Here is a 71,325-nt window from a genome sequence, read left to right as displayed (position 1 = left end):
GTGTTTAACGCGTGCATCAGCAAAGCACAGTTCCCAGCACTGAGTACGACATTTTTGCTCTTATGCAAAAATTAACAGACCATCATGCAATTAAAGGCCCTGGAGACTCAACTGGGAGGGAACAGACATCCTTCACCCTGGTATTTGCCTGTCTCTAGTTCTTAATATCGTTGTCTCACTGCAGCTTTACTGTAGAGTTTTGCAACTGCTAACTTTTGTCCTTCTCTAGCTTGAAAAATTAACTGGAAAAAAACAGACCTTCTGCCAAACAGCTCTACATGGATGCTGGATGGGCTGCCCACACCTCTGAGCCTGCAGGTCTCCCTCAGAGGGATGAAGGCACCAAAAGGAAGGTGGTAGCTAGCCCCACACTAGATAGAAGGTGGATGCACAGCTCACCTTCCTACCTATCACCGTTGGTCTTGCCCTGGCCCATCACCCTGCCTCAGACTGTTCTTTGTACACTTGCCATTGGAGCACCAGCCTTGGGCTCATCAACCCCCATGGCCCACCTGTCACTCTCTCCACAGCCAGCAGCACTAGCCCCTTGCTGGACTCTGCAGCTGGACCCCTCGAGCAGTTGTGCAGTGTCTGAGCCTGCAGCTGGGCCAAGATCATTCACCCTCTCCCTTCAGCCAAACACCTCCTCCCCAAGCCTGTGCCGCTCCCTGGCAGTGCCCTGGCTTCCATCAGGTCTGTGCCTGCCCTCCAAAATCCAACCGCCTTCCTCATTTTTATTAAATTCCACTTTTCCTTCTCCTTACCTTTTCCTGCAGCCCAATGAGGCAAGCATCAAATATGAGGAATTTCAGTCCAAGTGGTTAAATTCTGACAAAGATACAATTGATGAAACTGATTCTTATGGGAAGCATCGTGAAATTCTTTTTATTGTCTGTGATACCCACTTTGCCTATGCTTTTAAAATAGCTGCTAATAACACCTTACAGAAATAATGAAAATCCTCAACAGCAGTTCTTAAACTCACCACTAGATTTATAGCATTAAATGTCAATTCTGGTAGCAGCAGTAAATAAGAACAGCACGTGTGACTGATAAAGAACTTTAGACATTTGTGTTTAGCTGATGACCTGACATACACAGATCTGACATACAGATATATCAGAAAATATGACATAAATATTTCTTCTGATACTTGCTAATTATCTATTAACAGTTTTCAAATCTGATTGATTGCCTTTGTGGTACAAATTCAAATATCTGACAAGGAATGAACTGTTTTCAACTGTAAGCTTTTCTGTAATCTAGCTATAGGTTCTTTTCAGTGGGTCAGACTTCCTGAAGAAAATTGGATTACTGCCAAAGGGATTCAAGTTTATTGTCGCAGAATGTGTTTGCTGTCACCATGTGCCTCTGTTCTAATTTAGAGAAATGATAGCTCATTTGAGACAGTCAGTGATAAATCTCAAGAGATGTTCCCACTCAAAAATACCGATTGCCTTTCATTCAGACTTCTCAGAATACGAAATTTGTGGTCTATTAATGTGTGTGGAAAGGGGGGAAGATCCCTACTTGGAGTCAAAAACTATGGAGGCGTTAGCAGCGTTCCCAAAGCATCACTTATGACACCAGAGCTGTGCTTCCCAGGACAGACCTGGTCCCTGCCACACCAGGCTCATGCACCAGCTGACGAAACAAGAGAAGAAAAAAAGAGGTAAAACTGGGGGAGACAAAGAGACAGGGCAGCAGAGAAAGCAGCCAGAGTTCAGTGTGGGAAAGCGGGCTCTTCAGCTCCTCACAATCCTCGCTTGTATGGCATGGCAGGAGTGACAGCGGGAAACACAGCTAGCCCACCAGAGTGGGTTGTACCCCTACCCCGTAGGGCCACTCACCAAGCAGGATTGGCATGGGATTTTCCTGGCAGCATAATGGTAGAATACATCCATGGTAGTACAGGAGTACTGCATCCAGTTCTGGGCTCCCCAGTACAAGAGAAACATGGAGCTACTGGAGAGAGTCTAGCATAGGGCTACGAAGATGATCAGAGGGCTGGAGCATCTGCCCTATGAGGAATGGCTGTGAGAGCTGGGCCTGTTTAGCCTGGAGAAGAGAAGCCTGAGAGGGGATCTTATCAATGTCTAGAAGTATCTGGAGTGGGGGAGGGGTGTCAAGGAGATGGGGCTGAACTTTTTTCAGTGGTGACAAGCAACAGGACAAGAAGCAGCAGTTTCACAATCTGAAACACAGGAAGTTCTGCTTGGATATAAAGAAGAACTTCTTCACTGTGAGAGTGACAGAGTCCTGGTTTCCCAGAGAGGCTGTGGAGTCTCCTTCTCTGGAGATGTTCAAAACCCACCTGGATGCAACCCTGTGCAATATGCTCTAGGTGACTGTGCTTTAGCATGGAGGTTGGACTAGATGATCTCCAGAGGTCCCTTCCAACCTCAACCATTCTGTGAGTCTGTGATCAATGCAGGGGGAAGCAAGAGAGACCATTTCTAGCAGCTCTGTATAGACTGTCAGATAAAGAAGAGGTAAATAGAAGCCAACATCCATTCTGTGACTGCATTTCTCTTTTAAGTAACCCCACAAAGTCATTACTTGCTGTGCAACACAGCATTTGCACAGGAAGATAACAGGAGATGAGCTTTGTACTCCTAATCACCGACTGCCAAATGAGCTTCCAGCAGAGCCATCCGCGCACCCCACCCTCTCTGACACTAAAGAAGGAGTATCCAGGACACTTCTGATTTCTGTTGTCAGATATTTATCTTCCCCTCTCTCAAAGCATGCTGTTCAATCTCCACACTGCGAATAGGATGTATATGTACATGCATTTGTAAGCTCCACATACTGGTAGGCACTTTCATTCTGTTAACTAACTTTATGTTACAGCATCACCACTATCTTCAGTCCATTAAACAATAATTTTAAAAAATGGTGAAAAATACAGCTGATTTCTGTATATCAACTGACATTATGCTCAGTATGATAACGGATGTGTTATAGGGACACTCGATGCAAAGACGTGTTACTGAGATTACACCTCAATTAAATAAATGCCCTGAGAAGTTAATTGCTGTTATTACTCCACCAGCAAAAATGATGTGATACTTCTCTATTAAAATAATCCAGTTAATCCAGAAATAAACTTTTCTCCCTGTTAGGTGTAAGATCCAAATACTCTCATGTCTATTATAGAAACAAATAACACTTCTGGCTCTACTGCTCAAGATCAGAACTGGTTTCAGTCTGTACATCCATTTGTGCTAAAGCTCTCAGGATAAACAACTACTGTGAACAATGTGGGTAACACAGGTGACAAGTCTTGCAGACACAAGCAGAAAAAGCCAAGGAGCAGAGAAACGGAGACTGGAAGAATGGATAAAAAGCTAGGAAAATCAGATAGGAAAATCAGAAATTGTGTCTCTGGACTGGGCTTGGGACCAGACTGGGCAGTGTCTCACACCTGGGAAGGAGCTCTAAAGGAGATGGACAGGGCAAGGAGGGATCATAGAATGATAAAGTTGGAAGGGACCTCTGGAGATCATCTAGTCCAACCCTTAGCGTAGTTCATCTGGGGATTGAACTCACAACCTTGGCATTAGCAGCACCATGCTCTAACCAGCTGAGCTGGATCTTGAGGTATTAACTATCAGCTACCAAAAATCCCCCCAATATGCTTGCCTTCCTAGATTAAGTGTTCTGTGAGTGTCTCAGCACTGACTGGCATGTAGCAGGAGTTTGTGGGCAGATGTCATGGGTTGGGGAGCATCTGTATACACTTGCCCACATCTGCGCTGTGATGGAAAACAGGTTCGTATTTGCCTTCTTCTTTCCACTTGTGAGTTTACAGATCTCTGTTCTCTCTTTCCAGTAAGAACATTGACCATTATTTCACTTTAGTTTTTTTTTTTGTTTGTTTGTTTGTTTTCTTTTTTTCCTAAGCAGTTATTTGTTCATTTGAGGACATTCCTCCTTATCAGCTGAATTTCTGTAAGAGTCTTTGGGACGAATCCTGGCAGACATTTGTTACAGCCACAGTTCCTTTGTCCACATGATTCCTGAGTCCTTGAAAGCGCACTCTAGGTCTGTGAGGCATGACTTCTTTTTGCAAAACCTAGGCTCTTCCGCATATTTATCTATGACATTCTTTTGTGTGTTTCAGCTTTTACCAATTTGCTTTGTATAGACTTCATAGGGGACTGTAGCTCCCACGGCTAGAGACAGGATAGGGACCTGGGCCCTGACTTGGTACTGTTGTTCTCATGTTCTTATTAGCTGTTCTGACTTACCTTGAAGCAAATGACACTTCTTAGTAAGCTTCAACCATATTTTAGGACAGCTTCAGGATTAAAACATATGTAATCTATACAAAAAAAAAGAATACTAAGGATCAAGGGTGACTGTAAAAGTCATGAAAATATGGGTATCATCTGAGCCCCGAGTCTGTCATGTTTTTCCACAAGAGACATTTGCTATGAAGACTTTTATGTCAAACACAAAAGCTGTATATTTTTATTTAAGAAGCAATAAAGGTTTTCATGTTATACATATTTGTAGGGACATAAAACCAACACATTCCGATGATCTGGGTTATAGCTGAGGTCTAGGGTCACAGTATGAGAAAAGAAATGTGAGTGATCAATGAGGCAGTACCTGCAGCAGTTTAGAACAGGTAAAATAGATCTACAGCAATATATCTGATTATTCATCCTCTGCATTCCACCCCTGGAAGTCAACTGCAAGTTACTTACTTACCCTCTAGGGCCCTTTCATATTGTTAAAGTGACGGGAAAAAGCCTCTGTCTTCCTGCAAACTAGCCTATAAGTGAACAGCACTGAAGAGATCTCCATCAAACTGGAATAGGCTTTAGTTTGTTCAGTCCAAAGGCAGAGTGAAAATTTTTATTAACTCAATAGCTTTCAAGAGCTCAGAAAGCTGCTAGTTAATGGTGCTGGCTACAAAGCTGCAGACCATCAGCACAGTACAAGGAAGTCCTGCCCCACCAAAGACCGATATGGTGCAAAAACACCTGTGCAAGAAACTTCCCTACCTTCCCATGACATGCTAGTGCCTGTGGAACTCTTCAGAAGGTCCCAAAAACACCAAAGCCCAGAATATGTGTCAGCCCAAGCTGCCCAATATACCATGGGCACCTGCCACTTCCAGCAGGCTCATTGCACGAAGCTGCAGCATGTAGAAGTCTGGGGAAATGCAGAGGGCTCTGGATCATCTGGGCATCTCTCATCCTGGGAAGTGATGATATGAACAGCAAAAAACTTACCTTCTTCCACATGTACAGTCAAGCTTTAGCTATGGAATGGTTGTAGCAAACCACCAACTCCTGCCATGCGACAGTCCGCACCTCCCAAAGCCCTGAGCCTCTGGTAGCATAAAAAGAGTAACTCAGAAATATCGCTGCAGGGAGGGAACCAGGACAAGCCTACTCCAGATCCACCGGGAAGAGAGAATCAGAATGTAAGTCACTGATAGCCCTGACCATGCTTGTGCGTATCAAGCAATGCTAGCTCTCCCTCTAGCATATGACATAACCAAAGGACACTGAGCTGGCTCTGAGACCCTCAGATGACAAACCCTTTGGGGTGAAGATCTAATGCTCAACTGTTCTAACTCATATTCCTTGTTCCAAATCCTGGATTCCCTCCCTCTACTGGTAGTGGGACATAGGGCTGCCCAGACTGCTAGTAGTCCACTTACTGCCAAAGGACACACATCAAATCGATCTTTTCCCTTCTTTTTAACACAATGCACACCTTGCAAAAAGTGAAAGCAAAAATGTCTTGATTGACGGAGAAGCCTTGCCAAGACAGATGCCAAAAGTGAAGTAATAACTGCAGACGTAGGTCTGTACGTATGTTGTGATCTACTCTTTGGTTTTGAGGGGGTTTATGCATGAAATACAAATGTGTCAAAACACATTGGATCCCATGGGGTCTTCCTGTGCCTGACCAAGCATTTGGCTTTTGGCTTTTGCCAGGCCTGGAACGGCCTTGTGTCCTAGTTGATGCCAGCTGGATCAAGCATCATCCAGTCCCCCTTCCACTTCTCTGCTCAGCACACTTCAGCTGGAGGTTTCACACTCTAGAAAAGCCTGTCCCGATGGCTCCCTTCCTGCAGAGTAATTTCCTGAAGGAAAAGTTTTCTAACCTGTGCACTTCACGCTGCTGCCACATCCGTGCATGCCTGGTTGGTTAGAGACCGCAGGCCCTAAGTTACACTCTCATGGGTGAGGAAGGATTTATATTCTCCTTTTACAAGCTCATGCAGATGAAGGTGCGAAAAACACAGCCTTTTTCAAGCACAAGGTTCTGCTGACAAGCCCTCACTCCAGACACCACCAGGGCATTTCTCTCTTGGGCACTTGCCAAACGTGATCACACCGCACAGGGTGGGCAAAGCCAGCTCTTCCGGATGCTTGCCCAAATCAGACGTCTTGATATGGGATCAGAAAACCTTTAGCTATTGTGTCAATGTGCCCAGCACCCTGGCACCTTGCACCGTGTCCCTGGGCACCTGCGGGAGTGAGCCGAGAGCAGGCATCGCTCCCACCCAAGTGCCTGCCCCGCGCCGGCTGGGGGAGTCTTCCCCACCCTGAGTGCTGCCACTGGAGCCCACCTGTGCATGACGTGATTTACGGAACTGCTCCACGGGACGGGACTCCGGGGTGAGCGCAGCGGCCCGCGCCACGGGGGATTGTGACACGGCGGCGGCCGTGGCGGGCAGCAGCGCTGCCATGGAGCGGCAGGAGCGGCCCACGGCCCCCTTCCCCGAGGGTGACGGCCAGGCCGTGGTGCGGCACACCCAGGTGCTGCTGCTGGCCGGGGAGACGTGGGTGCCGCAGTGCGCCTGTGCTGCCCGCACCACTGTCGCCCACGAGGCGCTGTCCCTCACCACGGGCGGCCCCCTGGCCGCCCAGCTCATCTTCTTCCTCTGCCGGCCCGCGGCACTGGAGACAGAGGCCGGGCGGCTGCGGGCGGCGCTGGGGGCCCTGCAGGAGCAGCTCTGTGGTGCCCCTGGCGCCCTGGTTGGTGTGGTGGTGGAGCCGCGGCCCGCTGAGGAGGCAGCAGCACGGCAGGCGCTGGAGGCCTTGCTCTGCGACGTCTTCCGCAGCGCTGATCCCAGTGGCCGGACGCCGCTGGAGCTGCACACAGCTGTCTTCTGCCCCGACCGCCCCGATGGCACCCTCCAGGTGCAAAGAGCCTCCTGCAGTGGCCTGAGGGAGGACCTGCCAGCAGCAACGGTGCCAGGCATGTCCGGGGATGGGCGGGCCTGGTGGGGCGTCCCATCGGTGCGCCGAGTGCGGCAGTCTGTGGGCAGCTGCAGGCCTCAGCTGCAGCTCTGCGGAGGGTGTTGGAGCCACCTCCTCCCTCCTGGACCATTCGCACGCCCAGCTCAGGGAGGCTTCCCTGGCTGCTCCTCCTGGTGCCCACCGGGCCTGGCCCTGGGTTCTTGCGTTGAGCCTTAGGGGCCTTGGCACCAGTCCCCAGCAGGCCACATCGCTCTGTGCCCCCAGGCAAAGCTGCTTTCCCATCGCAGACATCCAGGTCTACACTCAGGACAAGAATCCTTTTCCTTCATCCTCAGACTTAAGGTCCAAGGTTTATCTGCGGGATAGTCTCATTACTGAGCTTTTCCAATATGTTGACCATCTCTCATGTGTGGGCTTAAGCAGGGAATAAATCCTGCTGGTAGTTCTACTCATTTGATGTGCTTGGTTAAATGGATTGAAACATTAGAACAGGGTATGTTTGGCCCGAGTGGAATTTAGTCCGTCTAGGCTGAATCTGAGCTGCTTCCAGCCTAGTGGCTGGGGGCCTCTAGGTCTGCATGCTTGTATGTGCACAGGGGCATGTGCGTGAGGATTGCCCACTGCAGCTGCCACTGCAGCTCTGCCACACAGCAGACACGCTAAATGCATGTGTTTGCATGTATGTGGACTCATAGTGCCAGAAAGGCAGCAAGGGCCCAGGGCAAGAGGGAGCTGGTCCCTTGCACAGTGGGGCAGAGCCTGGTACTATGACTTAGGGAAATGGAAGTGCAATGTGATCCTTTGGGATGTGGGGAGCAGAAGGCAGAACCCATGCAAACAAGGAAGACATGGATGAGGAGAGGTGTCAAAATACTCTCCTGCACTCCAGGAAGGAAGACATGGATGAGGATAGGTGTCAGAACACTCCCCTGCACTCTAGGAATCTGCACAGAAAAGCCTAAAAGATTTAGAGATCTAAGCTAAGGTGTGAGAGATCTTGAAGGAAGTGAAGTACAGCCACAAAGCCCCTGCTGCCCTGGTGGGTGCTGTCATGAAGCCCAGAAAGGCGGACAAGGCAGAGGCCTGTATGGGATCATAAAGGGGTAAATGGACGCAGAGAAGGCAGGAAGGGCATGAGAAGGCAGTTCAATATCATTCCATTGCTGTCTTTTGTACAGCCTGAAGACAGAAGGTGTTACAGGCATCACTAATAACTGGCACTTGCCCTTCTCATCTCATTGCCAGGCCCCTTTAAACATTAAGAACAGTTGAACTAAATCAGAACAAGGTTATGTCAAGCCCAGTATCCTTTCTCTGACCGCTGCTATGAGTAGGTCCCTAGGGAAGAGCAAGAACAGGACGATGATACGTGGTAATTATCATAAGAACATTTTAGCCTCCAAATATCTTCAGCTAAGGGGATTCTCTGGGTTGGATGTGATTTTGGTACTCCCTTGCTAGCTGTTAAACTCACGGGAACAATTTCTGGGCTATCACAGCCTTTTCTTTGTTCTGGGAAGCATATGGCATCGTTTACAGGAGTTCATAAATAGTAACTGGTCTTCCAGGCCCCTGCTTTTCTGACCCACTTCGACATGCTGCCTTGGAGAAACAGAATTCAAGTGATGGGGTCCTATTTCCTTGAAGTGGCTACCTGGACGCCATCATTCCTACACAAGAACGTGGGGATTGGCAAAGATCCTTCTGGTCTTTAGGGATCTGTTTGACTAATGCTTCAAAGTGTTGGCTGCCTGTTGTAGCAGTTCAGTGTGAGCAGCAGCACCATACTGAACATTTCTGGCCTGAGAATGCAAGGAGGAAGGTACAGAAGCTGAGTCTGCTGTTATCGCTGAAACCTGGAAACTGCAAGGTGTGAACTTGCAGCTTCCACCCAGCTTATACCACCTCCCTTCTGTTAGTTATTGCAGGACTTCCCCTGAACACAAGGCTGTTGACACCCTGGCTGTGTACCCAATAGGTTTTTCTTAAACTACAGCTCTTGTTAAAAGCAGCAGTGGATAATTACAGTGGAATTACTGCAGTTGTGAACAGATAGGAGGCTCCTCATTTTCCCTGCTGCAATAACAGGAGTCAGTCTTTGTTCTAAGTAGGTGGGTGTATGGGAGTCAGCTGTGCTGTGCAGGCCCTGAGACATCCAAGGGGGCTGCAGTTGTGCGCGCTTCAGGGAGGAGTCAAAAATCACATCCATCACCCCAGACAGCCATTCAAATTTTGTATAGTTGGAACATGCTTGGGTTAGGCATGTGAAACATCATCTTCAAGGACTTTAGATGGAAATGTCTTCATTACTAAGGAACTTGGGAATTATTATGGGAAGACTTTGAAACAAATCGGTGTTCAGTTTTGGCAGATAACTAAAATATGGAGAAAAAACAACAGCAAGCTCTACTCTGTATTGGCTTGAGGAGGCTTCCTCCAGGAAGGTCACTATGCAAAGTGCAAGGAAAATATAAGAGAGTTGTTAGTGTGGTTTCATCCGGGGTTAAAATACAATTTCAAAGCTTTTGAGAGTGTTTGAGGAGCTAAACACTTGCTAAGCATAACCTCTGGAGTACACAAAAGGAAACAATTTGTCTTCATTTCAACTGAGAAAGCGCAGAACTGGCACTGCAGGAATAGTAAGCAGAATTGTCTTTCCATGACTGACAGTAACCAGGAAGACTCTCTGAAATGCAGCAAGATAGTGGGATGCACTCTAGCCCCTAGAGGATTGCAAAAGATCGCATCACAGACTCTTAGACTAAGACACAGTGTAGTCTACCCACACAAAGCATGAGGGGGTATCTGTTCCTTCAACCTCTGGAGAGATGTTCTATACCACTTCAGGCATATAGTACATATGAATACAAGGTGGTGTTGACCTTGAAAATGAGGGAACATTTGGCTTGATGGCTTTATGGTCATTGGAAGTTCTTGCATAAAGGAAATAGAGCGCAGAATAAATTTTATCAGCAGAGAGTGCTCTGGCACTCTGCAGTGGGGTTAGTTAAGGCCCCAGTCTGTGCTGGGGCACAGTAGCAAGTATCTACAGATGGAAATGTTTGAACACTTGGGTTTATCAAATATTTTCTGCCAGTGAGAATGTTAAGTGTTGGAGACAAATATGAGAACTTGGCTAGGAGAAATGGTAAAGTCTGTGAAGGAAATCCCTATGTACTAACTGCTTTTTACAGTGACTGTAGGGTTAACCTGCTGAAAAAAAATGGCCAGGATGGGAACCTGCTTTTTATTAGAACTAGGCTTTGCAGACTGAGGGTAGCAGTCACCAGCCCTCTTACCTCCAGATGATATGCAGGGCCAGTACAAAACTAAACAGGAATAATGGAACCACACTCATCTTAGAAGTATGTGGAAGCAAGTCTTCCTAAATCTACTGCAGCCACTTGCTGCTAAAATTGGGATCACATTTTGAGCTCTAGTTCAACATGTTAAATAAACTGAATAGAAAAGAAGGTTGGTATTTTAAATCCAGTGTTAATTGCACCCCTCTGGCCACTTGGATGTACTGGCAAATAGAGATGCTCTGCATATGCCCAGTCTATGACTTTACTGTTACTGAGAGATCAGCTCCTTTTATAGCAGGAGAGAGAGCATCTGCTCACAGCTGAGTGATGTATTTGCAGTGTGAGTCAATCTGCTCACTCAAGCAGAAGAAAGAACTTGTCTTTCTAGTCACCTCCTTGGAAATTGAGTCAATTCAAGTGAAAATCATGCAAGGGAATACCTCTGACCTACAACACATGGATATGCACTCTCACTCTGAATCATTTAGGAGACTGTTAAATGGAATAGGGCTCTCAGGAAGCCTTGGAATTTATGTATTTTTGCCTTGTGATCAGCCTCAGCTTTTGAAAGCTATTTGTGTTCTAAGGAAGCAAGTGCTTGTTTTCTAGAGAAATCCCTGAAGGGCTGTCAGGCTTCCCTCCAGGTCATCTCAGAGGCATGAGACTACTTTGCACACTACTTGCAACTGTCCTCAAGCAGACCACTTCAAACAGCATGTCCCTTTCCCCAGTCCAGGGCTGAGTCATTGAGAGAAAACACAGCACTCATCACATTCATGAGAATACTGGCAACTAAGGAAGTACTAAGTACAGCAGAGGCAGCCACCTCGTGACAGCTAGAGTCACAGGAAGGAAGCAAGCTGACAACAGGATGAAGCTGAGGTGTTATGCCTTAATGAAGGCTGTACTCACTTGCAGCACTCAGCAGGTGACTGAAGCAAGAGCAACTGCATAGATACTCAGAAAGACGGTGCTGAATTATTTTGGTGGAATTATACAAGGGAGCTGCTTGGTGTTCAACAGCACAATCTCTGAATTTAAATCTGAATAGGCAAGAGTCAGTCAGGGAAGAATTTTCATGGTCTCTGACCATACCTAAGTGCTGCAATACTTAGCAAACTTCTAGCTCCATTGTTTTAGTTTCCTCTTGTAAAATTGGTTCTCCGTTCCTCTACTAACCCTTCTTTGCACTGATTCCAGCTTCAGCTCATCATTCTTGTACCTGGCAGTGAGAATGGGACTCCACAGAAAAGCACAACCATGCCACATACAGTGCCACAAATGCTGCCTAATGGAAATACCTCATCCAGAACAACTTAAGCTCATATTTGTCTTTTTAATAGCTAGATATACTAATGGCCTGTAGTCATCCTGCAATACATAAAAGCATGTAGACTTTCTTCTTCCTCTTATTTTCAGCTGATGAACTTTCTGCTTAGAAATTCTTTCAGTTCACAGGTTTGCACTGTTGTATTACATTTCTTTTGAATGAAACTCCTCCAGATCATCCTGTATCTCTGATACTGTCTGATCCTTCTGTGTACTGACAGCCTCTCCCAACCTTGCAGTAGTGTTCTAGAACAAATACCACATAAACTTCTCTCCACCTCAGTATTCCCTGTAAATTGTCATCTTCTTAGCTAGTTTCTTACCTACATCATGATTATTACATACTGCTTTAAATCAGTTAACTTCAAAACAGTTAGATTAATTTGTAATGAACCTACATCATATTTTACCCCATTTTTCCTGCATTTGCCCTGTCAAGCTCTGGGGCTTGACTAGTCAGGTTGCCAAAAACCAAGCCAGTATGACTGAGACTGTTTGCCATGGGATGTGGAGAGGTTCAGTACTTCAGGACCTGATTAGAACTTCAGCTGCTAGTATATTCTCATGGAGCAGTTACATTTCCGTATGCTTTCACTGATGGCTGCCAAGGTGGAGATGAGGGGAACGTTGCTGTTGTAACATTCTTCACTGCTAGATGAAGCTATAGCGATAAACCAGTATCTCTTTTGTTTCTGTAAAGGATTAGGATTTTGTAAAGGTTTGTTTCTGTAAAGGAGCAACAAAGTTGCACTGTAGAGATTCATAATGGAAGAATATAGTGTCAATTTCCCAGGTTGCACAATGGCTGTACCTAACTTTACAGGAAGTTTGAAGAGTTGAATTTAATTTGTGTAGCTCTAAGTGGTTACTCAAGACTTCTCTTCATCACAAAGTAACCATAGCAGGTCTAAATAAAGTAGACATGTTCCTCAATGCCATGAAGCAGCAAAGATCCAGTATCAATAGAATGTACTTCTTTAACTGAAGCATCTCTTTTTAAACAGCCATATAAATTCCTAATCACAGAGAAAGGAATGGGAGGGAGCACAAGGAGCACTTCTAGGCTCATAGTTTTGATACGACTCCTTTGGTAGGCAGCCTGTTAGCAGTTACCTTTGAGAAAAGAATGACTATGGTCTCTAGTAAACACTGGAAGCACATATATTTTGCCCACACCATTTCTCAGGGGAGAGAGAGAGAGAACTCTCCATCTTTTGACTTGTTTTCATTTCACAGAAGCAGCACCCCAGGGCGATGTCTGGGACTCTAGTTTCACCGTGCTCAAGATCATGGTAGCAGTCGGCACAGCGTTCGCTGCATACATTGGAAGCTGGTACCTCGGCTTACAGGCAGCAGAGTGAACCAGCTCCCCCGGAGCAAGGGGGCCTCCTTCGTCCGCTATTAAAGCCATGCTGCGGAGCCGTGTCCCAGAGGCGAGCCGGCTCACAAGGCGCCCCAGTGCACCAGGAGCCACGCAGGCGGACAGTGCCCGCTGTGCCGTCCAGCGTTAACACCTTCCCGGGTGCCTGCCCCGGGCGCCCGGCCCGTCTCGCTTCCCCACGGAGCCGAGCAGCGAGACCCCAGCCCCACGGCGCCCGACCTGAGGGGAGGCTCGCGGAGCGGCCCAGGCCGGACACCCGCCTCCCGTCCCCTTCCCTGCAGGCGCATCAGACCTGTCGCCACCCCCAGCTCCCGCCGCGCTCCGCAGACGCGGCGGCCCCCAACCGGCCCGGCAACGCCGCAGCTCGCCGCGCTCCCACAATGCCGCGCGGCGCGGCTCGCCTCCGAAAGGCGGGGGAAAGTGGGCCGCGGGCCGCGCCGCCGAGGACAAAGCCCAGCGCGCGGCCCTGCCGCGATGCCCGGATGGGCGAGGGGCGAGGGGCGGGGGCGCGCCCCGATTGGCTACCACGGGAAAGGGGCGGGGCATGTAACGGGGACACAAAATGGAGTCGCGCTCTCTGCCACTTACATAACATGACCTCTAACCTTGCGCACGGTGCAAGCGAGCTTGCTCCGTCGGTAGGCGGGGCAAGGCAGCGCGATTGATGAAGGGCTTAACCAGTCAGAGGCTGGCATTGCTGGCCTCTGCCCAATAGACTTCCAGAGCGAGCAGTGGGGGTGGGCCTTGCGGGGCGGGAGGCATGTTCGGATGTGCGCAGCGAGACTCGGCCCGCCGCCCGCTCGGGAGGGGGAGGGGAATCTCCCGCCATTTTTCAATCGTCCCGCCCGGGTCCCGCCGCCGCCGCCGCCGGGGTCGTTGTGAGAATCCACCGGCTTCGGCCGGCACCCCCGTGTGTCCCGCCATGGCGCCGCTGCTGGGCCGCAAGCCCTTCCCGCTGGCCAAGCCGCTGCCGCCGGGCGAGCTGGGGGAGCGATTCATCATCCCCCACACGCAGGAGGCCTTCCGCACCCGCGAGTATCCGCTCGGCTCGCGGGTTTGGGGGGCGGTGGGACCCGGCGGGATTGGGGCTGGGGAGGGTGTCGGAGCCGCGGCCCCGGCCGGGCGCTGTGACAGGGCGGAGGGAGGAGTGCTCCGGCGGCGCCGCTGTCACCCACCGCAGCGGCCCCGCCGCCTACGGGCCCTCGGGGCGGCAGCTGCTGTCGTTGTCAGCGCCCCGCCGGGCGGAGCGGGCCCCCGCCGCTGGCTGGCGCGGACCCGGCCTCCGCGGCGGCCCTTCCCCCTGCCCGGGAGAGCGCCCGGGCGAGGCGGCGGTGCCGGCTGCTTGCGGCTGCTGGCCGTGAGGCAGCTGCTGGGCCCGGGGTTCCCGTGGGCTTGGCTGGGGCCGACGACGGGGCTGCGCAGACAAAGCAGTCCCGGGGCGGCCCCAGGCCCGCCGGGCAGTGGGCCGCTCGGGCGCGTTCCGGCGGCACCGTGCGCAGGAGGAAGCGCTGGCGCCTCCAGGGGTTAAATGCGCAGATTCCTGGAGAGAAGCAGCCCCAGAGCGGGACCCTGGTGCTCCCGAGGTGGAGGCCAGCCGCGGTCAGTGTGGCTGCCTTAGCGCAGGGACCGTTAGGTAAACATGTTTTGCCTTTTCCTGTACGTTCAGCGGTGGTGTAGGAAGGATGGTTGTTCCCTGACAAGTTTCTACGCTAGTCTAATAAGCGGTTAAACAACAGATGAAAGGCAAGTGTAAGGCAAATAGGAACACCCCAGCTAATGCTGTAGAGAGCAATAACACTGTTGTTACAATAAAAAGAAATTAACAGGTAAATGCTGCAAGTAGCAAAAGTTAGTAGATAGCAATTTATTAACATAATGCAGAAGCATTATTAACATATTATAATATTAACTTATTATTATTAACATAAAGCAGAAGCAGTTCTTGAAAGTATCTGAAGCACAAATTTGTGTGGGAAATGTATTCCTTGCATAAGGGATAACAGAAGTCAGAGACTCCCACAATGAGGAAGAGACTATAATAGGTAACAGAAGCTGCTTGCTTGTGGAGGACCTAGGTTTTCAGCCTTAATGCAAGTATTTTCTTTTGGATTGCTTTTGCATGAAAGATGGTTTTTGTGATTCCAGGAGATTCAGCATGTGACACTTGAGAGACAGGAAGTGGATACGGGCAAATCAGATAACTGTTACAGGAGATGTGCAGCTACGTAGACAGAACTACCATACAGGTTCTCTGTGTATGAATAAAGGAGCAGGACTTATCCTGCACTGTAACATATAAACTACTACTTCAGGACCCTGGTGTGTCATCCATAATATAAGAATCAAAATCTGAGAAGTTGAGGACTAAAGGAAGGACTGAAACCTCAATGGAAAGGCGTAAATATAGAAACATACCTCAGCGATCTTGTCAGCATGCAAAACAAAGGGACTCCAGAACTTAAACAGACTCTTGCATTTGAGAGTGTCTTGTTACTTCAGTATGAAGAACAGCCAGTTAAAGCCCTTAGGAAGGATTAAGTAGGTTTTGAAGAGGAAATGTACATTTGAATGCAGGTAGGCATTACTAATGGATTCAACTCAGTAAAATGAGATTAGATAAGGTGCTCCTTTAAAGATAGATATTCACTTTTGAGATTTATTTCAAATCAGAAAAATCAGTTTGCGACTGAAAATCATGATATTGTGATGTATACAAACTGAAAGGTGCTCAGTCATCCGACTGACCAGATAGAAATCTGTTCTCTTCCTTTACAAGGAATGATGAGTGCTCAAAAAGAATGAGTTTAGCTCTTCCGTTTCTAAAAGATATAGCTTTAAGATTAGTCTGCCTTTTAGGAACAGCATAAAGGAGTTGAGGGACACCTTCTGAGATCACTAATCTGTTTTACTCTTGCCATAAGTAGATAGATGGAGGACATGTTTCTGCAGATGCCCAGATGATATTAATAGTAGGGGGGGAAAAAAGAGGTTACTCAGCATGAAGAGAGCATGGTGTTAGACACAGGATGAGAATGAAAGAGGAAGCATATGCAAACACTAAGAAAGAGGTCTAGAGAGATGTTCTTGCGGTAAGTATTATATTGGGTGTAGTGGGAGGCTGATTGCCTGGCATGTTCCAGAAAACTCATGTCTGCAAATACACATCATGAAACTAAAAAGAGAGAATAGGTAATGTTTCTATCTTGTATTTTTTGGGGGGTGAGGGGGGTTGTTATAAGTAAGGCAAAAACTGGAACAGAAAATTGCAAATGAGTCAGTGGGTTGTAGAAAGACAACTATGAGAGATGTACCTAAAGAAGCTGGGGGGGGGGGGGGTTGCTCACTTCTGTTTATCCTAGATAATGCAAAGAAATGGCATTTGTGAATCCAAGTAGCATGCAGGGAGGGAGGGAGGGACATGTCAAGAAGTACTGGAGTCTTTACTCAAATCAGCTTTTGGTTTAATTTACACCAAGGCCTGGCAGAATATGATCTACTTTTGAACAACTTTTAATTCCCTATTGAAAAACTATTGATTGACCCTTACTCTAAGGGTGTGCAGGTCCTTGTGTACACTACAGCTATGAATGAGGCATTTGAAAGTTCTTCAGACTTTTTTTTTTTTTTTTTAATGACTTGCAGTGGTAGATTAGGTTGAATAAAAATGAAAATTAGTGTATTGTATAACAAATATGAGAAGAGGCATCTGCCTGTGGGCATGTATTTGGAAGTGTCTAAAAGCAGTGGACAGAAGGATAGACCAGTCAACAGAACTTAGGTATTTATTTGGCTGTGATGTTTATTTGTAGCTTTGCATGGCATCCTTCTACTGCCAAATCCCCTACAAACCTTCTAAGAGAACCCACGCTGTGTGAAGTCCTTGCGTTGTAGAGAAGCCTTAGGCTTCTGGTCTCTGACTTGGAATGAGCCTTGTTAATTGTGTGGGTGTGGGGATGGATGAATCACTGGGCAAAATCAGAAGTAGACTCATCTCTGCTGGAGCTCTGTAGGATCCACTCCTGCAATCATGTGAGGTGTAAAGTAAATGCTGTCCGCTTCATGTGTGATACAGGCTTATCCAGATTATTTCATATATGCCTATGGAAAAGGAACTGTCTGGTGTGTGTACTGAAAGTTTAATGTCTATTGAAAATGCAAAATTTGTTGTCTTCTGGACAAACAGTCTTTGCTGTTAGTGTGTGGATTTACTATAGTTAGTGTTCTTGTATGGAAAACAGCACCAAAACCATGAAGAAAAGTCAGGCTGCATTTTGTGTGCAAGTTGAAGACTACAGTTTACGTCTTCACATGAAGTGCCAGCAGTTAAAATCTGTATCAAAGACTATATGTGGCAGTACTGAAACATGGTCATGTCACTCTCTGAAAGCCTTGCCACCCACCTGAGAAGTAGCATTTTACATAGGTACTTTATGGTAAGTTTGACTTCTTAGCTAATACAAGTGGAAACAATTAAGATACTTTAACGATGTTTTGGGGTTGATACTGCTTATTGAGATACTCATGCTGTCCCAGAAATGAGTAAGTTTTGTATCCACTTAATAATCTTCATGTGCAGTGGTTAACTTGTTTACTTTTAAACTTTTTTCTTTAAACTCAAAAAAAAAAGTTAACTTTGTTTTCTGGCTTTCAAATTCTGAGGGATTTTCTGTGTGATATAATACATAACATTTGTTTGACTGTTACACAGAGAGTAGTCATCTGTTAAATTAAACGTGCATGTTATTCATGGCTGTTCAGAGGATGTTTACAAGTAGCTGATATTCAGATTTTTTAATTTCTTACTGTGTTGGGAGTTTGTGGAAGTGGGATCCCTAACTGTTTGCTGTTTGAAAGCGTGTTTGGTTATGGCACAGCAGTAAGACCTCACCTATAGTCCCGAATCGGACCCATTGTGTCATCTGAAAAATATTGGGTTTGTTTCCAGTTTAAATGGGAATGACTAAATAGTGCATGTGCAGTGATTAAGTTTGAGATTATAGTAAACTAGCAGAAACATTCTCCTGTTTTTTGTCTTTGTCCTCATCCCAGAATTTCAAAGCCAAACCCAGTTTGGGGGCTTTCTAGCGTGGCCCACAGGGGCACAAAGGCAGGGTAGACATGGTGGGCCTGAATCTGGAATACTAGTTAAGGAATGTGGCCAGGGGTCAGTGTTAGATGAGAGCTGACCAGCTGTAGGTGGAATTAAATTGCATTTGAGAGACAGAGCTGAATTGGAAGGGGAAGTTGCTGTATCTGCTGTTTTTAAAATCAGTGTTGATCTTAAACATAGAGTTGTGATATGGTGGGATTGAGCTTGTTCTCACATGTATGCACAAGGAGAAGTCTTGGGAAAATTATTTTGGATCTTCCTGCCTATGTAGGAAACTATTAGGGGGAAAAAAAGTATCGACTGGAGCTGTGCATTTATTTGTTCTCCTTCCTGCTTGTGACAGGCAAGGAATCTTTTTTAGGACTGAAGAGATCAAAGAACTGGTAAATTTCTAGAAAAGAAAACTGTAGTTTTCTTCCTTGGCATGTCCCAAGTATTTAGTTACAGTTAAAATACTAAAGTTTAGTGGCTTTTTATTGGAAATACTCTGATTGCTTAAAAAAAAATTAATCTTTAGTACTTGTGTGTTATGGCAGCTGTGAGGCAGCTGTGAGTCCTTAGTATCTAGGTGGTGTCTGTAGACCTGCAGAAGAGAAGCCCAGAATAATGTGAATATGGGGTCATTGAATGAAATGTGAAAGACTACTGCTGCTTTTTTGTTTAGGTTCCTGTCTACTGTGATGACTGATTTTGCTTTTAACTGCTCTTCTTGTGGGAAAGCCATAGGAAGGAAGAATATTATGATTGCAGTTTAGTCATTATTAAAATTGTCAATTGTTGTAAATACAAGCAGGAGTCCTGATTTCCTGTTTGATTTTCTACTTAGTATTGCTACAGAATTTGTGATCACTGTATTGATCAAGATCACTGTTTTGATCAAGGTGGTGTGCTTTACAGATGAGTTACTGTGTACGCTCTGGTTTCTCCTTGCCACCTCAGTGCTGTTCTACCACAGTGATGATACTTCTTGCTCATACTCTGTAACTTCTCTAGTGGGGAAAGAAAAGCAGTGGGGCTAGTGTCCTGATTGGCCAACTGTCTGTTGAGAAATAGGATACAGAACAGTTTGGTTCTGTTGTTTCATTTATGGTAGCATTGATTTTAGACTATTGTATTGGGCTCGCAGCAAACTTTGAAAAAAATATTGAAACTTAATAATAACTTAACCTTTGAATCCTCAGATTTAAGAGGAATAAAAGTTGACCAGAGGGCTCAAGACTTATTAGAGGGCTGTCCAATCAGGTGGACATATCACCCAACCTAAGAGTAGGATGCTGCATAAGCCATGCTGTCAAAACTTGTAAAATTGCAAGGGTTTTTTCTCAGTTCTAAAACGATGTCCCAGGCAGAGGAAGTTCTGAGCCATCAGCAATGGCAAATTTCTCTGAAGGTTACCCTATTTCTAGTTTATTTTTTTGCATAGCACCAGTTGCTGTGGATATGACACATCTGTTTGTCAGTGTCCATAGTGTAGCTGTGTGTTAGCTCAGAACTAGTGGAGAAATATCCTTTAAAATTGGGTTTGTTGGAGCTTTGACTTGGCTTCGTAATAACAATGTAAAAAAACCCTCAGTCACACTAAAATTTTCTTGAAAAACAAAAGTTTGCTCAGAATAAGATGAGTTATTTGCTGTGACTGGTAATTTTTCTTTCAGAGATGTGTAGGGTAATCTGTTCCTGTAGTGTGCTCTCTTTCACAATTAGCACTTCTGTGGCAGAGGGCTGAGCCTCTGTAGTTATTGTAAGTGTGACGTGTGCTTTCTTTTCTGTTGAAAAATGCACTGAAGGCAAAAGGAAAGATGCTTCTCTTTCCTCTCTGATATAATTTCTCTACTTAAATTATCACTGCTAAGAGTAGGACAGCTTAAGCAGGCTGCCATGGGGTAAATTGATAGATTTGCACTGTGTTAGCTTTTCTGATAATTGTCCCTGTACGTGTTTTATCCTTAGAAAGTATAAAGCGCCTTGTATCTGTTTTCACTGTCAGATAATTACTTTCCAGGTAGAATGAGTAGAGGAGGGACACAGATGCTTACTGCAGAGTAGCCAGTGCTGTAATTAGCACTGCTTTCTGTGCTATAATAACATGCCTTTGCAGTTATTAAGGACCAGAGTAACTTTAAACTTGAGGCTGTTTATGACATAGGAAGTAGGTAATGTAGTTGATCAGAAAAATACTAATTCTGTACTAACTTAACAGACTGCTCTTGATGGAAAATAAAGGAAAGGCATCCTTTTTTTGTGATTTTAATTTCAGGTTTTTGTGGTCTTTCACCCCCCCCCCCCCCGGAAGATTAAAGGCATTGGATGGATTGAGACTTTACATCTTGTATTTATGGTTCCCTCCTATGATATTAAAGCAGTAGCACATTACATTAGAGGGTTCCCCAACAGTTGTTTTGGGGCATTCAGAAACAGAGATACTTAAGTGGTCCTTGTCCTGTCTGCTCCTTGTGCCTGTGATATTGTTTGTGCTATTTTTCAGTGAATCAGCTCTGGAAAGCTGAAAAGTAGCTCAGCAAAACTAAGAAGCTTTCAGCCATATGTGTTTGCCTGGTGCAGTGCAGCTGAATTGACAGTAGCAAGGCATCTTACGGCCTGCTAGCACAGAACAGGATGGGCACTTCAGCTGCAGAAAGTTCCAGCGCATTCTACTGGATTTAATGCAGCATCTCCATGGTAGATCCAGGGTCAAACCATGCTGTAATGTTCCTCAGGCTTTGTGTATGCAAGTAGTAAGGGGTTTAATTGAATTTGATTGTCCTGTGCTACTTTGGTTGTGCTCTCTACTCCATAAATCCTGTTTTCCTGAGCTACTGCTTCTACAGAGAGTATGAAGCACGGTTAGAGAGATACAGTGAACGAATATGGACGTGCAAAAGCACAGGAAGCAGCCAGCTGACGCACAAAGAAGCTTGGGAGGAGGAGCAGGAAGTTGCTGAGCTGTAAGTATCAGTGAAGAAGTTGGTATGTGTCTATCTTTTAGGCATTGGGGCAGACAAGTGGACTTGGGAAAGATATATGTGATTGCTAGTTAGGAGGTAAGTATGTATCATACAGATTTCTGATTCATTGGCAAGAAAATTAATAGCTTTTAGCTTAAGGAAATTCCCCATAATATGGTGTTAGTTACATCCTTAAAGAAACAAGAAATATATTTCCTAATGGTCCTAATTTTTGTGAGGCTCAAAGTGCTGTTGTGTTCAGTCCTTCTTCACTAGTGTTCTTGTTTTAGGGGAGGATATCTAGCTGGCTCTATAAGCATGTAATCTTGAAGTAACCAAGTTCAAGTACACTCGTTTAGTGTCACTTTTTTTTTTTTTTTTTTTTTTAGGATAGTGATGATGGATTGGTTGACCACTTCTGAAAACATTCAGAAATGTAAATCGAATATTAATGAAAAATTTCTCAATAACCCAGTTTAGCTACAGTCTCTCTCTCTAAATTGGGGTGAAAAAAGGGGGGGTTCTGTAAAATGCAATTTTGGACTTGTCTCTTCGAAACAGGATTATAGGCTTCCCAGGAAGTTTACTGGCCACTTGAATACCTGTCACCAATCTGAGTAAAAAAGTTTATTTAGGCGGTTTGTTATAGGGATAAATTTGTTCATGGGAATTGCAGAATAGCAAATACAGCTGATGACTCTGTCAAGAATAAATCCCTTAGTTTAGGAAGCTAAAAGAGTTTTGGAAAAAGTAGTGTTCTGTTTCTTCTTTCAGTAAGTTGAAATGGATTTCACTTTTTGGCTGAAAAACTTTACAGAATGTTTCTTAGACCTCATGCCAGCTCGTTGACCTGATCTTTTTATAGAAGAAATAAATCAAGTAGACTTGTAGCAGTCCTCTTGTTTGAATGAAAAGTTCTAAGGTCATAGTAAAACTGGTAAAACACACAAAATATTTTTCTCTAGAAGATTGATTGTGGGACTACATACTCCACTGTTTGAGGAGGCTGTAAGCCTAGAATTTGGGAAGAAAGAAATGCTAAATATTCATCAGCATTGCATTAGTATTAGAAGGAAAAACCTTAAAACAAGCCCCATGATAATGACATCCTCTCAGTGAATATTTAACTACTCACTGGGAGGCAATAACCTGCAAGAGAGAGTTTACCAGCAAAACTACTCTAACCAGAATGCTTTACGTTGTTCCTTCTGGGAAGGACAAGTGCAAGTCAATTAGTACTGGCATGCTAGTGAACACTTTGGGATGGGAGAGGAAGGGGGTACACCAAAAAGCCTTCAGATTTTGGCATTCTAATGTGGCATCTGCCTCAAACATTGTCTTGGCTGTTAATGTTCTTGAAGTTGTGAAATGGAAGGCTGCTGTGCATTTTGGCTTTTATTTCCTGAATAATGAAAACTTTTCATGTCCTTGCTCAGCTTGAAGGAGGAGTTTCCCATCTGGTATGAGAAACTGGTACTAGAGATAGTCCATCACAACACCGTATCTTTGGAAAAGTTGGTGGATGCAGCTTGGCTGGAGATCATGACCAAATTTGCAGTGGGAGAGGAGTGTGACTTTGAGGTAAGGGTCTATTTTCCATTATTTTCTATGCTTTTGCGCAAAGCCACTTCTGGATATCTAAAGGCAAAGGAAGGGAGGAAGAACATATTAACCACTTACACTAGCTGAAAGATGTGAGAATGTAATTTCTGGGGAATGCCAGTGACAGCACCTGCTTTTCAAGTAGTTAGATAGAAAAATGTTCCATAAGCAAAGGTGTGTGGATGACCTGTACTGATGTAAAGAGACTGACTTGGAGGGAAATGGTGATATATTTATTAGACATGTTATTTAAATGTGTGAGTATATGTGTCAGTGTGTATGATTTTCTTAATCAATTAATGAAATTTTAAAAATACATATTTTTATATATGCATTTACTCTGTACTACTCATATAGCATGTCATCAGAAGGACTAGCAGTGTTAAATTGACATAGCTTGAAGTCTGCTGCTTGGAAAAGCTCTAATGATTAGAAAAATCTCTCCAAAACGTGAACTGATTTGGAAAACTCAGGCTTGTTAAAAATAAGGGAAAGCTTTATGAAAAGTTCTCTGCTGGAAGACTGTTTAGGACTGGTTCTCTAAATTTGAACTACTAAGATAGCATTTTGCATCTTACTCACACACACTTTTTTAGGCTGAGAAAGCAGCACTGTTAAACAGTTGAAAAACTTCAAGGTGGGCAGTTCTCTATTTCTTAATGTGCACAGAAATTCCAGGGAGGAGTAGTAGAAAGAAATCCTATAATCTTTTGATAAGGGAGTCAATGAGTTCCTCTCAGGGAAGACATCAATTAAGTGTTTTGACAAACCACAGTTTGTGAATCTTTTTATTTAATTTGTGTGGGGTTTTTTGTTGTTATTTTTCCCCCTCCCCTCAGAGTTGAAATTCATTAGTTCATGTTCCTTGCTCAAGTTTAGTTTTTATCAATCCTTTTCACGCAGGTTGGTAAAGAGAAAATGTTGCCTGTGAAAGTTTTAAAAATACATCCCCTAGAGAAAGTAGATGAAGAGGCCTCTGAAAAGAAATCTGATGGAACTTGTGACTCCCCGTCCAGTGACAAAGAAAACTCCAACCAGGTAGCCCAGGACAACCAGAAGGAATCTATACTGAAGGAGGATGACAACAGGAGGGAAAGTATGAGTAAGTAGTAAGACAGCTTGCCAGAGAGAACTGCTGGAACTGAGGGAATAAGTATTTGAATTTATGTACATCTTGGGCCTGGGCTGTGAATGTTGTGTGTGGTATTCAAAGGATGTACGTAATTGTGATTGTGAAATTTTCCTTGTCAACAGTGCAGTTTCAGTGTCATCAGGGCTGCTGACTTGCTTATTTTAAAGCAGAAAGTGTGATGTGGTTCTAAGGCATAATACTGAAAGCTATGCATGGAAATTCATAAGCTTTGAAGGTATGCTGAGCGTATAATTAAAAAAAAAAAAAAAAAAAAAAACAGGGAAGGGGGAAGGAAAGAAGAAAAACCTAGAAAAAGTTTATGCAAAATCATTAAGTTCTGCTGTGATATTCCTCAGAACAAACATCCCCAGTTCAAAGCTTGTGGTTCTGCCGTCGGAGACAAGCTGTCATTTTCTTTCATCTCCCCAAATGACATTGAAAACAGGTTTTTATTTTGATTTCTCCCACCTTTCCAATTTTAAAATGCTGAAAGGAAAAAATTCATGTGGAAAAACGTTAAATAATTTTTTTGAAGGGTTCAAAATAAAGCATGCTTTGAAACACTGTCCCCCTTTTTCATGTCTGTTCTTCCTTGCTGCAGCACAAAATGCTGGACCTCCAAGGCTTTTTTTGACTCTGAGAAGGTACTGTCAAAAGAAAAATCTGATTAAATTCACGTCCTGTGCAATTTGAAAAAGAAAAGGGGGGGAGCAGGGAATTGCAGAATTCCTTAAAAGAGACTTTTTTTTTTTCAAAGTGCTTAAAAAAGAATACAACATAGCTCTAATTTGAATAACTGAACTTAAAGGCACATGAATATAGTGGGCTGCTTATATTTGCGTACAGCTACAGCTAGTCTAACATCAGGGAAAGGTGTGTATGGCTTCCATATTAGAGAATAAGAAACCTAAAAAGCAATCTTGGGAACTAATAGCAAAGTCAGGATTGGAATACAAGGTCTTTCAAGCTCTAGTCTCAAACTTAATAATCATCAACTGTTTTTAATTTGTATTGGGAAGTGTTGTAAACTGTTTTGATTTCATGCAGTATTCCGTTTTACCAGAGGAGAGAAAAAAAAAAAACAGAATTTCAGAAAACATTCTGACCTTAAAGTCACCATTTGAAATAAGTAGTAGTGCTTGGACAGGGACTAACACATGCCAGTCTTAGTTCTCTTGAACTACCTTATAAAAAGCATGGAAAATAACTGTATTTTGGAAGTGATCATTGGCCAAATTTACAGCAGCATCTTTGCTTTATGGAAGTTTTTCAAAACACCCAAATATTTTGTTCAGTGCAGTACAGACTTCTAACCAGCTGTGTTCAGCTGTAGTCTTACTGAAATTGCTGTGTGGCCCGCTGAAGAGCAACATAGCTTCTTCATAAATCTCAACCTTTTTCAAATCAAAGGTGTTAGCAGATGAGTCATGACATCATCAGTAAAAGCAGTAAGTATATTCTTTTAACTCTTTTCCTTGTGTATATGCATTCATTCAAAGGATATTTTATTGCCGATGCTTTTATATCCTTGATTATAACAGAATGTGTTTTATAGATGTAACAATTCATTATCTAGTACTGTCTATATTCCAGAGTCCATTAAAATAATTATATAACATGTAGTATATTTGTACAGAGTACTACAGAAGAAGTAGCAAAGACTTAATGGCATAAAAAAAGCTTTGTTTAGTGGGTTCAGACTCTGAATGCACCTGTAGGAGGTTGGCTGCAGTATCTGGAGGTCACCTAGTTGCACTTATTTCTTTGACTATTTTTTTTAATAAGTATTATACTTGGCCTTTATAATATGGTTTGAGGTCAGTACACAAGGAATATTTAAAATAGCAGACCATGCAAAGTGTGTAATGTAAAAAGCTGCATCTTTCTGTGCACACACAAGGGGGCAGAGTTAACCTTAGCATTTTTAATAATACTTGGGTCAAACTTACTGGTTTTGTTGGAGGAGGAAAGATGCAGAGAGAGAGAGGGAGAAGAACTTCAGTCTCTTGGGTTTATAGTGTACTGTGCTTCAGAAATTAAGAGTAAGGCTTTATACAAGAGTTATTGCCTCATATGTGCAGTCTGAAGTGGCTTTGTATTTTTAGTTGCTTAGGGAGTGAAGTCTGGAAAATCTGCAGAAGTGAGAGAAAAGGCTAGTTTTTCCTAAACATTGATGGTCAGCTACTGAAGGCAGGTTCTACAGCTTGAGCTGTGATTGGAATTAATACTGCTTGGGAAAATCCAAAACAATCGGTTAACAGAAGGAGCAACATCATTTGGATGCTTTATGAGGTTCCAGTGGTGTAGTTAATGTAAGTTTTATTATAGTACAATGCAACCAAAAATTTACTTGAAGCCTATGTTTTATAAAAATTTCAGAAAAGAATGCATAGTTTTTGTTTTTATCGAACATTCAGCTGTTGTTTAATAGAATTCAGTATAGTCATCTCTTTCTAGAATACAGAAAGTAAATTATTGCTAAAGGATCGGTCACTAGCCTATCACAGAAGTGGCTTTATAACTCGAGTCCTTTAAAGTCTAAGCAGTGTGTTGTCCAAGGTACTTGCATCCAATAAAAGTAACACTCAGCCACTTAAGAGGCATTAAAGCATATCTCTTGTAGCCTTTGAAGTGTCTTGTAAGCAACTTCTATTGTGCTATTGAGCAGAAAAACATAACATAGCATTTGTTAACGTACCAAGATTTTTACAATAAATGTGGAACAAAAGCAGGCAAAAGTTAATTCTTTGCCTGACTTGCAATGAGAGGGTTGATCTCCTCTCACATGCACTGTAGCTCTTGTTACAGAATTTAGGAACTTTGCCTTAAAAGCAAAACTTTCATAAAGAGTGGTGCTTGGAACAGACTTCCACATCAGCTAGAATGTAGCATTAGTGTGGAACCTGACTGCACAATTATGAATATGGTGCCTGTAGCCTGTGGCATTTGTGATTGCTTATCTAACTGAGACTGCTGATTTGGGGAGGGAGGGCTGTTAGAACTTTTACTCTATTTAAACTGTGAAGTATGTTGATCTTACTTGAAGACTAATTTTGTTACCATTTGGTTATGTTGTAGGTAGAAATGTGTTGAAATACTTATTCATATGTTTCTCTGCTTTAAAAAGGAAAGAACCACTGTCATGCTTTAAATCTGGATACTTCCTCCTTAAAAAGGAAAGGACCGCTGTCATGCTTTTAACTTCCTCCTTGGAGGCCTACTTAGCAGGCTATTACATCAGTTTTTCTCCTTTCTGTTCAAGGAGCAATTCCCAGTGTTAAAATTTTGACAAATGTTAATGATGTGAGAGTAATTCCTATCAAAGAAATTCATTGCTCTCATCATTCAGGAAGCCAGAGCTGCTGCTGAAGCTTAAATACTGTAGGACTTCAAATGTGACATAATAAATTATATTTATGTGTGTATGTGTGTGTGTGTGTGTGTGTATATATATATATATATATATATATATATATATATGAAATACATATATTTATAAATATGTGTGTGTGTGTATTCGTATATGTGTGTATAAATTTATTATACAGAATAATATAAAATTAATATTAAAATATATATCAATTTCATATTTTATAAGTGATGTTTGAGTAGGGTCTAGCATCTTATGACTTGTATTCTATGTACGCTTAGTAAATAATTATTTCCATCTGTCATGCTTGCTTTAGTGTTTTCTTTGAATCATACTGAGAAACATATTGGTTTGAGGATCAGTGTCTTCAGTATGCTTGGGTTTTTTTAGGTGATTAGTATTTGCAGCCTCAATATAGAAATAATAGACTCAACATCTACTGTCAGGTGATCCCCTTGTACTCCATTTGGTAACATCTATCTTAAGAATAAAAAACCCAAGCTTGTCTAAGTAAGCTTAAAATCTGCAGCTTAACTAGCTCATTTGCACAGGGGCTAATAATAGTAAGGTGCTTGTAGTAGTTGTATGACATGTTAGGGCCACTGAGGTTAAATGATTTGAAAAGTTACTTTAATTTAGAATTGATGATTCCTGCGATATAATTATTTCAGATGTGATATGGCAGACATCTAAGGCTCTTGGCAGCAACTCTGGATTATTTAAATAACCAATAACCTGCTTAGGGAGATTTAGGTGATTAAAATCCTTTTTCTTCTTTATGAACCTCATAGAACTTTTCTACCTTTGTATAGCTCGTTGCAGCTTTCTTTCCGTAAAAGGGTGGGTTTAAATAGTTCAACTGGTCCTGTATACTTAAAGATTGGTGTTACTTTCTGTTTCAGACCTTTGTGAGGACTCTGTTCCTGGCCTATGTCTTTTAGAATCTTTCTAAAACCAGATTTGGGAATCTTTCCTGATGTTCTAGTTTAACCAAGTAGCCTATACATAGCAATTGGGGGAGACTTTGTTCCAGTCATGATGTGGATTTAACTTTTGTAACTCTAGACACGAAGACACTTAATGTCTTACCTTGGTTTATCAGATGATCGAGCACGTAGGTCTCCTCGGAAGCTTCCTACTTCTTTGAAGAAGGAAGAAAAGAAGTGGGTTCCACCTAAATTCCTGCCACACAAATATGATGTGAAGCTGAAAAATGAAGATAAGGTGAGATGACTGCTTCATTCCTTTCTGGTATAAAGTGAGCGTGTAAGTTTGATTTAAATAATCACTATCAGTATTTCTACTGAGCATAACATAGGACTTTCTGAAGAAATCATAGGATTGGAAGTGTGTTGCCTGCATTTGTGCAGTTATCTGCTAGGCTGATTAGCCTGGCTGTTTCTGCAAGCAATTGTGCACAGTGCCATGAAAACACCTGGCAATTTCCTAATAATACCCAGAGAAGCTGAGCCCCAGGGATATGGTTAGAGTTGTTGCTGTTAACTGGCTAATCTCTGGTCAGGCAGTTAATGAAGATTGGTCAGAAGTAGATTATTACTAATCATGACCAAGAGTTGTTGCTGTCATTTGAACTGAAATTGTCTAAGAGCCTTGAGTAATTGCACTTCAGGAAGTTCAATGTGGCTGCAGTACTGCTACGGACTTTTTGTCGTCTGTTTGCTAATTCGATAGAAAGGCAGTGCTGACCACAGCTTAATGAATACAGCTTGCAGAGCTGCTTGCAACTTGCTACTTGGTCTCAGGAAAAAAACAAACACGCATATATAAAAGCTTTTAAATTAGTAGCAAGCACGTGCCAGGAGAAGATCAGGAATTTCTGTTATTGCCAAATAAAGCAACAGAGTTTGGCAAGAAAACTGCAGCATAGATTAATGCTTTTGGTAACATTTTTGGCTAACTGAATCTCTTACCAATCTCTGTTACATATCTCAATAGCAAGTTCTATTTGTTTTGTTTTTGCATTTTTTGCAAGAGAGCTTTGAAAGAATAGTGTGTTTGCAGACCTGAAGCATGGTAATGGTTCTTGCTCTGTTTTGTTATATAGCGTATGTCTATAATATTGCTAAAAGTTGAATATTAACAGTCTGTCTTTTTATATGATCTCCAAGATCATCAGTAATGTACCAGCAGATAGCTTAGTCCGTACAGAGCGTCCTCCCAACAAAGAGATCCTGAGGTACTTCATCCGTCATAACGCACTACGAGCTGGCACCGGTGAGAATGCCCCGTGGGTAGTGGAGGATGCGTTAGTGAAGAAATACTCTCTCCCCAGTAAATTTAGTGACTTCCTACTTGACCCTCATAAGGTAAGAATTACTGTAAATAACTTCTGGATTTGATGGTGGGGAATAGATGAGAAAGCAGACTTGGCTAAGATTTCTGTGAGCCAATTGGATTTTGGCGCTCCTGCGTTTAAATTAACTTAGAAAGCTGCAAAGCAGGTAAGTCTGCTGTTTTGAAAAGTGACTCTTTGTGAGGTTAAACAACTTGAATGTCTGAAACAGTGATCCATTTTGAAACTGTGAGCCACAATCTAATATGACTGTATTTTCTTCACTTTTCCAGTAGTGATTTCATTACTTGTCTCCAAATACTCAGGATTTCCTTACGTGAAACAAATAGAAGAGCTATAGTCCTTACTTAGCAATATCATTAGTGGACCATTTTCATGGTCACAGTGGAAAAGCTGGATATCTCTGAATTTATGATACTTGGTTCTTCTGTGATTCTCAATTGAGAGATGGCTGAATGCTCTATGAATGAAGTTAAATAAGTTCAATATAAGAATACACGCACAAGTAAATTGCAAAAAAATAGTATTGCTTGTTTTGGATCATGAAACAGATCACTAGAAATTGAAAATGTATCTGTGGATCGCATCTTGGACCCAAACAATACTTTTTTTTTTTTTTTTTTTTTTTTTTTTTTTTTTTTTTTTTTGTGCCAATGGTATGTAGGAACCTAATCTCATCCTTTGCGTGAATGCCACTGCATGATTTCCGTCAGTTTCAGAACTGCTTGGATAACTACGTGGCAGATGCTGCAAATCTTTGTGCTGAATGATCTAAATAGCTGGGACATTTTTGTTCCCTAGCCTTTTGTAGTGACCATCCAAATATGCTGTTAATGAAGTAAATGCCATACCATTCTGCTGTTTTAGAATCCATCTTTGGGTGTAAAAAGCACTATATTTATTTATTTGTTTTTCATTTACTAAACTCACTTTCATGTGGACTCAACTTTTGTCATTTTTGTTGTAAAATTAGAGCAGAAGTATCTGGTATATCATTTTTTTTTCTCATCAGGAAGATAGCTTCCATGGACTCTTCTGCAAGTTTTTTAATTTGCTTGAAGTAAAAACTAAATTCTTATGTGAGCTGTGTTTACCCTGCTATGGTATTTGGGGTCATTCTCCTACTAGAACATACTTCATTGGTGGTGCTCAAATGCTTTATTCAGAGCACTGATGGATGGAGGCATGCTTGCAGTAAAAGAAAAAAAAATATGCAGCTGTAACACTTTATGTTTAAGGATGGCACTTTCCATGGCACATTTCCCACTTAAATTTGCATTGAATTTTAAATGCTGAGAAGTGGTTGAAGAATTTAGTAATTTAGAATTAGTGTTCTGGTAAAGTAACTTTGTACATGTGACAGTTTAATATATGGTATAAACTGTAGATTAATACTTGTAATTATCATGATTCATATCAGTGCTGAATGTTTTCAGCTTAAATAATTCTCTTCAGCAAAAATGTCAACACAGAATTTTTGAAGAGTGAAGTTAAACAGACAGATTCAGATAGTATGTTATCTTCAGTATAGATTTCTCGATTGAAGTAATGAAGACTCTAAAATCAGGGATAAAGACTCTAACAGTGAAAATCCAGAAGCCATAAATGTAAATATTTCTATGACAATCTTAACTTGATCACATTGTGTATGACTGTTTGCAAGTAAGTACTTCTTTGATGGCTGCATCTTCTACTATGCTTACTGCTGCAGATTTTTTTAATTGCAAATAATCTTAATAATCTGCTCCTAATTTCTGATAACTTTATAACGTAAAGGTTCTATTTCTGCAAGTGTCATATATTTTATTTTTCAGTTCTTGGAATGAGTTAATATTCTGGATGCGCTCTGAACCTGAATTTGAGGTGCTGAGATATTTTTGAAGTCAGTCTCTGGCTCTGAATCAAACTTTTTTTATGCTGAAAGTAGGCTAACAGACTGCTTATTTAAAAACAATCAGATATTAAGTGCCATTACTTGAGAAATGCATCCTGATCAGGATTTACTATACTGTTCAAATTTGATGCAAGAGCTAGATTCCCATTATTCATCACTTTTTTTTTTTTACTTTGAAATGTTATTATAAAATAATTCTCTCTTTAATTTTAGTATATGACTCTCAACCCATCAACTAAGAGGAAGAGCTCTGGATCACCGGACAGAAAACCTTCTAAGAAATCCAAAGCTGATGGATCATCCCTAGGTCAGCCACTGAGCCCTACTCTGTGGTGTCATGTACATTTGGAGAAATCTATTATTGGGTCTCCACTGAAAGTGAAAAACTCTAAGAACTCAAAATGTCCTAAAGAGGAGTTGGAAGAGGTTATGAAAATAGTGTCACCTGGTAAACTTGGCTCTAACTTTCACATTCCAAAGAGGAGCCGATTGGGAAAGGGCAGCAACAAATCCTTGGACAAAAAGCAGAGAGGCAAAAGGGTTTTAAATGGGCAGAAGTCATCTGGGAAAACGAAGTCTCCTAGAAAAGGCTTGAAGACTCCGAAGATGAAGATGAAACAAATGACACTATTGGACATGGCAAAAGGTACCACTAAGGTGTCCAGGACTCCCAGGAATTCAGGAGGCACCCCTAGGTCTTCCAGTAAACCCCAGAAACATCTCCCTCCTGCAGCACTCCATCTCATTGCCTATTACAAAGAAAACAAAGACCGGGAAGACAAAAAAAGTGCCCTTTCCTGCATCATCTCCAAAACAGCCAGGTTGCTCTCAAATGAGGATCGTGCCCGTCTCCCTGAAGATTTGCGAGGAATAGTTCAGAAACGCTATGAGCTTCTAGAGCACAGGAAGAAATGGGCCACCATGACAGAGGAGCAACGAAAGGAGTATCTGAAGAAGAAAAGGGAGAAACTGAAAGAGAAACTGAAGGAGAGAGCGAAGGAGCGGAAGGAGAAGGAGATGAAAGAAAAACTGGAAAAACAGAAAAGATATGAGGACCAAGATATTAAGGGGAAGACCTTGCCTACTTTTAAACTGGTTGATACTCCAGAAGGACTTCCTAATACTCTGTTTGGGGATGTAGCCATGGTGGTAGAATTCCTGAGCTGTTATTCAGGATTATTGATGCCAGATGCTCAATATCCTATTACAGCAGTTTCTCTAATGGAAGCACTTTGTGCAGAGAAAGGTGGCTTTCTTTACTTGAACCGGGTACTGGTCATTCTGTTGCAGACCCTTCTGCAAGATGAAATTGCTGAAGATTATGCTGAATTGGGAATGAAGCTTTCCGAAATACCACTTACTTTGCATTCTGCTTCTGAGTTGGTCCGTTTATGCTTACGCAAGTCAGATGTACAAGAGGAAAGTGAGGTCTCAGATAATGTAGATGAAAGCAAGGATTCGGCGACTTTTGAGGATAATGAAGTACGGGATGAGTTTTTGGAGAAACTGGAGACATCGGAGTTCTTTGAGCTGACTCCTGAAGAGAAACTGCAGATACTGGCAGCGCTATGCCACCGGATTCTAATGACTTATTCAGTGCAGGATCATGTGGAGGCCAAGCAGCAGATGTCAGCGGAGCTATGGAAGGAACGCCTTGCTGTCCTGAAGGAAGAGAATGACAAGAAGAGAGCAGAAAAACAGAAGCGAAAAGAAATGGTGGCCAAGAACAAGGAAAATGGAAAGGATGAGAATACAATGGGAAGAAATGAAAAGAAAAAAAATGAGATGGTGAAAATAGAGCACCGGGTAGAAATAGAAGCTGATGATATGATCAGCGCTGTGAAGAGCAGACGCCTTCTTGCCATCCAAGCCAAGAAAGAGAGAGAACAACAAGAAAGACAAATGAGAGGTAAGAAAATCGCTAGGGAATTAGTGTGTCACGGAGTAGGTGAGAATAAATGAATTAATGGTGAAAACTGACAAATCTGTTTCCCGAAGTGTTACCTGAGTTCAAGGAATTTCCTGGCTAGAGAAGTACAGTTCAGCTGCTCTAGGGCTTTATGGGAAAGATTTTTAGATGTCCCTGTGGTAGCTCAAAATATGGAATGTTGGGAGAAAAAAAAAGAAGCAATAACTGCTTTCTGTTTTATATCAGTGAGCATCTTCTGTGCAGTGACTTTCTAAATCTGTCAGGCTCAGGAAGGCTGGAGAACAGAAGCTTTGTTTTGGGGGCAGGAAACCATGTTTGTCCATGCCCAAAGATCTTTTACCTCTTTTATGTACAGAGGAGATATTTTCTGACCACCAGTTAGTTCCTACAACTACTGCTGGCCCTGCTGCGATACAAACTGTCGGAATGATAATAGCAGTTGTCCTGCCAAAGGAAGGCATGGGCTCTAAATCCCAATTTCTAATTTCTTACTTTAAAGAACTAGTTACGGAATAAGCCAGCAGTGTGCCCTTGTGGCCAGGAAGGCCAATGGTATCCTTGGGTGCCTTAGGAAGAGTGTTGCCAGCAGGTCAAAGGAGGTGATACTGCTCCTCTACTCAGCCCCAGTGAGGCCTCATCTGAAGTACTGTGTCCAGTTCTGGGCTCCCCAGTACAAGAGACGTGGAGCTACTGAAGAAAGTCTAGCATAGGGCTACGAGGATGATCAGAGAGTTGGAGCATCTGCCCTATAAGGAATGTCTGCGAGAGCTGGGCCTGTTTAGCCTGGGGAAGAGAAGACTGAGGGGGGATCTTATCGATGTGGATAAGTACCTGAAGGGAGGGTGTCAAGGAGATGGGGCTGAACTCTTTTCACAATGGTTTCACAATCTGAAACACAGAAAGTTTTGCCTGGATATAAAGAAGAACTTCACTGTGCGAGTGACAGAGTCCTGGAACAGTTTGCCCAGAGAGGTTGTGGTATCTCCTTCTCTGGAGATACTCAAAGCCTGCCTCTATGCAACCCTGTCTAACATGCTGTAGGTGACCCTGCTTCAGCAGAGGGGTTGGACTAGATGATGTCCAGAGGTCCCTTCCAAGCTCATTCTGTGATTCTGTGGTTCTATGAAGCTTATAAATATAAACTGTTCGCTCAGACCCCTTCAAGTCATCAATTTTATTCCCAGATTGTTTATGCCTCTGTATGTGTGGTGCTTTTTGGTAAGGAGTATAGAACCTGAAGCACAAAACACTGATAGAATCACACTACAGGGGATTTTGTTCATTGTAAATGTGGGTATTGTACATCTGGAAGTGGACAGTATGAGTCGTGTAGGTTGTCATTTCACTTCTGAAACAGTTGAGGGGAAAGCTTCCAGCGTGGAGTCTGGCTCCTGTTCCTTAGCTGGAATCTGGAAATATTTGTTCTAGGAGACCAAAAATAGCTAAGTAACATAGACTTCTCTAAGGCTTCTCAGGGAGTGGAGTGGTTACAACCATGCCTCACATCAAAAATAGTTAGACCTTTCAGATACCTAGGTTAAGAGCTGTAAGTCTCAGAGGTATCAATAATCTCTAAAACAGATAAAACTGTTCACTTGGTTCTCATCCAAAGGGTATTCAGTAGAGACTTGTTTACTTGTGCCACATCTTACACTGTTCCCACCATAAATTAGTTTCCGTCTGTCCAGGAGCCTCTTATAGTACAGTGCAAGAATGTTGATCTTTTTTTATTATAACTAGTATCCGGCCTGATTCCTTTTGCCCAGATCTGAACCTTCTTTTTTTTCCTGTAGGCTGGTTCCTTGCTGTCTTGTACTGTGAACTATTTACCACACCCAAACTAAAGCAAAGAGGAAATTCTTAGTATTCCTGGGGTTTCTGGTTGCATTTTAACTGGCTTCTCAATGACTGATTTCCTTTTGGTGCTGTCCTGGTTCCCCTTCCACCCTGGAGTAGCTGAAGACCTGGTGTGCTGTATCTGTTTTTCTCCAGAAAAACAAAGTACCAAATACCTAATGTGCTGTAGCTGGATTGTCTCTGGGTCCTGCTTTTTGTGGTTTTTCCAGTTGTTTGATGGCAGGTTCAAATAGGAAGAAGAGAGTTGACAGAGGTGATGAAAAATCACTTGTTTTGAGTGATGAGGAAGTGTGATTTGGAGGGACTCTGCAAGGAAAAAGAGATATTTCTAGCAAGGAAGGAAGGATTCAGCCTTTCATTAAGGTTTGAACTTGTATTGCTTCCTTTCCACATAGCAAACCCTAACATTTCAGTCACTCAAGCCTCCTTTTATCTGTTAAGCAGCTGGTACAGAGACATAAATATACTAGCAGATCTTGGTGGATGTCAAGAGTGCAGCAATGGGGACTGCAGGATTAGCAGCTCTGAACTAGTCTGTTCAGGACCTCTGGCGTCAGGGCTGATGTGGTTTCAGTATATTAGAAACAGTTCAGAAAACCAGAATTAAACTGTCTCATGCTACTACCTTGACAGAGCTTTTTGTGGCCCTCTTTCAGTGGATGGGCTTTCAGGCCATTTCAGTTACATTTGCTTTGGGTAACATTAAGATCTTTGGGCGAGTAAAAGAGCGGTTGCTGACAAAATACTAATTGTGAGATGTATAGATGGATAGATATAGGTGTACAGACACACAGACACATGCACACCCCTGAACAGCTGCACAGTCGGAGGATGCTGTTGTGCTGATGTCACCATTCTGGTAATATCAGTAACACTCAGTGCTAACCTCTTTACAGTTAAACCTATAGTGGTCATGGCCAATTATTCCAAGCTATTGTCAGGAAAGAACCCAGTGTAAAAAAGCGTAAATGTGGTGTGGTGTTTTTTTTAAGTCTTTCTTGACTTCTTTTGTAGTTAATACTAGTCATGTATCAATACAGGAAGTTAATACCCCGTTTTCTGGACAGTAAAAGCCTAGGTGCTTCCATTGCCATATTGCAAGTTGTTCTTTGCTTTATCACTTCACGAAACAACAGGATATTTCCTGTAAGTCTGCTGGAGGAGCATAGAGAAATAGAAGTTTGTATGCCCCAAAGAGGCCAGCTAGAGAGAAGAGTACCAACCAAGACTAGCTTGCAGTCATAAATAAAAATGACACGTGAGGAGGAACTCTTTAAGTTGTTTTGTTGTTGTTCTTGACCAAACAATCTGGGCACACAAGAAAAATGAAGTTTCTGTTTTTTCCCTTCATTTCTTATTGTGGCATTTGGTAATGCCCGCTACAACCGATTTTTGCAGTTGGACAGGAAAAATACCTGTTTCTCATGTTGTAGGCTTTCAAGAGTTTGCTGGCAGTGTGGCTTGTTTTGATTGGATTCTTGACTCTTGAAGGGAGGGTGGTGAAGAAGAAAGCTACTGTGTGCTTGCTAGAATTGTCGAGTACCCTTGCCATGTGCTATTTAATGTAGGGGGCATAGGTTCTGAAAAAAATGAACACTTGTTTTCATGATTTTCAATTCTGTAATCAAGCAATGCAATTATAGAATATGACTGGAATTAGTTTAGTGGTGGGTTTTTTGGGGGGGATCTCTTGACCATGAAAGCCAAGGGCACCTTACTAGTACTGCTTCCAGAATACTATCTCTGATTACTTCTCCAAGGCTGTTGACACTTGTTTAGATGAAGTTTGTGTTCTTTCTGGGTACAAATTAAGCTGCAAAGTATAGTTTTCTTAATGCTGTTTCTCTCACCTTGCTGTTCCATGTAAAGAGATGCTGGTGTATTGTTGCTCTGGTTAGATTTAAGTTTTTAAAGCTTAAGTCAAGGGCTATTGTGTATCTGGCTTTGAATTATCTGTAAAAAAGTTGTTAGTGGTGTGGGGGTAGAATTCTACTTAGGAAGTTCGCTAAATTAGTTTTGCCTCAATCCTCTTTTCCCTAAGTGTGTGACTGTAAAGTTTTTATTAAATTTACACCAGCTTACAAACTATTTATAATAATCTATGGAAATTCTGATAGTACCAGGGTGCGCTGCTTTTTCAGTAGCTGTTATAAATGTCATAGCAATAATACAGGTGAAAAACAGGTATCCGAATGATTCCCTCCCTGCCCCAGCTAACTCCTTGCTTTCTCTTCATGCTTGATCTGTTTGAGGTTTGAGCTGTAGTCAGTGAGCCATCAGCCAGGAGGTCCTGGTTATGTCACATGGCCCCCTATGGAAGAGGGGATCTTTTTTTGTCAGCTTAATAGAGGATTGTTTTTCATTTTTCTTGTTTTTGGTAGAGGCACACTGCTCCTGTGCATTTCTGCCCTTAGCCGTTCTGCTTTACAGCATGTCCAATAGTAAGGATTAAGGAAATTCCAAAGATCAGATTGCTAAAGTGAGCAACTCTTTTAAGAACATTTAAATATATCTTGGCCAAAAATGTCGCAAAATAAAAAGACTGACAAGAAATAAAATAAATAAAGGCAGGATGAGTGGGGAAATCAGGTGACCTTAGCAAGTCCTCAGAAGGAGCCGCCAAGAGAACTCATGAGTAAATCACTTCATCTGTTTCCTTTCTGTAAAAGATGACAGCGGTACTTCCTGTAAAATGGATCTCCTGTTGCAGTTCGAAGTGCTGAGACATCAGTGATAGAAGGCATTTAGCCCCCATGAGAATGGTTTTTACTATTTGTTCTGATTTCAGTGTCTTAACATAGGGATAAGTTTAGGGAGGAGCAGACAATTACAAACATACAGGCTTATCAGCTGCTTAAGAATGGCCTTCAGGTATGGTTTAACAGAACAATTTTCCCATGCTGCACTTACTTAAGCTGGTATATTGTTGGTATATTATCACATAAAAGTTCATATAAAAAAATTGTTGTAACAAATACAGGGGTCTGTTTTTCAGCATTTCTCTTCTAATCAGTCAGGATTGATTACCTTGGCAGGACTTCAAAGATTTACCAGGTATTTACTAGTCAACTGTTATCAAACATACCTTGATACAGAAAATGGCTGCAACAGAAAGAGTAGGTAGTAGTCCTGGGAAAAGTTCTAGCAAGAAGTTAGTTTTCTCCTTTGGACTGCAGTCAGCGTATGACCTTTATATGCTAGCTTTTACCTGACCTGTCCCACCTCACCCCTAAAGGTTCTCCCACATGATAGCATGTCTGGAAGTTCATGAGGAGTTAGGATATATAACTTTTTTCACTAATGTGAGATGCTCATGCCTGGAAGCTAGCACAATTAACCAGTGTGCCACAAATCTGTTTGTTTAGTAGATAAGCTTCTGGGGAGAGCATTCCCCACAATTGCAACAATGGAAATGCAGCTATTGATTATCTGTGCTGATGTCCATGCTGTCATATTTGTACTACTCCCAAGTTTGAACTGTCCTTGAGGTATATTGTGCTGTGGTTCAAGAAGGACATTCAGCTCTTCATTGTATGGGGTTGAAAAATGATGGATACCACTTCATTGATCTATAATGAGGAATAATTTATCCAGTCCACTGTCATCCAGACTTCCCCTTTCTCTCATCCAGTTCATTCCTTCACCTTTACTTTTTTCCCTCGTTTTTTGTGAATTTTTTTCTAGAGTGGTGGGTGGAAGATGAGGTAATGGGTGGGTGGCTGTGCTAAAAAAAAAATTAACCATAGTCATGAATAAAGGAATAAATTATTCAATTTTCTTCACACAATCTAGTAAAATAAAAGAGAATCTTGATCTCTAGATACAGTAGAAGAAGACTAATACTTCTCTGTGCTTATTCCAACAGTAAAGATGGAGAAGGAAGCAGAGGAAGAAAGAATCCGGAAGCATAAGGCTGCAGCTGAGAAAACTTTCCAGGATGGAATTGCCAAAGCAAAGCTGGTGATGCGCAGGACTCCAATTGGCACTGATCGCAATCATAACAGGTAGGAAAGGCAATCATCCCCTGCCCCTGAATCTCTCTTCTGGTGTGGGCCTTTCACAGATGGCAGCCCCCAAGAAATATTTATAATGGAGGTTATTTAGAATACTCTGTCAGCTTTCAACTGTGCAGGAGAGCAGAAGTGAATTTTTTGTTTATGTAGAATAAAATAACCCTTTACTGGTTTACAGACCAAGTTTTTCTGGCCTTCCCATGGAGGTCAGTGTCTGCTAGCCAGTGGAGCTTCAAGTGCTTGCATCAGTGCTCAAGAATCTACTTACTGTCTTCTCCTTTCCGTATTTTTTTACATAGGAATGCTCTTAGAATTGATTATAATGAAAACTTTCTGTGTTTATGAATTATGTTTTACTAACGATATAAACTTTTTTTTTCCAATCAAGTACACAGGTTCTTCCTTCCACAGACACACCTTAAGCAAAGATGGATGGTGTGTGACTGTAGTCAGAAGTGGACACAGGTACCTGTTAATGTATATGTGTTCTTTACAGGTATTGGCTATTTTCAGATGAGGTTCCTGGCTTGTTCATTGAAAAAGGCTGGGTACATGACAGCATAGACTACAGATTCATCCTTCCCCACCAGAAAAAGGAGGATGTGAAAAAGGACTGCAGCTCAGTAGGTATGATCAGATAGCTTATTTGTATACTACTTTTCCTATCTAACTATTAGGAAGGCTCCATGAATGTGAGAAAGAACTTGTTAATCCAAATGTCTTACTGTGGGTCCTCCAATATGAGTGTGCTGTAAATTTAGGAAACCTGCACACAGAAAAGTTTGGTGCTCATGATGATCTTGCTGCTGCAGATCTTGAGATACAGAAAGGGACATGGAATAAGATCATCCCTCACTTAAAAGCAGTCAAGGTGATGTCAGCTCTGGAGTACTATTTACTATGTACCTTCTGGGTTACAGTGTACTGGGCTTCTTAGACATATGATTAGTTGTCTACTGCAGTGAGTGAGGATACCCATCATAACGCTAATGCTCTGTCAATGAGAGAAGCAGAACAATCTGCTTGCCACAGAGAACAAGTATGCTGCTTTTGCTCTGGAGGTGCAATGAGCTGAGCTGAGCTGTACATGTGATGCTTCCATACGGTAGAGATCTCAAGGCCTGTTCAGCACCTTGCTCTAGTCCCCAGCATGAAATTCTGTCAAGCAGGGCAGTCTTCTAGATCACAGAATCACAGAATGGGTAAGGTTGGAAGGGACCTCTGGACATCATCTAGTCCAACCCCTCTGCTGAAGCAGGGTCACCTACAGCATGTTAGACAGGGTTGCATAGAGGCAGGCTTTGAGTATCTCCAGAGAAGGGAGATACCACAACCTCTCTGGGAAACCTGGTCCAGTGCTCTGTCGCTCTCCCAGTAAAAAAATTCCCCCTCACATTCAGATGGAACTTCCTGTGGTTCAGTTTTTGCTCATTGCCTCTTGTCCTGTCACATGGCGCTACTGAGAAGAGTTTGTCCCCATCCCCTTGACACCCTCCCTTCAGGTACTTATCCACACTGATAAGATCCCCCCTCAGTCTTCTCTTCCCCAGGCTAAACAGGCCCAGCTCTCGCAGACGTTCCTTATAGGGCAGATGCTCCAACTCTCTGATCATCCTCGTAGCCCTATGCTAGACTTTCTTCAGTAGTTCATGTCTCTCTTGTACTGGGGAGCCCAGAACTGGACGCAGTACTCAAGGTGATGCCTCTCCAGGGCTGAGTAGAGGGGCAGGATCACTTCCCTCGACTTGCTGGCAACACTCTTCCTAATACACCCCAGGATACCATTGGCCTTCCTGGCCACAAGGGCACATTGCTGGCTCATGGTCAACTTGTCATCCACCAACACTCCCAGGTCCTTCTCTACAGAGATGCTCTCCAGAAGGTCAGCCCCCAGCTTGTGCTCGTGCCTAGGGTTATTTCTCCCTAGGTAGTGCAGGACTCTGCACTTGTCCTTGTTGAACCTCAGGAGGTTCCTCTCCGCCCAGCTCTCCAGCCTGTCCGTGTCTCTCTGAATGGCAGCACAGCCCTCAGCTTTATCAGCCACTTCTCCCAGCTTGGTATCATCAGCAAACTTGTTGAGGAGGCACTCTGGGACTATGTCTATAGCTTTATTGGTTGAGACCGTTTTGGCAGACATCCTATTGCATGCATTCTTTCAGCCTGCTCTTGTGCTGAATGTGCAAATGAGGTGCAATGACTAGCTGATGGTCTGGTACTCCTTCTGTAGTTCTGCTTTGGTGACTTGGAGGCTGGGTGGTCGAGCATTGCAAGCAGAATATGGACATATATAAAAATCCTTTTGTGGAGGGGCAGACTTAATGCTTCTGTGTTACAGAAGACAATGCTGTAATCTGATCAAAGTTGCAATTTCAGTACTGTTCATTTGCTGCTTTTGGAACATCATAGACTCACATTGAGTCCACCTACAGCAATACTGCACAAAAGAGATTGTACTGAGTTAAATCTGAGGACTCTCACTTGGTATATTCTGCTTAGACAACAGTCAGAGTCAGATCTATTGAGGAACAGACCACAGCAAACATAGTGATACTTCTTCTAATGTGTATCTTCCTAGCCACCTGCATCTTGTGGACTTTGGATTTGTTGAGCTAGGGGTGATATACAGCAGCCCTCAATAGATATTTCTTTTTATTGTGTGAATTTGTTCAAATATTGACTAGTCGTGTTGCTATAAATCAACTTGCTTCTAGCAAGTGTTAATTGTTAATTCTTCAAGTGCTGCCTAAGTATTTACCTAGCTACTATGTGAGATTTCAGCACTTTCCTTTTAAAATTTCATGAGACTCTGTTTAAATTTATATCAGGCTGTTGGAACTGTCACCTAATTGTGCACCTGTGTGTGTATATTGTACAAGCTGGGGTGAATGCCTGCGTCCATGTGTGTACTGGACTGCAGCTTCCGTTTCACAGGAGATTAATGAATTCCAGGTAGAGCTACATGCACAGTGTGACTGAGACCTCACTCAAAGGTTTAGCTGGAGATCTTATAAACTAAACTTTCCAGTCTTTCCCATAGCCATTTGTGATGACAAGTGAGGAGATGCTATTTCGTGTGATGCTAGTTTGTTAACAGAATTATGCTATTTTGGATTGCCTTGTGGCTGTTACCGCTCTAGTGACTGGCAAAGCTGTCTCCTTGAGCAATTGCAGGGAGATTCTCTGTAACAGGCTGGTGAGCTTCTTTCAAAACTTGCATCGATAGAGCACACAGCACTTAAGCCTGCATTAGGAGTGTAGCATCCTAGAAAGCAGGGCCAAAGGGGTTGTTTCTGTCCAAAGCAAGAGGAACTCTAAATATAAATGTCCTTCTCAGACTTTGGAGCAACCTAAGCTTGAAATTCTTGAAGAGTAGAGAGTGTGTCCCTGCTAAGCAGTCAGTCTTGTGTTAGTCTGTTCTGATCTTCCTTAATGTCTAGCCTAAATGGTCACCTGCTGCATTCAACTCTGAAATTTTTCCTAGCAGACCTGGGAAAACTGATTTGTTTCCTTTCTCTGACATCAATCTCATACTTAAGAGTAGTTATATCCACCCTTTTTTCCATACTCCCCCTCCTCCAAGTCTAAAGTCCCATTATTGTATGCCAGCCTCTCTAAATTGTTTTCCATAGTTACTAAGACCCCTCTGATCAACTTAAAACTCTCTCTAGCTGATCTATTATCTTGTCTGAAGTGGAGTTCCCAAAACTGTGTGTGAAACAAGACTTCAATAGCAAGTAGAGCAAGAATGTTGCACATCTCCATAAATTATATATTCTTGATTGCATTACATCAGTGTGGTGGCTGCACCTTTTAACCAATGTAACTGTTAACTGGTTTTCACTTTTTGATGCACTAGGACACCCAGCTACCATTTGAACAGCACTTACAGTGAAATACTGTTCCTTACCCTGTATCTACTATGAATTTTATGTCTGCAGAAGTTTAGAATCTGCCACATGCACTGAATTACTCTACTTTTTTCCTAGATCAATATTCACTTTTTTGAGACAATTTTATTCTCCAAAGCGTTTGACACCGCATGTGAGATCTAAAGGCAGCAGTGTAGCACAAGCTGCTGATTTTGTTAAATGCTGTGTCCTCAATATGGTAGCTAGATTTGATTCCAAGCTTTAGGCAAACTTTAGATCTGTTACCTATATCATACAATCAATGCAGCTGGTGTTTCTTCTATCCAGCACCTCAGAGCAGAGCCTGCTTGCCAGTTGCCTGCAGTGAGTTCACCTGAAGGACAGGTAAATCACCTATTATCATCTGCTTATTCAAGATGATGGTGCCAGTACTGTGGGCCAACCTCCACATCTACTTTTCAGAGTGCTGAACACATTGGACTCGAGGAGAGGCAGGTTTACTTCAGAGGGGACGTGCCCATTTGTGGGGGATTCAGGCTGCCTGCCTTTGCCAGCCACAGTTAGGAGGTGGTGATCTGTGTGTAGGCTCCCTGGCAAAAAAGGAAAGAAGGAAAGGGGGTTTGTGGGTTTTTTTGGGGTTTTTTTTTTTTTTTTTTTGGACTCTGAACTGAAGTGAAATTCAAAGTACTTTGAATTTCATCTTAAAGAGCACTGTACATTCTTTCTGCTCTTTCTGTTAACAGCTTGTACTTTCACAGATATTACCCTTTAAAATGGCCAAAGCTGCACTGTTGAAAGGAAGGATATTTGAAGAAGCTTTGTTATTATTATGACCACAAGGGATGGAGGGAGAATTGCTGCCAGCTGCCTTCAGAATCTCTATTGTAGTACTGCAGAAGTTGAACTGAATTTCATTCACCCCGGCTCTCTCACGCTTTCTGGACTTAAATAATTTTAACCCTCTGTAGAGGAAATGTTTTTCTTAGCATAATTGTCCCTTTCACAATGCTTACAGGCTTTCTTTAGCTGTTGACAGGAGATCCTGTTAGCTACTACTATTTTTTTCCTATTACTACTTCTTTTCCACTAAGAATATTCACTGTTACCTTTTCTCTGATCAGAACTGCGAAAGCGCAGTTGTCATCAAAGAGGTTCTTATGTTACTGTAGGGTTAGATTTTTCTTAAGGTGCATCATGGCCCTCTAGTTGCTTTTAATTGATTTACTCCCTCTCCATATTATTATGTGCACACACACACACACAAGCATGCAAACATGTATCTGTAGTGCATTATTTATTTATTTATTAAAAAAACACAGCTTCCGGTTGCTTTCTTCCAAATGATTACTCTGGGACCAAACCAGTGTTCCAGAGTAAGGAGAAGGATGATGTCTTGCTTTAAACAGTTAATTTCATATATGAATCCTTAACTGTAGACAAGCAGGAACTGTTGCATGGATTTTCTGTAGTGTAGGAATACGCAGTTGGCATAACAGGCACCGTATTAAAATATCCACCAACAATTAACTGGTATTCAAGTTTTTTGTTGGGGGATGATGCTTGGAAATACAAATTCATTCTATTTATAACACAGAGTTCTAAGAGTACTTTGTCAGTATATGGCTAAAGAATGAAACTAGTTGTATGCATATGATACAGTAGCAACTCTTCATTAACTTTTATATGTACTTTTATGATGCAGTAATATTTTCTTCAAAAATCAGCTATCTTTTTAGCATTCTATAAATGTTAAGATATATACCTTAACAATACCATGTTGAGTTTAGCAAAGTAATGGTAGATTATATTCAGCATGTAGTTCAGCAGTATGTCAGAGAAAACTAAACACCTTAACTGGAGACAGTTTAGTTTTTGCAAGATAAAAATGCTGACTGAGGAGAAATGTGAGTGAGAATACATTTGAGCTTATGCTTTTCTTTTACAGATAAGCGGAAGAGCACAGCCACGGATGGCAGAGTGAGCATGCTTCATAGGTCTGTGCATGTTGCAGACATTCCTGCAGAGACCACTACACCCAAACAGGGACAGAACTTGTGGTAATACATGCTTTTATAGCTGTGACGTGCTCAAAGCGTAGAGGTCAAGGAAACTATACAGAGATTTCATTTGATACAATACAGAATAATGAGTAGTATCTCTTGAACATGTGCTTTCTATTCCTCCTGATACCTGATGGTAGCCTTGGATCCTATTATTCTTTCAGTACTTGACTTCATTTAGCAGTCTACCGGGCCTCTGTTATCGGTATAATTACTAGTGGTGAATGGGTAATAGGACAGCTGATCTGAGAGTCATTAGACCCATTCTAGTCAGCCTAATTAATTTGACTTAAAGCCAATGTAAATTAACGTAGGAAAAATGATTTGGTGTATTGTGTTTTTTTATACTCAAAAGAAATACTAGTTTTTTTATAGTGGCTGTGGACTTTTTTTACATACTGGTAAACAAAACAACAACAACAGAAAGCTGTGACCTGGCTAACAGTGCCTAGTTTTTTTCATAGCTGATCTCAGCAGATCTGAGTTATGGCACATGTGATCCTTGAGCACATGAAATTGAAGTCTTCATTGAGATCTTGGGAGCCAGGCCTATGCTTTGCATATCCTTGTGGTATGTGAGACATTTAGAGCCATTCTCCCACTCTTTCTCAGTGTCGTCTTTCTTCCCAGGTTTCAAAATGGACTGTGGTGTTGTCCATTTGTTCTCCTATAATGCTATACTGTGGAATTGATTTCTGTAGCTACTGATAATTGCTATAGCTTAGCAAAATTATTCTTCTGTGTGGACTGTATTTCCTTCCTTGTGCCAAGCAGTAGCCGCCAACATATCTTTTAACTAAATGAATCAAATCTAGGTTCTGTACCTTCAAGCAAATCTGGTTATGACTCCAGTGATTGGCCCTACCAGTGTCTCTTCCCTTTAAAGTTCCTTATGTGGACCATTGCTGTACATGGTAAGGAGTGATCAACAATGTCCCTGTGCCAGAAAAATTGGCTATAGGTTTGCTTTCTAAACTGCCTATGAGGGACTCCACATTTAGATAATTCTGAAAAGTAACTGTCGCAAAGTACTTGTTCCTGCAGCTCTCTTGCTAGCACTGGCTCTTTTACAGAGTCTTCTGCTGCTGACAAAGTGGGATTACAGCATCTTTGCTAAATATCACCAGTTGTAAACTTAGCTCCAAAACGTAGTTCCACTGCTGCCACAATGTCAGAACTACTTTGCTAAAAACATTCCTTCTGCAACTGGGAAATGTCAGAGACTGAAATTTGTGGGCCTCTTGACTCATCTAAGCAGTCAGCATTGAGTGCTGATTCTTTGGATTGCTCTACCCATACTCTTTCACTGCCAGCAAGTCTTGGGAGATAAGTTTCCCCTGCATGCCCTCACCCTGTCTAACTTTACCATGCCAAACCTCAACCCCTTCCTCAGTCTAGTCCTTTGCACATCTTGTCATACGGCCAAAATTCAAGTAACTGGGTATTCTAAGGGAGTGGGTGGTAAACAGGAGGTCTTAGGGGAAGAGGACAGTAAGATCCACAGGAGAGTCTTCTCTGTTCTCTCTGACTACCTCTTTTAATACTTGGTCTTCATTTAGCAGAGATAGCAAGATGTGCACCAGAAGGACAAATTTTATAAGGAGAACAATAGCTTATCTTGGATAATGCTGGATGATGCTATAAATTGAGAACAGTGCAAAGTCAAATCAGATAAGTTAACAAGCAGCACAAAGTCCCTGTGATTTGAAATTTCAGGCCTAAGATGGAAGAACATCATGTCTGGTATTTGAGTAGCTTGATCAAATTGACCACTCTCAATGACAGAGTGAGAGAGCTCAGAGAGGTTCAGAAGGTAGGAGTGCTTTATAGAGTAACTAGTCACAGAACCCAAAAGAGAAGCAGCAGCTCTTTGAACCAGGTCCAGTACAGACTCAGGACTGAACTATATTTTATTTTTGAAGAGCAGCTTTGTAAGAAGTGACTGTAATGTGCTTAGATCCAATATTCTCATAAGAGCTCAAGAGACAGCAGTGCTACAGTCATGCTTATTCTAAAAATGAGAGCTACGTTTAAAAAAATAAGATCTCTAAAAAGAAGGAGGAGAAAAAAAATCCTGGAAGTTGCAGCCAAAGGCCTAAAATGCTTTCAAAGTGGTTGTCTTGAAGTTTCCGTACTAATTGTTCAAGGCAAGTGCCTCTTACATTTGAAAAGATTTGAGGAAACTTGGAAATAAAACAACAACAAAAACCATGTCAGTATGGTTGCAGAGTCACAGAATGGGTAAGGTTGGAAGGGACCTCTGGACATCATCTAGTCCACTCCCTGCTCAAGCAGGGTCACCTACAGCATGTTAGGGTTGCATCCAGGTGGGCTTTGAATATCTCCAGAGAAAGAGTCCTGGAACAGGTTTCCCAGAGAGGTTGTGGAGTCTCAGTCACTCACACAGTGAAGAAGTTCCCCCTCACATTCAGGCAGAACTTCCTGTGGTTCAATTTTTGCCCATTGCCTCTTGTCCTGTCACATGGCACTACTGAGAAGAGTTTGTCCCCATCCCCTTGACACCCTCCCTTCAGGTACTTCTAGACATTGGTAAGATCCCCCTCAGTCTTCTCTTCCCCAGGCTAAACAGGCCCAGCTCTCGCAGCTGCTCCTCAGAGGGCAGATGCTCCCGTCCTTGGATCATCTTTGTAGCCCTACGCTGGACTCTCTCCAGTAGCTCCATGTCTCTCTTGTACTGGGGAACCCAGAACTGGTTCATGTCAGGGTAAAGAATTTGTTAAAGAAAGAAGGCCTGCTTAAAAAAACATGCTTGTTTATTAATATAAACCTAAATGAAGGAGATTTTAAAAAAAAAAGAGAGAGAGAGAGAGAGAGAGAGAGAGAGAACATAAACCAAAGTACAAAATGAAGGGAAAACACTTTCTTGAGGAACAATCTTTTTTTATTAGATCTGTTGCTGCAGGGCCTGAGAGAAGCTGAACTGCCTTGCATAAGGCAGTGGGACGGTAGAGGTCTGTAATGCTAGAGGATAAAGAAGTCTCCCAAAGACTTCTATAAGTCTAAAGAATAAAGAAGAAGTCTCCTAAAGAAAGAGTATTTTCTCTCAATTAAAAAAAACCAAGGAGGTCAGCAAATTAAACAAGCAAATGGCAGTTTGGGGAGAAAGGAAAGTATTACTTCACATGGTGCAGTTGGTATGTGCAGCTCATTGCTACCAGCTGCTGTGGATCTTCAAATCTATACAGGTTCAAAACACCAGTTGGGCAAATTACTGAAAAAAGTTTGAGTATTAAGCACAAAGATTCTAGTTGTGACACAAAGTTCTCAAAGAGTAGATGTTGAATTCTGCAGGGGCAGGTTGAGGAAATGTCACTGTGCCTACTCTGCCCTTCTGCCATTCAAAAATAAGATACTGAACTATGTAGTTTTTTTTTTTTTTTTTTTCCGGCCTGGCTCTACATGGTCTTTGAGCTCTTCCCATTTGGGGATATGCTAGGAAGGACAGCTAGCAATCACAACATTTGCTAATTTTTACTGGAAGAGAATCTCATGCCCATGTGCGTTGATCTCCCAAGGAAACTGGCCGTATTAGGAGTTCAAGATAAAGCAATGCAAATGAAGACTCCAAGGCAAACTTGGGCTTTCATGCTTGCGTAAAGTGAGCAGGGGGCACAATGGCAGCTTTTCAAAGATAATCGCTTCCAACTTAGCCTTCTTCTGCACCATCTGCATGGCTTTCTCCAAACTGACAGGGCCTCCTAAAGCCATCCCTACAGATAAGCAGTAAGCATCTTCAGCTGAAAGACTTTTCTTTAAAGCTTTAGAACTGCAAAGAGCCTGTTTGCTAAATACCTGTCTGACAACTATCACCGGTCACAGGTAAGCTTTCACCACAAGGGGGAGGAAAAAAAAAAAAGAAAAAAGACAAACTGAGGTATGTTATTTCAGAGGATAGCCGGTAACTAGAACTTCCATCTGAGGAAATCTGTGTTCCTATTACAATATTTTGCTTTGAGGCCATTGCTGTTGATCTGTCTCCAGTCTCAAGGACTCCCATAAGAAATAGATACTACAGAAGAGTCTTCTCCTTGGCTGCTTTTTGCACTTTGTCCTTGTACACTCTGAGAAGCTCTAAGATCGCACTGAAGTCATAGGATATGTACGCCCTTATTGTTGGAATAGCAGAGCTGGTTCAGCTGTAACTCAAAATGGTAGCATGTGGTGCATAGGAGATTTCATTTCTTTATGTTCTGTTTTAACTCCTGCCATCTGTTTCTTTTTTCCTAGTTGTACATCGAAGGAGAGATTAAAAGTAGCCTCACAGTAGTAGTGGAACATCTTTGACTTTACCCTATTTTTATCAAGTTAACTCCATGAATAGTTGTATTTCACAGTCCTGACCCTTTTTCCCTTGAGGATGGGAACTCACAGGACAAAGATAAGGGGAGAAAGATTCCATTCTTCTGCCAAGAGCAACAGAAGCTCTGTCTCATGGAAGTGGTTCTTCTTTCAGTGCTTTATCCCCCCCAAAAAGAAGAGGGCTAGATGTTCTATCTGTCAGAACGATAAATGCTTAGTTTTTTGTTCTAGCTCCTGTCTTCTCCAGATAGATGTGCCAATCCCATTTCTAACCCTGTTCAGCATTTTCGCCAGTGTTGATGCTTATTTAAAAAAGCTCCTCATTAAAACCTTCTGGGCACATGGTCCTTGAAAAAAATCTTTTGTCCATGCTATAGTGCTTTATTGCTATGTACGTACTTGTCTTTCCTGCAAGAACCACAGCTTAACCAAAACGTTTGCAGTATGCAGGAGACTTCTCTCTCATCCTGGCAGAAAGCAGTTGAATTTTGGAAATAGTGACATCTCTATAGAGTAACTCCCATTGTTCTTCATCTATTAGGAATACACCATGATATGGCGGGTCCCCTCAGCAGACAATTTGAGTTAACCATGAGTGAGTGCTGAAAGACTCCATTCTCAAGCCTATATTCTACAGATGGAGTTCCCCTGTTTGCCAACAACCCTCCAGAGCAGGTACTGATCCTGGGCTCCTCTAGATGTTGTCCTCTTGATTTCTTCATTCCCTAGTCTGCAGTCCAGGTTTTAAACCTTTCTTTCTGTCCCTCACAGTCTGTAGCCTGAGAACAGGAATGAGTATCCAACATGAGTGAATGCTGATAGCTCCTTTTGACTCAATGCTTGTGTCAGTTGTCCCATCTGTTACGATTACTGACCAGTCTGCTGGCTTGTGCTACCAGAATTGTGAAGGGGGAAAAAGTCTTGGTTGTTGTTTAGGGATGCAGGTATTCCCACTGAGATCAATTTGAAGTCCTCCATCTGGGCATGACAATAAGGTCTCAACTCTCCCACAGGTTTATTTCTGTGTCACTCTGGATTATTTTATTGTGCATAAGCTGTGTCGGCCAAATGAATGGCACCAATTTTCTCCTCTTTCTTATCAAGCCCCACAAGCTAATGATCCTGTTACCTCCCCTCATATAAAATACCAACACTGTATTATCACATCCATGCTCCCAGCCTTATGCTGGTTGAGACCCTAGTTGGAAGCATAGGTGATTTCTTCAGATATTAACGGAGCATGTGGGACTGGAATGAAAACCAGGAGCTGTGGCTGCACAGAGCAGCAAAGTGCTGCCAAACTAATGTCACGCATTTGAGTTCAAGCTGATACAGAATGGTTCTCACTCCCTCAAGTCCCAGCTCTTGCTCCCAGGGAGAGCTGGCAAGATTCAGGTGCTGGTTGTAGATGCTCTCCTATCTGTGCCCTGTTTCCTTTTCAATGGGAACCAGTTTGTGCTAGGACTTCCCTTTAGCCTTCTTTCAAGGATGATACCTGCTTTCTCACTCTAAATCTGGCCAGCAGCCTGTATAGTCTTCCCCAAAAGACATAACACTGGCAAATCCAAGCGCCATACCTTAACTGTTTTCAGTGGCCTTTCACTTTTCACAGAATAGTGCATAGAATTCCATTCTTACATTTGCAGCTGTAGGGAAGGCTGAAAAAGCGCAGGTAATGTCTTCAGCTGTTTTCTAATGGGATTACTTGCTATTCCATCAGCAGTGGTTAACGCTGTTTCATCCTGACCTAGACAACCTTCTCAACGTGCCTGAGTAGTCCTTTCCTGGGTATCTTCAGGGCAACTGTTCTGAGATTTGGTTTATGCCATTCCCATATTGTGATAGATTCTTCATACCTGAAATAATGGTTTAGGATCAATACCAAGGTTTGTTCCAAGGTTTTGAAGGCTAATTTGGTACCAAATGTTCTAGAGAAGTTTATTTAGAAGTCTCCTAGACTTAGAAATGCTAGACCTTGTAGTAGTCTGTGTGTAGACCTTTCAGTGAATGTAGGAATGTTAGTTAGTCACCATAAGTAGCATCTAGAAGAAAAAGACACGAGTTGTATTGCTACTTGACTTAGGGCTGTAATGGGTGAATGTCTGTTGGATCCCATGACCAGTCCTCAATTACTATCACTTTTGGAGTGCCTATGCTAGGCTCTAGTGAGCGAAAGATGTCTGGGGTGTGCAGAGGATAAGATGGCCAAAGAATTAGATACGTGTGCAAAGTGAGAGTGCCCTGCAGTGCTGAAGTGTGCTAAAGCAGGTGACTGGTAAGAAATGATTCTTCTTCCTTTATTTCTTGATTTTTAAACAATCCTGTTTGAATTTAATAAGTAAATGCAGGGTAGATAGGCTTATTCTTCTAATTTGAGCACCTCAGACCTCTGAAATAGTTACTTTTTAGGTATGTTATTCAGTAAATATTTCTGCTGGAAAAAGAATATGTTGCAAATACTCTTATTCCAAGAGGAGCTAGGACAGCATCTTTCTTGTAGCTTTTGCTTGGCTCTTCTGAGCTTGTGCCCAAGAATTAAAATTAGGTCTTCACGTTGGCCTGTAAGGATCACATTTAAGGTCAATTTTGCCATTGCCTCACTTCCCTTTTTAAGGAGCAATTCTCTTCTAGAAGTTATATAATCAGCATCAGTTTATGTAAATAAAGTCTGAAGCGCAAGCTGAATTCTACCTCCCTCTCAGGTGATGAAGCTCCATAGCATTATAAAAAAACAATGGTAGGAAAATGCAGAATTTGAGACTGTCTTAAAGCTAGTGTAAATCTACAGCCCCCAGCATCAAAGCCAGTAGGCAGACTACGTTGAATTGTATTCTGGAATTGCTCATAGACTTTTCTACACAAGGCACTTCAAAAGTTGTGCCTTTTAGGTTCAACTAATGGCAGACTACCGTTGCTCTCCTTAACGGCTTTCTGAGGAAAAAGATGTAAAGCTAATGAATATGGTTTTCACATACTGCATTTGAGCTTCAAGTTGATGCTAGCTTCTTACAAATGAGAACTTCTGCACTGGCAGAGGTCATAGCCTTCACAGTCACAAATCAACAGTTTTGGTACAATTATGGTATAAAGTATGACATACCCTTGTTTAATCTAGGGACTTGGGTTAATGAAATAATTTGAAGAAAGAATGATGAAATTGCCGTGCTATGCAGTACGTAACATGCTAATCTTTTTCTGTTGCATTAAAATGATACTCAGATTATGGCAATTTAATGAATCTAATCCCTAGAGTAGATGACTAAATTCAAATGCCAATGTTTTATTAAACTTAATGAGGGGAAATCTGTAAGTCAGTTCTGTGTGTATTTTGCTTCTGTTTTTCCTATCCTGAATTTGCCTACATTTAGGAACCTTTGAATGAGGCCAATCTTAGTCAAAATTCTTATACTAGCATAACTGGAAGTGTTTCACCTTGCTCCGTGGAGTTGGGATATAGGTTAGTTGTCATTCCTGAGTACTAGTATTTGTGAATGCTTCAGGAGGAAAATCTGTCCTGCCACAAATGTACTTGAGCTGATATTTGTGCATGTTATATCTTTCAGGTTTCTCTGTGACAGTCAGAAGGAGTTGGATGAGCTGCTGGATTGCCTGCACCCACAAGGAGTAAGAGAGAGTCAGCTAAAGGAGCGTCTGCAGAAAAAGTGAGCCTGCTGGGTTTTTTTTCCTATGTACTGTCTCAAAGTCAAAGTATATCCACTTCATAGCAAGCCTTTCCATTCCTGGAGCACATGTTTCATGCTTTGCTTTGTGCATGTGCTGGAGAGGAGAGGCTATTTAGAATGAGAAATTATTTGCAAGTTCTTGATCAGTAATAATCTAAACTGTGAAGAGGTTCTGTCGGGCTTTTTATTGCTCCTTGCAGCCAGAAGCAAAGGCAATGTTTCATCCACAGGAGCAGGACTACCACATACTTTTTTGAGTATTTTCAAGAATATTCTGCACTAGGGGAGCATATATGTCACACTGGATGCTCTCGTTGCCCAGTGTCCTCACAACACACAGGGCACTGGCCTGCATGTGTTCAAAGGTTGTTCTTGATTTTGCAGGTATCAGGACATCACACATTCTATCCATTTGGCTCGGAAACAGAACCTGGGCCTTAAATCCTGTGATGGTAACCAGGAACTGCTGAACTACCTCCGAAGTGATCTAATTGAGGTTGCAACCCGGCTGCAGAAAGGAGGGCTGGGATATGTTGATGTGACACCAGAATTTGAAGCCAGAGTGAGTGAAGAGGCAAAGTAGTACCAAGAAAGACAAAACATGAGTTGATACCTTTTGCGGAAGCTCTTGAGTCTTTGGCTCTTACGTGAGAGGATCAGGAAAATCAGTAGAGTTTTCCTGTGCATGTCCTCTTTCAAAACTGATATTTCAAGATTATGTAGCTGCTTACTTAAGAGCCTTTCGGTATAGGTGGGTCATAACTTTGAAGCTAGGTGTCCTGCACGTTCTATTTCCCACATCTGGTGGCAGACTTCTTTCCTGAGCTTTAGCAGAGCTCTGTAGCTGACCTTTAGCTTCTGTGATAAAGCCAGCATGTTTTGTGATGAGACAGCAGTTTTCCATTTGGGGGGTTTCCATAAATTCAAACCACTTTAGGTTTGGGATAATGATTGTGCTCCAATTCCAGGAGCTAAAGGGTGTTCTGTTCATGGTTTTTTCAGCCCAGGGAAGATGTTGTGCAGTGAGCTACAGCATGAATTTTCAGTCTTGTAGCTACTTCAGCCTAACTCACCTGAGCAGCCCTAGCACACTGAATGCCTGTAGGAGGAGATAAACCTATAGAGTACAGGTAGAGCATACCCTCCTTTGGTTAGTATATGCTCCTCTTACCAAAGGGCAATGTTTTCTAGTTTGGAGTGGTTCGTGTTCTGTTAATCTCCATCTCAATCACTGCAGTGACTTCCCCATGTAGATGAGACCATAAGCTTTAAGAAAGGGAGAGGAAAAGTGAGGTGACTAAAGGAAGAATTGCTTAGTGCTTGGTCATCATGGATTTCTTTTTTTAATGCATCATGTTTGTTTTTTTTCTGAACTGACATTAACATTAAAGTGCTATACATGGTCATCAGTAGGGTATTAACTCTAGCAGAAACAGCAGCAATATGCTGAATTCTTAACTATATGTAGAATATGATGGTTAGTAATAATATATTAAACATCAGATGTATCCATTTGCAGGACAGGCTTACCTAAAAACAAAGTGGAAGGTAGTGTTCGACTGTTACATGGTCATATGTTCTTTCTAACAGATATGCTCACTGGAGAGCTTGAAGGATTTTGGAGAGTGTGTCATTTCACTCCAAGCTGGTGTTATTAAAAAGTTTTTGCAAGGCTTCATGGCCCCCAAGCAGAAGAGAAGGAAACATCAAGGAGAGGACTGCATTACCAAGGCTGAGGAGGTAGATGAAGAGAAGAAAATGGCAGAAGAAGCTAAGGTATTGGTCTTCAGGGCTCCATTTTAGTCCTATAATATAGCTCTTCTTTGGGCAGGGATAGTACAGTTCATCTAGTGTTAAATCCTACATAGCTTCTTCCCATTCCAGGTATTGAATGCAATCCATTTAGGAATATGTGGCCAGATGTTCTCCAGTTATTCTGAAGAGTAAAGATAATATCAAAATAAAATCCATCCTGTTCAGTTATGGTTAATTTTTCTTCTATAAACAGGAAATGGGGTGGTGTCTTTCATTTTGTGCAGTTCCTTATGCAAGTTAGATATTTTGAATAAAAGCTTTTAGGGAATATTTTTAAAGAACTTAACAAAAGAAATTGTATCCATTAGAGAGGACTGACTAGTAAAATCAGTGACAAATTATTCTTAATGCTCTTTATCCATAAAGAGGAAGAGAGACACATTAGAGGTTTGGGGGATTGCGAGGGAGTAAGGTTCAGATAAAGATAGATAATAAGACACAAATTGTCTGCATAGTGACACCCACAGAGAATGCTAAACTGTGGGTTGCATACAGCTTGTCTGGACATCTGAGCTGTAGTAGTTTCTCCTGCAGTTTCTCCTGCAGTAGAAAAGCTTTGTTGTGGGAATACAGATATAGCCTTCCAAATCAAAGCCCAGAAGGCAGGGAGAAGAGCTGCAGAGATTTTGGTAGGGTCCTGCAGGCAGTTAAGTTGAACCAATGTTTCATCTCAAGAGGAACACTGATACTTAGGGCAGTTGCTAAACACCAAGTTGAGTAGATGTTAGTGACCCATGATATGGTTCCCCCCCCTCCTTTTTTTCCCCTTTTCCTTCAAACTGACCACTGACTTCAGTAAAAGTAGCAAGACCAGAATTGGATCAACAGATGAATTTGAAATTCCTAGGTTTGAAAAGAAAGAGTGGATGCCTGATTGATGTGGATTTGGATTTTTTTGTTCGGGGGGTTTGAGAAGGGTAGAGGGCTGTTTAAGGTGTCATCAGAATATGTTGGACCTTTGTTGTTAGAGCATCAACTCTGTGTTAGGTTGTGACATTGCCAGGTTAGCAGGATAATTAGAAGCACTGGAAATTTTCGCATTCCTCATTTATCCTGCAGTACTTAAATTTCATGAGCTCTTTTTAAAATAGATGTTGAATCCTCCAGCCCATAGCCCAGTGGGAATGGGAGGCTACCTTATCCTAAAAGCTATCAGCAGAAAATAAAGCTATAAAAATCAGTTGTCTCCATGACAGAATCACATTTCTCTGGATCACTGTATTTCATATATTTACAGCAGCACTAGATTTTACCTTGCTTTCAAAAGTATGTCTTACAGGTATAATTGTTCACACTTGAAAGTAGTATTAGCTTTACTACAGTAACTAAATGGACAGCAGTTTAGCAGTGCATGCTCTGTATTTGAGCACTGATTACTTCCCTAATAATGCTAAAGCTATCTCAGATTTCAGAACTAAGGCTTTTATCTGCCTGAAATGTGAGCCACTTTGAATCGTGAGTGTTTGATTAGTTTCTCCATTCCACTTTAGAGCATTGCCCCTCTATAGAAGGGCGTGGTTACTGAGCATCATCATATATTATAGCAAAGGCAGGTTTGTCTAACATACTTCACTCGAGCATGTGTTGGACTTAGCTGACCCTGATCTCATCAGACCTAGTAATGAGAGATTTGGACATCCTGTTTTCAAACCAAGTTAATGAGATTGAAAGTGGTCGTTATGACTGGGGCATCTTAATTTGTACTTTCCTCCTCTGAAAACCAGCCGGGGCAGTAAGATTTTTAAACGTTGCTGGATGCGAATCATAAGGGTTTTGGAAATTCTTTGTAGTCACATTAGACAAATTAGGTAACATTAGAAAACTTTGATTTAGAAACAGCTCAGGCTTGTAGGGGTACGGACATAGATTTCAGCTTTGGCAGACCAAGGCAGTCTAATTGACTGTGTGGTGTTGCAGAACTCCTCCTGTGTGCTGTTGCAGATCTCCTTACAGAGTGCTGGCTTTCGTGTTGTGCCTGTGTCTCTGGAGCATTTTTTTTTTTAATGCAGTGCAGTGCCTTTATCTGGCTCAGAGTTTCCTAGACATACTTGGTACTACAAGGAATGTTTAAATTCACTTTTTTTTCTTTTACCTAAGTTTTTCTAGAATATGCTTTCTTTTTGCCAAAGGGGGAAATCATTTCAGATGACCTTGAAAGAACAACCTAAATCTTAGATATATTTGTCTGATGAGAGAACCTGACTGGCTTTTAAAAACAAATCTCCTGCATAGGCCAAGAATTATGAAGTCTTTTAGAGCCAGATGTGCCCTGAGAGTGCATAGCAGGTAAAATATAGCATAGCTGTATTGGAAAAACAAAGTGTGCTCACAGACTATACTAGCAAAATTGCAGTCTTGCAGTATGGTTCTGTCTCATTCTCCCTGGGAGAAACAAGTTATAGCTTAGTAGGCACCCATATGCTGACATAATTGTCTATACTAAGGGTTTCTGCTGGCTCAGCTACATAGTTGGAGATCACACTGCTGAGTGGCAAAAGATTGCGCTGCAGACCTGGTGTATGGCTGATTCTGAAAACCGTTCTCTTGCCTCTTTTTATGAAAATGTCTCCCTATGATATTGTAACTCAGAAATATCCCAGAATAGGACAAAGAATTAGCTGTATGACCTCTGCAGCATGATATGTAGTGCAACTGCCTGAGCACAGTGAGAGAGCGTGGGCAGGTTGTCCATCCCTGGGGCTGGTCAGAGGTGTTAGCAAGGGAAAACACTGAGGGCCCAGTTTTTACTTCTAGCACTGGATTGCCCCATCCCTGATTGCAGATGTTTCAAAGCACAGCTTCACAGTCAAGCAATTAGAGTTTCAGTGGTTCAGAGGGATTTCTCTAGTTTTGGGATTGTCTAGTCTAGTCTTGAGATTTCTCTAGTATTGGGATACCAGAAGAGTCTTCCTAGCTCGAGTTTTGGCCCTCCTTACCAAAACAGGCATTTTCTGTCACATTAGAGTTGAAATGTGACTGGGACCACCACCTCACCACCTTTGGGATATTTTTATTTCTTTGTTTTGTTTTCCCTGCTAGATCATTCCTCTCCAGTCAGGAGAGTATTCAAGTAGCTTCTTTCAATCTCCTGTTTTGCCTGGTTGGCAATTGAATTCCCTTGATGATGCTATTGCTAAAATGCCATAGTCTCATGATGCTTGGGAAGCAAGGCTAAAAATCTGTTAAATTCCACAGACTTGGGGAGAAATATCTAAGCAAAACTTGCCAGCAGCTTTTGTGGATTTATCTTGGCCCAGCAGTTATCCAGTATGTTAACACCAGAAACCATGGAACAGTTACTTGGAAAATCAATTACACAGTATGTGAAGCACCTCAACAATGTTCTGCAAAAAAACAGCACAACAGCATGTAATCTGCCACAACATGCTATGCAGGTTTCCATTTGTCTTGGATGTTTCCAGCTCCAGGTTCCACGCTAGCAATGACAGCAAGAATATTGACAGTAAGGATATAGAACACTTTGTGTTTTTCCAAGCATCTAATATACACTGTGATTCCTCAAATTCAGTAGGAAGGGAATGTGCAACTCTGCAAAAATCCTGGGTTTTGTTTGGCTCCCAAATTGCTGTCAACTGCAGAGTTTAGTTTTTCCCATCTGACACTTCACTGTTTGTTTTTTCACTCTCCTGGGGCAGAAGAACATTAACTTGAGTCCTATTATGTCCCTGTCATGTCTAGGCCATCACTTCATTGTTGCAAAGCAGGGGATTAATGTTTTCATTGAACATGCGGTGGCCCTGGATTACATCTCTGTTCTGATGCATTTCCGATTTACCGTAACTTTGTTTCCACACCTCCAGAGCAGAGTTGGAGATTTAACATGTAGCTTGCTATGTACAGACTCCAGCAGTGGCCTTCATGCAAATCTCACATTTAACACTTTTGATCCTCACTTGCAGCTAATTCTGGGATCTCACGTGAATTGAGGTCATCATGTCTCAGGAAGGGGGCCAGTTTCATATTTGGGGCTGGGAATGTCAAATCTAGTTGCAGCTAATGTCACAATCCCCTTTGCCAGCTGAGCAGCTTGGAGGACAAAGTGTGTGGCAGGTCTCACTGATGTACTTGAGTGTTTCTCCAGTACCCACTGGAGGGCAGTATAGGCTGCTCTAACCAACCACAGTCAAGTGGTGGTGCTAGCTGCCTCCTCACTTTCATCCCACATTTTACAGTGCTTAAATTTCTGCCTCTTAATTTCTTAGACTGATAACTATTTCAGTTAAACTTTCTGAGTAAAGAATGTAGTGGAGTTCTCGTAGCTTGTTTCAGCCTGGCCAGGAAGTGCAAAAGAGCTATAGTGTTAGGAACAAACTGTCTGGACCAATGAGGATGGCTATAAGGTAAACAAATAAGACCAAGACTATATAGAAGGAAAGTAGTACAGCAGTTGAGTTTTGGTCGTTAAGGGTCCAGCTAAACGATATAAAAGCATTTTCAGACTGTGGTGAGCTGTGTCTGTATGCCTTGTTGTAAGCTGTTAGGTCTGTCTGCAGGTTGCTTCAGCCATGGAGAAGTGGAAGACAGCAATCCGTGAGGCCCAGACCTTCTCCCGTATGCATGTACTGCTCGGGATGCTAGATGCCTGTATCAAGTGGGATATGTCGGCAGAGAATGCAAGATGCAAAGTGTGTCGGAAGAAAGGTATGCATTCCTGCCCCAAGCCTACGTAACAGTCGGACATTGTCACCTTTCCACACCCTGCTTAGGCAGCATGCCCTTGTAGTCTGTCACTCTGTCTTTGGCTATATTTTGAGGTTTGAGTGTCAGGATTTACAGAGTCAGAAGCATTGATCTCTCAGAAGCATTTGGCCCTGACTGCAAAGAACCATTCTTATGAAACCAATTCACAGTCTTGCAGAGCATTGTAGAGCTGCTGTTCCGTGGATATTTAGGATACTTGGACACAAGTCATCTTCAGATCCTTCTGGGAACATTTGTGCCACTCTCCCTTTCCTGGTTACATTTTTGAGTTGGGGTCTCTAAGCCTTGTGAATTAATCCTATCTTTTACAAAAGAAATGAACAAGAAGAGGTTGGAGAAATTAATACTCTGTGACTGAAGGGGAGAGAGCAAGGTGGGATGATGCCAGTTTGAGACAAGAGTGGGAGCAGAACTGCTTGATGAGCTGGAAGAAGCAAATTCTTCCTCTTTTGTGGGAGTACAAAGAAAAGAAGTTATATGCCATCTGTTGCTGCCCTGGTAGGGCTGAGGAAGTAACCAGCCAGTAACAAGAGGCCACCTTCTTTGTAGGCACTATGTGATGAAGGGGTTTAGAGGCTTTTAGGTGAGTGGGGAGATAGAACCAACCAGTAACATAGACTTCTATTAATTGTTCTGTCGTAACATCTCCTTCCGGATAAAAGCCCAGAGAGAAGAGCTTCTTCATCATGTGTTTTTTGTCTCATTTTCTATTTGTGGAAACATTAGTGGGAAACGAGGACAGACAGACCTCTGGAGGAATGCTGGGCTGCTTTTGTTTACCAAAAGGCTATGCTGCTCACCTCTTTAAAGAAATGAGGGCTGAGTTAGTACGACATCTTTCTTCACTGTAGAGCCTCAGAGATCTTCCAGACCAATGCAAAAACTTCCTTATGTGCTGTCAAGAGGGTATTCCAGGCAAATGAAAGAGAGGGTTCACCTGAGACTAATAGATTATAGTTTCACAGAACTATCAAACTGGGATGTCAGAGAAAGAGTCGTGCTGGGAAACTCTGTGTGCTTTTTTTGACAGATGAAATAGCTGGCTCAGAACTATTTTCTTTTTCCCCTGCATCACTGAAGAGCACAGAGAGACTAACACTGGTGCATACTGGTTTTCTGTTGGCTTGCTACCTTGAGTAGAAGAGAATGCTGTGCTGACCAGCTTGAGGCTAGAGTCAAAATAGCTGCATTTGTAACTTCTTGCTAGGCTCCTGAGCATCTTTGCAGCAAAAAATCTCCTGTCCTGTGTTTCATTTGGGATTTAGCCTGAGTGGAACCCATTTTGCAGGTTTCTGCCTCTCTTTCGGAGGAAATCTCTGTAGTGCTATGGACATCAGTTTGCTTTGGGGATTGGAGATTTTGCTGTGTGGGGTTTTAAAATGCTGCTGGTTTCCACTGCAGTAGTAGAACTGAGAAGGAAGAATCCCTGCCATCAGAGGACACTTTACAACATTTTATTCCTTTGTCCTGACCTCCAGTGCTGCAACATCTTCTGCTTCTCAGGTTGAGCAAGGCTGAGACACTCAGTTACAAATAAGTTACCCTCTTTTAGGTGAGGATGACAAGCTGATCCTGTGTGATGAGTGTAACAAAGCCTTCCACCTGTTTTGTCTGAGACCGGCACTCTATGAGATACCAGATGGTGAATGGCAGTGTCCAGCTTGTCAGCCTTCTACTGCCAGACGCAGCTCACGGGGCAGGTGAGTGACCCTCCTGTCCTTTTGAGCTACTGCAGATGCAGAGTTCTAGCCATACTTTCACAATGATACTAAAAAGCCTTGAAAAGAGCAGCTTTTGTAGAATTGAAATAGCCAAGTTAACTCAATGGCACTTGAACAATAGAAAAGCAATTTTTTCAGGCTCTAAGTTTAGCACACCTGTATTGACCCATGACAACTTTGAGGGTTTTAATAAATAACTTCAGTGCAGCAGTGAAAACACACACAAAAAAATCAACCATGGTCCTGTGTGCTAAGGGCTGCTGTTTTGTTTGACTGAGCAGTGAGTTGGGTTGCTTTTTCATGGGAAAGTAGTTGGTAGCACTGCAGCTCTTGCCATATTCCACTGAGCTAAGTTAACAGTTGTGTCCTTGTCAGGTTAAAGCAGATATTTCTCCAGGCTGTTGCTTAGTCCCTACTCTGCTACAAAAAAGCAGACTATGAAATGCCATTTTGGCAGTTGCCCAGACCTGATAGGCGTTGGCACCTTAACAAGGCAGGAGCCTTTATAAAGGCACAGAGAGAACACGATTTGAGGAGGAATGAAAGTTGCAGCAGAGTGCAGCCAAATTCAGTATTTGCATTCTGACAGTGAGGACATTGAACTGTATTGTGAATTGCAGGCTGGAGGTTAAATATATACAAAATATATTTTTCTGCTCACAATGAGTAATGTGTGTCCTCTGTTAATTGCAACTCAGTGCTGCATCTAGCTGCTTATCAACAAGGTGAGGCTATCAAATGGCATCTGAAGCGTATGCAGTTGACAGATCCTCCTTTCTAGAGTGGCAACACAATAAGAGGTGTACTAGCTTGTAATATGCAGGTGGTATATGGCCTTAAAAAGTATTAGTTACTCACTGGGCACTGTCTAAAAGAGTTCATGAGGCTTGTACAAAAATGACAGAGCTTTAACACAGCTGTTCTACCCTGAGATCATAGTTACTTTGATGTGGCAGAGTCACCTGCAAGCTGCTTAGCTCCTGGATGTGAGCCATCAGGTGGGGTAACACCTGTCTTATCTGCCTTGTGCTCTTTTCTTCCAAGCTGAGGTAGGAAAAAGCCTTGGCCTTGAAGCTCTTTTGCCCCATGTGCTGTAGGAGCTTGTGCTTATTCCATTTAGTGCTCAAGATCCTCTTTCTCCAGGAAAGAGTGTCAGGACAGCCACAATAACTTTGCCTTTTTCCCCTTCTGCCTGTATATGCTGCTTTGTTTTCCTGTTTTTGTTATATTTTGAGTACTTTGACACATGCAGAAATTAGAACTGTCCTGGGCTGGGAATCTTTGTGGTTTCTGACACCTGTACGTAACAAGCCTGAAGTGATGCTCTACTCACTAATAAGCAGAAGCCTAGTTTCGAACAACACTAAATGAGCTATGTTTCCTACAACACACACACACACACACACAAGTGGCATGACAATGGAAGGGGATGAATGGGAAAGCATTCCAGCAGGAACAGAGAAGTCCCTATTTTGAAACTCCTTGGGCCAGGCCATTAGAGCTAGCTAAAACAGCACTTCCTGTCAGTAAGGAATTATTGCACAGCTGTCACCATTGTTACATGGCCAGGGTGTCTAGAACAGTAAAAAATGCTCTTCTACTGCACAAGTTCTGCTGTTGGGGATTTCAGCCCAGATATTCTAGATGATAATCTGGGAAGTGCCATTTTAGCCACAACATGATACTCTCTGGAATACACTAGATTGCTTCAGTTTGAAACTTGATGTTTGTTTTACAGTGAGGCGATCAGCAAGTCTTTGTGAACAAACAGAACAAAAGCTCCCAGGGCTTCTGACACCCAGGCTCTGGTACAGCATATGTGTTTACATGTCTTGTTCTAGGAACTATACAGAGGATTCTGCTGAAGATGAAGGTGAAGAAGGTGAGGAAGTTTCTGATGAACAAGATGCTGAGGAGGAAGAAGAGGAGGAGGAAGATTATGAAGTTGCTGGACTGAAATGTAAGCCTCTGACCATACAGGAAAGTAAAAGAAAATATTAAGGCTCTGCCTTCACTGTCCAAAGTACTGATCTGATTTCAGACCTGTGCTTTTCCCCACACAGAACAGGTTCTTACTTTGAATCAGTGGGAAATTTCACACGGGAATGCTGTGGTCTTGTGATACATATCTGGGTAGCTGGAATGAACTATCTTCATATCTTTCTCCTGTGACTGAGACAGCACTAGCAAAGATTGAAATAGCAAAGACTGAAACTGCTGTCAGCTTCTGCTCACTGACCAGTCACTACCCTGAGACTGCTGCTGAGACCACTAAGACTGCTGCCAGACAGTCAGCAGAGGCTGCAGCAGGGAAGAGTTAGGCAACAGCATTATTAATTACTGGTATTGATAGTCTCTGTGCCTTCAGAGTTTGGTAAACTGGGCACTGGTAATAGATCCTGCTGAAGTTTTAACCACGACCCCCTCCTCACTCTTTCTCTTCCCACCAGCTCATAGCCTCTTAAACGGAGGGTTTCTAGTGATTTGGTGAAGTGGCATTTGCAAATAGTAGAGCTAGGACTTCCTCTTTCCATTCCTGTGGGAAGGCGCAGTACTCAAGTTGTAACGTGACCTGGACTGCCAGCACCCTTTTTTTGCATACAGAAACCACTCAGAATACATAGCTGACTCATTCCTGGGCAGTTGAATGGAACAAACCAGCATTTTCTTGAGTCAAAATGGATGTTTTTTCACCCCAAGATACAGTATAACTGCTTATCACTTTCTGGTATTTATGTCCACTTTTTTAGGGGAATTTGACCATCATTTGAGGGTGGCTTAATGCACTGAAAAGATCGATCTTGAAATTGCACATAGGCAGCATTTACATTCTGTCGAAATGTCCTTGATTGACATTAAATTAGCTTTAGACTGTCTGCCAGCACAGATGGTGGAATTCAGAGACTGAGACCCAAAAGTTTTTCCCATGTTCTTTTCAGGGGTTTCCATCTAGGTTTGTCAGTCTCAATTCCCCTAGTTTTTTCTGGTTTCACTAGGATGTTCACTGATGTTCAGGATGTTCACTGATACCCTGGCTATATATGCTGCTTGTTGTTCTGCAGCATATCCACATCCACCCTTGGAGTGTGTTCAGCCCATTGCGTAGCCAATTTAGAAGCAAAGCCAAGGTTTCCAAACAATAGCAGAAGAGGACTATAGTCACTAAAAATAAAGCAGTAAATGCAACCCCTGGCTTTAAAGAGCATTAGTGTGGAAAGGTCATTGTGGAAAACTTTTGTTTTAGTAAAGAACTCCCATTAATCCTTGCGGCGTTTATCCTGAGGGATATAACCTAGAATGTAGGATTGCCAAACATTCAACACATGCCACCCACTTGACACACAAACAGGAGTGACAGCAGACAGACGTCCCACTGCCCTGACACACACTGCCCTGACATATGCTCTTTCTGCAGGGGGGCCTGGCAAGATGATTTATTGGACCAGGCTAGATTAGAAACCACAAATGAAAGTGCTACAACTTGCTGGATGTGGCTTGCTTAAGTGCTTGTGACCAGGTGGAAGGAGCTTGGCTGGGGAAGAAGACCAATGCATTCTCCCAATACAGAGGGATCATGGGAGAAACTTAAGAGAATTCATCAGCACACTTGCATTCCCATCAGTTTAAAACCCTGACAGGAGACTGACAAACAGGCAAAAGCATTTCTGCAGAACACAGTGCAGCAGCTCCAGTCCTGGCAAATAAAATTCCATTGTTTTCCACTTGCAGCACATGGAGCAGCTCCCTGCTGCAGTAACTCAACACTCCCTCTGCACACAGTTTGCTTTTCAGAAGGGCTTAACAACTGGCTTATCCCACTGTGTGGGCCACTTGTAAATGCTTAGAAAAGCACCCATCCACAAACTCATGAGGAGCAAGTAGACAGCAGGAAACTGGAGTACTTGTGCAGGTTGCAGCTTCTAGTGCTTGCAGAAAGGATGTTGCAGTTATGTTCAAGACTTAATTATGTCCCCACATTACTTTCCTCACCGTCCCTCAAGTCTTGATGTTTCTGCATTTCAGCACTGTATTCTGCAGGCTGAGAGGCTTTCTATTATAACACAGAGAGCTAGCAAGCTTTAACTGGCAGAGTAGCCAGAAGCCCCCAGATCTCTCAAAGCAGAGGATCTGCCAGCACTGTAGGCTGGCATGTGTGATCACTCTTGAACAGAAGGCTGTTACCAGACAGCAAGGGCCTTTTTCTGGACAGGAGGTGTTTACCCACATATCTCATGTGGAGAGACTATCAAGAGCACAGCTGACATAAACATGTGCTGAGTGAGGAGGGACTGACAAGAAGCTGGGTCATTCCGGTCATCTTTGGGTTCACTAGCTCTTCTATGCTGTGGGTGAGAGTCTGGTGTGCATGGCTGCGCAAAAGAGTGGTGGTCTCTGCTTCAGGTATTGGATCTAGGATGGCTGTATTTTGTATTTGGCTCTTGAAGCATGGGTCTGTTTGTGTGTGTGTGCACACTGTGTTCCCTGCCTCAGAGAAATAGTGTTGCTTGAGTCAGCTTCCCACAACCAGGTAAGAGGTGAAGCTAATACTACCTACTTTCTCTGATTTGATTTGTGCAGTTGAGAAATGTCCCTCCACTTCCCTTCCAAGTTAACCCATTCCTCTAAGCCTATGACTTACATGTTTCAGTGAGACCCAGAAAGCCAGCCAGGGGCAAGCAGAGCACAACCATGTACTCCTCGAGGCAGGGAAGGCACCAAAGGAAGAAGCAGTCTCTGCACTCTGCCAGGGGACCCCGGCAGCGGGCCGCACCTGTCAACGGAGCAGACATTGATGAGCTGGTAAGAGCCAAATTGCTCCCAGGAGGCTGCTCACATCAGGAGTTATAAATGAAACAGGTGTCACACTTCCTCCCTCCCCTTCTCAGAGAAATACCCTGAATTGTATTGAGGGACCCATGCTGGGCTGAGGTCGGGTTAACAAAGGAGCCATATCCTTAAGGGCCCAGCAGAAACAGAGCGCAGATATGCTAGGCATCTTTCCCCAGCCGCTTTCACACATTGTCCTGCTTGATTAACAGGCAGCCTGCAGCTTGTTAAAGGGTTTTAAATAGTATCCATATGTCTCTGCAGAGAGGTGGAGGGCTGAGGGGGGTCCTGGACAGCCAGAGAATGTCAGCAATGCAGGACCACTGCTCCCCAGCCTTGGCCGTTTTCTGACAGTTGCTGTCCGTAGGCTCACTCCTCAACCTCCAGGACATAATTCAGCTGGTTTAGGTTTCACTTGACATTTAAAGAATAAAACCTTATGCTCATGAACAGAGCAATCTTGTGCGTGCGTGCTAGGCGGGGTGGAGCTGCAGCATTCTGTGCTGTTTGTCCTGGAGAGGACACACCGCAGGGGATACATGAGGATACCCTAGCCCTATGGGCGACATCACAAGCTTCTGCTAGATCTGCCATGTGTCTGCTGGCCAGCACTAACAGCGCTGCTGGTGTATCCTGTCACTTTTCTTGGTTGCCCTTGATCAGTGTTTGCTTCTTGCATAGGGTGTGTGGGCTGGTTGTGGTTCTGCAGTGTCCTTTCAGTTGGTCTGTTACAGATTGGAGGCCAACCAAATGAGCAAGTCCAGCATGGGCTGCCGCAGCCAGCTTAGAGGGATATTCACGTGGGAACAGTTTTCCTGGAGCAGCTGGCTCAGGAACTTTGACAAAACACTGACGTGGGAAAGAGGGTTTTGCTAGAGCTCTTCCACTTATTCTTTGCTCCGGGGGAAAAAAAAGAGCTGGCTCAGTAGTGCCCTGTGTTGTGGAGCCTTCATATCATCTGATGCATCATAAGTAGTGATGCCTCTCAAGCTGTGTGGTCAGAGCTGGGATGGATGCCCCTCTAGTGGGGGCTGACCTTAGGCAGATCCCTAGGCAAGTGGCTGACCTTGTGTTCTGCTTCTGTACTTCTCCAGGGCAGCAACACTCAAGGCATCAGCAGCTGTTTGGTATTTAAAAAGACATGATAGTTTCTGCAGTGGGCCTGTTGATATGGCAGCACAAGTGCTTTCTCCCTCTACCGCTTGCATGCTGTCCACCAGGGGCTCCGTGAAGGGAGAGGGAATTTACATACTCCATTTGCTGTCATTTATTCTTTGACTGCTTGTTTTGACCATGTTGCCTTTGAACCTGTCTTGAAACAGCTTGCTGCCCCCAGAGAAAAAGACAGGCTGCGTGTAAACTGTTCCCATCAGAGCTTCTGAATAGGGTTCCGATTCTGTAACTCAAGCTGCCACAGCATGCCTTGGCTGTTACCATCAAAGGTCCCGCAGCAGTTTGCCTCTTCATTACTGGGAGGGAGGGCTGCGTTTGAAAGACTTAAACTTTGTTTTTGCAGCAGTACTACTTCTCCTTATCCCTTGAGATACCAGCTTGTAAGTGAGAGGGTTGAAAAATAAAACTCTGCTAGGAACCAGCTTCTTTGGCCTAGAAACTGTTTTTTGAACACTAAACCCTATAGTGGTTCCCCTCCTTTTAACAGCATCTCTCCTTTGTGTGGTCAGGTCCTTCAAACAAAGAAGACAGCACGTCGCCAAAGCCTCGAATTGCAGAAATGTGAGGAAATTCTCAGCAAATTGATCAAATATCGCTTTAGCTGGCCTTTCAGGTGAGGGCACATCAACCTTCTTCTCTGTGTGCTGGGCTGTCCTCAGACTGTGTGTGGAGGTGGGCTGGCCACGCCATGGGCCGACTGGATCCACTTGCTGGCTTAGTGACCTGGGCTTCAAAAGCAAGTCATAGAAGGGAAGGAAGGAAGCAAATCTGCTCCAGAAGAAACCACCATGCTCTCATGAGCTTAGGAAGTGGGACTCTCTTGAGGTAGCGTAAAAGCAAGGGTGGTGGGCTATTGGGTGGAGAGAAGAGGATGAGATCAGTGCTTTCTGCAGCCCTCAGAGTGTACAGAATGCTCTACAGGCTGCGTGACTGAGTGAAAGTAGCCCTGACCCGCCTGTGTGAATCCCTGTGCTCATACCAGCCGGCCTTCCTGCCATTGGTGCTGCTGGACGCCTCTGGGCTTAACCTGTGTTATGCGTTGTCAGGATACTTGATTGTACTACAGCGCTGCTGGGGATGTGCAGGCTAGGACCTGCTGCCCTTACAAAGAAGCAGGAGGGTGATTCACATTTCTTTACAGCTCTGAACTCTGTAGCTGGTAGGGCCTGACTGTCATTTTCCTCCTATCTTTGTGACCCTTCCTTCGGCAGGGAGCCAGTGACCACGGAGGAAGCCGAAGATTACTTTGAGGTCATCAGCAACCCTATGGACTTCCAGACTATGCAGAGCAAGTGCTCTTGTGGCAATTACCGCTCAGTGCAAGAGTTCCTTTCTGACATCAAACAGGTGTTCTCCAATGCTGAGTGCTACAATCAGAACGGGAGTCACGTACTGTCCTGCCTGGAGAAGACAGAACAGTGTTTGATCGACATGGTGCACAAACATCTGCCTGGCCACACATATGCACGCAGGAAACGCAAGAAGCTGTCTGCCAGGTGCCAGGGACTGGAGGAACAGGAAGGGGACAGCGAGCCAGAGTCCCTTGAACATTCCCAGGGGCGGAAGAGGAAGAAATGAGGCATGGGGAGGTTAGGGGGAGAGTCAGAGCTGGAGCAGGTCTTCTGGTGCTGCTGGGCAGCAGGATGGGCTGTCTGTAGGGAGCTAGGATGCAGCAGGCACTTCCCTGTTAATCCAGCCTTTCCTTTGGCCCATCCTAGTTCTAATTTTTCTGCAATTTCCTGAAGTATTTGGACATCATTGAGTGAGCGGAGATGACTTGCTGCTTCCTGCAAAATAGACAGAGCTCTTACGAGGCTGTCGTGCTACGAGGGGAAGGTGGGAGGGCAAGGGGAAGGCCTGGCTAAAGCCTGTCTGGGCAGGGAGCATGAAGCCTACTCCAGTTTGGGCACTGGCTTCCTCGGAAGGAGCTGCTTCCTCCCCTCTCTGTGAGCAGCCAGCGCTGGAGCACGGTGGGACCTCTGCTGTCTGCTGCCTGTGATGTGAAACCAGCCTTGAGCTGGCGTGGGGAGGGATCATATTGCTTCACAGACGGACTGCGACCAGGCCAATCGGCTGCTAGTTCATGTATGTATATATTTATATGGTGTTAGTTTTGAGCCCCCAATGAAGGGCTGCACAGGGTGAGCAAGCACTTACATTTATGGAGGTAGAGCTTTCACCAGCATCATAATACAATTGGCTTCAAGGTGCTCTTGCTTTTTCCCCTCTCTTCTGGGGGAGCGATCTCTGGAGGTTGTGCTCTGAAGAAAGAGTTCTTCTGAGTACAGCACTTCACTGGTACATGGCAAGAGCAGACAGTTGGTTTTCCTGCTCGCCTTTAATAGCACGTGATCGTGTAGCCCATTGAGTGGATGAACCAAGTGCCAGAGGCATATTGGAGGCATGGTTTTCTGCACGCCTTGTATAGAAGTCCAGGGCAAAGGGAGCAGCAGAAACATGCTCAGTGTAACTTTTTAAATTAATTTTCTAGTTATTAAAAGTGGCTTGTTTCTAGCAGTGATCCTGTATAAAGAACACCTGTAAGATACCATTGTCTTGCTTTGGCACATGTACAGTTTATATGAAATCGTGTTTGCTTTATATTCCCCCCCCCCAAACGCTCATTTTCTTCCCAGTAGCTGGAGTTACACAGGGAGACTTGCTGGTGAGGGTCTCACAGTCCCTCTCTAGCCATGCTTTTATCTCCTTTTATAGTAATACCTTTCCTAACTCACGTCCCTCGCCCTCCTTCAGCATAGCAAGGACTATCTCACCCCAGCCAGCCAGCAGGGAAGCCTGACCTTGCTGGGAAGAGTACGAAGCTGCTCTGTCGTGGCCCCAGCAGTGGGTTCTGCCGCTCAAGATACTGACTTTTCTCAACGAAAAGAATGGTTTTTTTAATCACTTCTCCCTCTCTATCATGACAAAATGTTCAGATTGTATGATCAAAACTTATTACATGGATCCTTAATTTGGAAGAAAAAGGATACCAAGACTGTCCAATACTGATTTTATTTTTTAAACAGGAAATACAAAAATAGTTGTTGCAGCTCCTGTGATTTAAGAATAATAAAAAAAAATCATCAATTAAATTGCAGCCCAGTTTTGTGGACTTTTTAATTGTTTAATGATTCCAGGCATTTGTTTCAGTTCTGGACTGTCGGTGGCTGCATAGACCATGGCAGGTTTCCAGCCACTTCCCTCTTCTCTCCCCAGCCCCAACTCCCTGCCCCACAGAATAGCACTGACGTTTGTATTTCGCACGTCCCCTTCAGAGGCTTTGTTCTGTCCCGTTAATATAGAACATTTTCTGCAGGTCCTATATGGTGAAACCTTTGGAACTGTACATTTTTTAAAAAATAAATGTCATTTGTGGGGGGAGGGGGTTTCCGCTAAGGGCTGTACTTGTAATAAATTGGAAACTTAAAAATAAACATTATGTACTTGTGTTTGTAAAATTAGCTTACAGCAAATCCTTTGCCACGCTCTCTCTTTGTGCAGGACTGTCTGGCATAGTTGGCGCTTGCTGGGCTCTCCCTTCCTCGGAGCCCATGTCAGTGATGTCACTGATTTTTTTTTTTTTTTTTTTTTTTTTTTTTGAGGAGAAAATGGGGCCACAAAATAAGGGATCAAAGGAACAGTAAGTCTGGGTTCAGTCATCTTACAGCTCTGTGAAGAACCCTCTTCTAAGCCAAACTCTGCTCAGAGCTGGTTCTGCCAG

The 71,325-nt window shown here is 42.9% G+C and overlaps 1 protein-coding gene across 4 annotated transcripts; it reads left to right on the top strand.

Moving 5' to 3' along the window:
• Positions 1-14,063: 14,063 nt before the first annotated feature.
• Positions 14,064-71,038, top strand: BAZ1B (bromodomain adjacent to zinc finger domain 1B). Of its 4 annotated transcripts, none has more exons than XR_009960403.1 (19): positions 14,064-14,282; positions 21,186-21,302; positions 22,739-22,883; positions 23,808-24,006; positions 28,509-28,630; positions 29,536-29,733; positions 31,828-33,523; positions 39,267-39,405; positions 39,911-40,041; positions 45,229-45,340; positions 53,227-53,325; positions 53,731-53,908; positions 54,937-55,122; positions 59,676-59,823; positions 61,436-61,583; positions 63,446-63,564; positions 66,232-66,404; positions 68,114-68,429; positions 68,816-68,893. XR_009960403.1 is itself a non-coding variant. In XM_062592367.1 (19 exons), the coding sequence occupies exons 1-19, from the start codon at positions 14,170-14,172 to the stop codon at positions 69,180-69,182; spliced, it is 4,473 nt and encodes a 1,490-aa protein (XP_062448351.1). In that variant the 5' UTR covers positions 14,064-14,169; the 3' UTR covers positions 69,183-71,038. The 4 variants fall into 4 exon arrangements, 3 of the variants coding, with proteins under 3 accessions (XP_062448351.1, XP_062448350.1, XP_062448352.1); XM_062592367.1 differs by having other exon boundaries at positions 66,253-66,404; positions 68,114-68,217; positions 68,816-71,038; XM_062592366.1 differs by having other exon boundaries at positions 68,114-68,217; positions 68,816-71,038.
• The last annotated feature ends 287 nt before the right edge of the window (positions 71,039-71,325 follow it).

Source organism: Rhea pennata, chromosome 20 (assembly GCF_028389875.1).
Source record: "Rhea pennata isolate bPtePen1 chromosome 20, bPtePen1.pri, whole genome shotgun sequence".
NCBI lineage: Eukaryota > Metazoa > Chordata > Aves > Rheiformes > Rheidae > Rhea > Rhea pennata.
Note: the sequence above shows the minus strand (reverse complement) of the source record. Positions and strands in the feature narration are given on the sequence as shown.

Coding starts and splice junctions, on each gene's coding strand:
- BAZ1B (XM_062592366.1), top strand. CDS start 14,170: ATGGCGCCGCTGCTGGGCCGCAAGCCCTTCCCGCTGGCCAAGCCGCTG. Junction 21,303..22,738: donor GAGCAGGAAGTTGCTGAGCT/GTAAGTATCAGT, acceptor GTCCTTGCTCAG/CTTGAAGGAGGAGTTTCCCA. Junction 53,909..54,936: donor CACCAGAATTTGAAGCCAGA/GTGAGTGAAGAG, acceptor TCTTTCTAACAG/ATATGCTCACTGGAGAGCTT.